General features: G+C 40.7%; 2 protein-coding genes across 6 annotated transcripts in view; both read left to right on the top strand.

Annotated features, from left to right (window-relative positions):
• The first annotated feature begins 27,182 nt into the window (after positions 1–27,182).
• On the top strand, positions 27,183–60,501 carry oclnb (occludin b). Of its 3 annotated transcripts, none has more exons than XM_043707943.1 (9): positions 27,183–27,281; positions 27,937–28,062; positions 30,483–31,170; positions 32,573–32,734; positions 53,689–53,825; positions 54,436–54,645; positions 54,743–54,911; positions 57,362–57,403; positions 59,578–60,501. In XM_043707943.1, exons 2-9 carry the CDS (start codon positions 28,007–28,009, stop codon positions 59,677–59,679), a joined length of 1,566 nt encoding a protein of 521 aa, XP_043563878.1. In that variant the 5' UTR covers positions 27,183–27,281; positions 27,937–28,006; the 3' UTR covers positions 59,680–60,501. The 3 variants fall into 3 exon arrangements, with proteins under 3 accessions (XP_043563878.1, XP_043563871.1, XP_043563888.1); XM_043707936.1 differs by lacking the exon at positions 27,183–27,281 and adding an exon at positions 27,444–27,676; XM_043707953.1 differs by lacking the exon at positions 27,183–27,281 and adding an exon at positions 27,776–27,848.
• Positions 60,502–68,090: 7,589 nt separating this feature from the next.
• Positions 68,091–72,089, top strand: part of gtf2h2 (general transcription factor IIH, polypeptide 2) — a 41,904-nt gene continuing 37,905 nt past the window's right edge. For 2 of the 3 annotated variants that reach the window (XM_043707915.1, XM_043707894.1), the window contains exon 1: positions 68,091–68,194. The gene's annotated coding sequence lies outside the window, so the exon portion shown is untranslated. The remainder of the gene's footprint in view (positions 68,195–72,089) is intronic. The other variant, XM_043707904.1, reaches the window with a different exon arrangement.

Raw genomic sequence — 72,089 nt, 5'->3', positions numbered from 1 at the left:
GTGAGTGGCTTGATCTGTTGCAAAAATCTTCACAACCCAGCTAAATGCACTCTAGACAACCTTAGCAGCAGTACCTGCATCAATAGCGTTCAATAGCATTATAACTATCTTCAGGTTCATTTGGAAGTCAGTTTTAAGGTCAGCAGTGAGTGCTAGTACATAATCAAATGCTGGCATGGATTGAGGATTGGCTGTCTGACAGAAGGCAGAGAGTTGGGATAAAAGGTTCTTTTTCAGAATGGCAGCCAGTGACAAGTGATGTCCCGCAGGGTTCAGTGTTGGGGCTGTAGCTGTTCACTTTATATATTAATGATCTGAATGAAGGGATTGGGGCATTCTAGCGAAGTTTGCCGACGATATGAAGTCAGGTAGACAGGCAGGTAGTACTGAGGAGGTGGGGAGGCTGCAGAAAGATTTAGACAGTTTCGGAGAGTGGTCCAGGAAATGGCTGATGAAATTCAACATGAGCAAATGCGAGGTCTTACACTTTGGAAAAAAGAATACAGGCATGGACTATTTTCTAAATGGTGAGAAAATTCATTAAACCGAAGTACAAAGGAATCTGGGAGTGCTAGTGCAGGATTCTCTAAAGGTTAACTTGCAGGTTGAGTCTGTGATTAAGAAAGCGAATGCAATGTTGTAATTTATCTCAAGAGGGTTGGAATATAAAAGCATCGATGTGCTTCTGAGACTTTATAAAGCTCTAGTTAGGCCCCATTTAGAATACTGTATCCAGTTTTGGGCTCCACACCTCAGGAAGGACATACTGGCACTGGAGCATGTCCAGCGAAGATTCACACGGATGATCCCTGGAATGGTAGGCCTAACATACGATGAATGGCTGAGGATCCTGGGATTGTATTCATTAGAGTTTAGAAGGTTGAGGGGAGATCTAATAGAAACTTACAAGATAATGCATGGCTTAGAAAGGGTGGACGCTGGGAAGTTGTTTCCGTTAGGTGGGGAGTCTAGGACTTGTGGGCACAGCCTTAGAATTAGAGGGGGTCAAATTCGAATGGAAATGAGGAGACATTTCTTCAGCCAGAGAGTGGTGGGCCTGTGGAATTCATTGCTACAGAGCGCAGTGGAGGTTGGGACATTAAATATCTTCATGGCAGAGATTGACAAATTCTTGATCTTGCAAGGAATTAAGGGCTACGGGGAAAGTGTGGGTAAGTGCAGTTGAAATGTCAATCAGCCATAATTAAATGGTGGAGTGGAATTGATGGGCCGAATGGACTTACTTCTACTATTATGTCTTCTGATCTTATGGTTTAAACTGGCTAAAATATAGCAAGACCTTAAAGCACATAATTGTAACTATGTCTATTTATAATATATGTGTGAAACACATGTACAGATTTTGAGGACTATAAAGCTTTTTGTACAAACATCCCTTAAGGCTACTGACACATCTATATCACATGCCTTGGTGCAGCAATCTACAGTTATATGTGACTATGACATAGCAGACTACCTTATCAAACCAGCAACACTGCACCAAATGGGAGGAAAAGATAGCAGGTCTAATTTCACTCATTCCAGTCAGAATTACTGGTGCCTGTTTCGCTATCTTGAGGTAGCTTAAAAATCATCAATAATAAGACCAAGTTGACAGTCAATTGTTGCAAACTGCAAAGGCTCCACTGGAAAAGAAAATAAACTCATCACTTACAACATAAAAGAGGAGTATCTTGCTTTGGGAAATAACTATAGCATTTGGATAAACGTTGAATCCATGATGAGTACCATAATGGCCAAAATTATTTAGGTTTTGATAAGTTGGTTTGCAACTTATGAGTTGCCAGAGATGTTGGTGTCAGATAATGATCCATAGCTATGTGAGGAGAGGTTGAAATATTTGGGTCAGAATGGAATGAAACACACCAATATGACCATACCATTCAGCACTGAAAGATGTTGCAGAAAGAAGTTCTTGTGGATAAATCACCATAAGATACCTTTAATTTGGCTACTTTAGAAGGAATCTCACAGACAATCAAGTACCAAAACAATTAGTTAAACTTTGTTGCTTGTAGCAACCAAAATAAAACGCCTCAAGTAAGCAAGTCAATCCTCACAACTCAACTTGGCTATTACCCAAAGAAAATAAAATCCAAAAGAACTGTGGATGCTGTGAATCAGAAACAAAAAACCAGAAGTTGCTGGAAAAGCTCAGCAGGTCTGGCAGCATCTCTGAAGAGAAATCAGAGTTATTGTTTGGGTCCAGTAACCCTTCCTCAGAACTGCTGAGCTTTTCCAGTAACTTCTGTTTTTGTTATTGTTGGCGGCTATTAACCAATTAATACATTTAGCTACAATTCCAACAAACAGTCTCTGTATCTGATGTCCAGGGTTTGATCCTGTACAGTGTTGTTCTTCAAATTTCTCCTGATGAAGAGCTCTGATCTTGAATTCTTTTAAAGTTTCTCGTCCTTCGGGTCTATGGTGTAACATTATTAATAATTCTTTAGATTCTTTCATCCAAAATATTGATTTTGGAGTCCTTGAATCTGTAGCTTCTTTCCTTATCAGGCCTAATTCCCTGTTCTATGTTACATTTGGCCTTAACCATCTGTTTGAAGACCCAGTCTGGCTTGCAGTTAACTCCTTAAATTCTTTAGCAGGCAATCAGAGACTACCTACAGTGTGGAAACACACCATTTGGCCCAATGAGTCCACACTGATCCTATGAAGAATATCACACCCAGACCCATGCCCCTATCCTATCACCCTGTATTTCCCAAGGATAATGCACTCAGTCTACACATCCCTGCACACTATGGGCAATTTAGCACAGCCAATTTACCTAATCTGCACATCTTTGGACTGTGGGAGGAAACCAGAGCACCAGGAGGACACCTGCACAGATGCAAGGAGAACGTGCAAACTCCGCACAGTTGCCCAAGGCTGGAATTGAACCTGAGTCTCTAGCACTGCAAGCAGGGCTAACCACTGAGCCACCTGGCCATCCTTTGTCACCTTTGTAAAGCAGCCAGTCATCTAGCAGCTGTCAAAACCGTTTAGTTCATGTTGCCCTATCTCTTTCTTTTCCCAGGTATGGCTAATTGCTTTCAATTTCTTATGTAACAGCTTATCTTTGTCCCTTAACAGCTTATTCCTGACTGAGTTATTGCTGATCCATTTGAGTGTAACAGTTTATCTTTGTTGGTTCATCCAATCCACAAAGAGTTATTGAAGTCCTGAAGTTTATAATATCACAAAGCATACAGATTGTGAAAAGACTTTGCAGAAGTATTTGTGAGGTTTAAATTACATAGTCATTTCCAGGTCTCTGAATAACCCCACAATCTGAAACTGTTTGCTCAATTTATGAGTTATTATTTAAACATACTCTTTAGACACACACTTTAAACAAACTGTGATTGGAGTTGATTTAAAGAGTTCAGATACTTTCATATATCCAGTGAAAACTGGAAAGTCTCAGTGTCTTGCAGATCATTTGTTTGAAAGAGGAAATCTGACAAAAGAGAAGAACAGAAGAAACCTCCTACAATCCACATTCCTTCTGCAAGTGGAAGTCAGCAAATAAATAAAAGTGAAATAGAAACTGAAATTTTGCCAGTAACCCAGAATCCCAGCAAAAGAGCAAAGTAAATCAGGACCTTTGATTACAACAAATCAGTCGATATCACAGTCCTAACCATTAGTTGGAGTTGATAGTCAAATGTTCAGATTCCACAGTCTGAGGATTGAGACACATTATCAAGCTAATGGAAAAGGAACAAGACAACAAAGTGAAAGAAACCAAATAGGTTAGTTGAAAGTATTGTTATGAAGATGTGGGTGTACTGTACCTTTAAGGGAGTTAAAACCAACAGAACTACCTGACAGCACCAAGTGTTCTGAAAAAAAGATTACAATATAACCTTTTGGTCCAGCAGTTAGGGTAGCTGGTTGCCTGGAGACAAAAACAGGTTCGAATTAGGCCAATCAGTTTAAATTGTACCCAAAAAAAATTCCAATCAAGTTTGAATTGAGTATATTGACAATCTTAAAAGCCAATGACACAATCTGATGCTTTGGGGGTATAAGACCAAAGAAAATTAAACAGTTGAGAGGAGAACTGCCAAACCAACATGTAGAAACTGCTTGAAAAATAGCTCTCTTAATGGTACCTTTATTGATCAGTAAGATGTAAAGCAGAATCTCCAAGAAGAAGAAAAGAAGGGAGAAATACAGAGAAGAACCGAAAGATGCTTGGTTTTGAGATAAGAAGTTTTGTTTTGTAAGTCTTAATCGGGGTTTTATCGGACTGGTATTGTAAAAGGGGTAGGTAAAAGATAGGTTAGAGGAAGGTGTTGTAAATAGCTATTAGTTAATTATTCTCTGTTATACTTTAAGAAATAAAGTTGTTAATTTTTACTTTAATTAGTTCTTGGCTTCTCGAATTTTCACTGATTGCTGCATGGGATAAATCTTTTCTGTGTTATTGGTTTAAATTAAGCAGGAGGGTTTACCCCATGTTGTAACAGTATGCAGGAGAGAAGAGAAAGAGTCATTTTTTCTCATTACTTTGCAAATTGCAGAACATGGTTGCGGGCTGATTGTCACATCCTTGCTTTTATATATGTGTGTATGTGTGCGTATAAAGTATGAATGTATATATTATGCTACTTTTTTTTGGAACATGCAACTTATTCTGGTAAATCTTGTCAAGTGTTTTGGTTCCGATTATGTTAAAAAAAATGTAAACCAATCTGCTAGATTTCCAGTATTGTTGATGGTCATTTATCATATTTCATTCTGGGAATCCAAGTGTATTAATTGTAACAGAAAAGAAGTGCAAGTACTAAGTGAGACAGTAATGTCATACATGGCAAGATCTGATCCATATTGCCCTCCTGCTTGACCTCTTCAGGGTGGAGGGCATTAGAAACATCCCAAAGATAACAGAAAATCAAGGCGTTAATGGGAGGAAAGATTTTGTAACAGTCTCTATCACAGGGGACAAAGTATTTGACAAACTAATGGGACCAAAAGGAGACAAAACTCCATGACCTGATGGCCTGCATCCAAGGATTTAGATTAGATTAGATTACATTAGATTAGATTACATTACAGTGTGGAAACAGGCCCTTCGGCCCAACAAGTCCACACCGCCCCGCCGAAGCGCAACCCACCCATACCCCTACATTTACCCCTTACCTAACACTACGGGCAATTTAGCATGGCCAATTCACCTGACCTGCACATCTTTGGACTGTGGGAGGAAACCGGGGCACCCGGAGGAAACCCACGCAGACACGGGGAGAACGTGCAAACTCCACACAGTCAGTCGCCTGAGGCGGGTATTGAACCCGGGTCTCTGGCGCTGTGAGGCAGCAGTGCTAACCACTGTGCCACCGTGCCGCCATTTAAAGTAAGTGGTTGCAGAGAAGATGAAGCCATTAGTCAAAATATTCTAGAACTCACTGGATTGCGGAAAGGTTCCAAGGTTCCAGATTGGAAAACTATTAAAGTGACACCCCTGTTCAAGAAAGGAAGAAGATAGAATGCAGGAACTGTCGGCCAGTATCCTAATATTGGGACAATGCTAGAGTCCATTATTAAGGAAGAAACAGAGTTGGAAAAGGTAAAGCAAGCAAACAGAGTGAACATGGGCATTTGAACATGAAATCATGTTTAACAAGTTTTGGTAGAGTTCTTTGATTATATAACAAATAGAGTTGATAAAAGAGAATTGATAAAGGTAGTTTATTTGGATTTCCAAAGGCATTAGATAAGGTGCCACATAAAAGGTTAGTGTATAAGATCAGAGCTCATGGTATTGGGATAATGCATTAGTATGGATTGAGGATTTTTTAATACTTGGATGACAGAGAGTCATGATGAATGGCTATTTTTCAGGTTGGGAAGATGTAATTGTGGAATGCCATAGGATGAATCCATAGCCCTCAATTATTTAGGGAGAGGGCAAAATGTAACAAATCCAAATTTCCAGATAATACAAAAATAGGTGGGAGGGCATGCTGTGTTGAGAACATAAGGAATCTATAAGGGGATATTGATTGATTGATTGAACAAGCAATAACTTCAGAGATGGAATTTAAAATAGGAAAGAATGAAGTCATACATTTTGGTAGCTTGGATCAAAAGACAGACTACTGTTTAAATGGAGAGAGACTCCAAGATTCTGCAACACAGAGAGATCTGGTTGTTATATTTCATGTAATACAAAAAGTGAACACAAAAGGTACAGCAAGTAATTAAGAAGGCAAGTTAACTTTGGGCTTTGTTGCTAGGGTTGGAGGCTAAAAATTGGGAAGTCTTGTTACAACTGCACCGTGATCCAGGTTTAGAAACCAGGAGGAGGGTTCAATCAACACTATTTCTAAATAGTGCGAATTAAGAGTAATTAGACTTCAGGCATTCAATAAAGAAAACATGAAAGAAAAACATGCTGGTGAGCCAGAACTTGTCAAGACAATCACATACTGCTGAGGACATAGAAACACTCAACAGCCAACTTCAAAGAATAAACAAAATGCGCTTTAGATAATGACAGAAGACACACAGGAACAGATGAATCTGCAACACCATAAAAGAGGGACAGGCTGCATCATGACACAGTAGGAATGTCCCCGTAGGAATGATCCAACCTTCCAGTTACTGGCTGTTTCAATAATCCACCTTGCTGCCCTTCTCGCATGTCTGTCATTGGCCTGCAACCAAGTTCCAACAAAGCTCAACTCAAGCTGGAGGAACAACACTTCATCTTCTGCCTACAGCCTCTAGGACCCAATTTTGAGTTCCACAAATTCAGTGTATGATCTCCAAGCTCCATTTTCTTAGAACCCCACCCTTCCCCAGGATGGGGAAGTTTGTGTCTAGTTTGTGTCTTATTGGCATTGCTTTCAGCAGGGCAGACCCATTTTCTCCTTTTCAAGGCAACCTTTTACATCTGTTTTACATCTCTATCACTCATTTTTCACTTTATCTTTTGCTCTAGGCACACTTACCATCTGTTCCACTTACTCCTTCCACCCCTCTGTCATGAGCATATTGAGACTTTTCCAGCTCCTCTCAATTCCAAAGAGTCATATTGGACACAAAATGCTAACTGTGTTTCTGTCTCCACCAGAACTGCCAGAACTGCAGAGTTTCTCCAGCACTTTCTGTTTTTATTTCAGATTTCCGGTAAGTGCTGTATTTTCCCTCTACCATGAGGCAGTGGCCTTTCAACTGGTCCTGAGTCTGAATTGAGTCGGTGAGCCAGCCAAACATTGAGGATTATGTGAGTTAAAGCTAAATGTCCCTCAGACAGTTGGAAAAGTCCTGAATGAAACAGAATTTAGGCTTAAAGGACAATACTTTTGTTTTAATTGCAGCTTCAATCAGGTGTTATTGCCACAGCACAAGGATATCACAAAGCAAGGCTGGGAAAAGAGAACTGTGGGGGCCATAAGAGAAACCCCGTATATTCCAGGACATGACGGCTGAGGAAATCACAAAAGAAATTAATTATAGCAGTTAAGATTTGATCAATTTAGAGAAGTACGTTATTCTGGTCTAACATAGAAATGTTCTCGCCAGAGGAAGAGATCACAGCAGGAGTCTTAGCAAGGCTCCAAAGCATGGAAAAGCCTTCATTATAGCAGCAAAGTACTACAGCAGCCATTACTGCAGAATAAAGATCTTTAACGAAAGTAAAATACAGGTAGTTCTGGGATAACACACATTTTGGCAGCCCTATTTGGCTAAAACGTCACTGAAGAATTAGGGAACAGTATTTTCAAGACCGCTTAGCTCTGTTGGCAATAGTGTGATTCCAGCGGGGATCAGTTTGCATGTTCTGTTCTGTGCATGTGCTGATGTGAACACAGAAATCTCTGCCTTTCTGTGTATGCATCAGTGTCTGCGCCGTTCCACACATACGTGATGTCCGTACTAGTCTTCGTGCCGTTCTGTGCATGCACCGATGTCAGCTGCTGACAGAGCAGCTTTCTGTGAGAGGTACTGTACAGAGAGCAGCTTTCTTACATTTTTTAAATGTACTCTGTTAAATTTACTTTTGTTTCAATAATATGATTTCAACCTTCATTGCATTAGGCGTTTAGGTGATTTTTGAGCAATCGTGAGTGATTTTTTTGCTGATCTGCCCCAACCTCACTTTTCCCAGAGGCTCCATTATTTCTTTTAAGCAATTTTCTACTAAGCGCGGTTTCGCTAGAATACAACTACTGTGTTATAAGAGAACTACCTCTACATAATCACATTAGGATGCAAAGACATCAGAAATAGTGAGCTCGGACGGTTTAATTTCTGAAATGAGCCAAGTTGAATACAAAGTCAGACACTGTAGAGAAAACAATTCTTGAGGTATGGAATAGCTTCTGAACTGGATAGTAAGACAGAAGCTAAATAAAGAAATCTGCTTCCATGCACAATTGGAAGTAAAGCAGATGATGTTACAATAAGTCAAAAGAGATAAGTCAAACATCAGACAAATCAGAAAAAGATTTGAAATACTTTGATAGTTATTGCAACCTCAGAACTAATAAAGTTAGAATATTGGGAATATAGTTTAGGGAAGTTGAATGCTCCGCCTGCAGAATGTGGGAGGTAAGGGTCACCACTAGTGTCCCTGCTGACTACATCTGTGGGAAGTGCACCCAACACCAGCTCCTCGAGAACCACGTTAGGGAACTGGAGCTAGAGTTGGATGAACTTCGGATCATTCGGGAGGCAGAGGGGGTTATTGACAGGACTTTCAGCGAGGTAGACACTCCCCAGATAAAAGAAAAAGTCAGATGGGTGACAGTTCGGGGACAGAAAGGGAACCAGCAGGCAGTGCAAGGATCCCCTGTGGCCATTCCCCTCAACAATAAGTATACCTTTTTGGATACTGTTGGGGGGGATGACTTACCAGGGGAAAGCAGTGGGGCACCTGCTGCTCAGAAGGGAAGGGGGAAGAGGAGCAAAGCAGTAGTCATTGGGGACTCGATAGTTAGGGGGACAGATAGGAGGTTCTGTGGGGACAAGAGAGACTCACGGTTGGTGTGTTGCCTCCCGGGTGCCAGGGTTTGTGATGTCTCTGATCGTGTTTTTGGGATCCTTAAGGGGGAGGGGGAGCAGCCCCAAGTTGTGGTCCACATACGCACCAACAACATAGGTAGGAAGAGAGATGGGGATTTAAGGCAGAAATTCAGGGAGCTTGGATGGAAGCTTAGAGCTAGGACAGAGTTGTTGTCTCTGGTTTGCTGCCCGTGCCACGTGCTAGTGAGACAAGGAATAGGGAGAGAAAGGAGTTGAACACGTGGCTACAGGGATGGTGCAGGAGGGAGGGTTTCAAGTTTTTGGATAATTGGAGCTCTTTCTGGGGTAGGTAGGACCTCTACAAGCAGGATTGTCTTCATCTAGACCAGAGGGGGACCAATATCCTGGGTGGGAAATTCCCTAAAACTATTAAGGTGGATTTAAACTAATATAGCAGGGGGATGGGAACCAAAATTGTAGGACAGGTACAGAAGAGGATGAGAGTAGGGAGTTCCAAAATCAAGTATCTGACACTGGCAAGTGAGAACCTGGATTGACGTGTGTGTACTTCAACGCGAGGAGCATCCGAAATAAAGTAGGTGAACTGGCAGCGTGGGTTGGTACCTGGGACTTCGATGTTGTGGCCATTACGGAGACATGGATAGAGCAGGGACAGGAATGGCTGTTGCAGCTTTCGGGATTCAGATATTTCAGTAAGAACAGAGAAGATGGTAAAAGAGGGGGAGGTGTGGCATTGTTGATCAGGGACAATATTACAGTTGTAGAAAGGATGTTTGGGAACCATTAACTGAGGTAGTATGGGCTGAAGTTAGAAACAGGAAAGGAGAAGTCACCATGCTGGGAGTTTTCTATGGCCTCCGAATAGTTCCAGAGATGTAGAGGAAAGGATAGCAAAGATGATTCTCGATAGGAGTGAGAGAGGCAGGGTAGTTGTCATGGGGGACTTCAACTATCCAAATATTGACTGGGATCACTACAGTACGAGTACTATAGATGGGTCAGTTTTTGTCTAGTGTGTGCAGGAGGGCTTCCTGACACAGTATGTAGACAGGCTAACAAGGGACAAAGCCACTTTAGATTTAGTACTGGGTAATGAGCCTGGCCAGGTGTTAGATTTGGAAGTAGGTGAGCACTTTGGAGACAGTGATCACAATTCTGCCAGGTTTACTTTAGTGATGGAAAGGGATAGGTGTACTCCACTGAGCAAGAGTTACAGCTGGGGGAAGGGAAATTATGATGCAATTAGGAAAGATTTAGGAAGCGTAGAATGGGGAAGGAAACTCCAGGGAATGAACACATTAAAAATGTGGAGCTTATTCAAGGAAAAACTCCTGTGTGTCGTAGATAAGTATGTACCTGTCAGGCAGGGAGGAAGATATAGACCGCGTGAGCCGTGGTTTACTAAGGAAGTGGAATCTCTGGTCAAGAAGAAGAAGGCTTATGTTAGGACAAAATGTGAAAACTCAGGGCACTTGAGGCTTACAAGGAAGTCAGGAAAGACCTAAAAAGAGAGCTCAGAAGAGCCAGGAGGAGGCATAAGAAGTTGTCGGCGGATAGGATCAGGGTTAACCCTAAGGCTTTCCATAGGTATGCCAGGAATAAAAGAATGATGAGAGTTAAATTAGGGCCAATCAAGGATAATAATGGAAGTTGTGTGTGGAGTCAGAGGAGATAGGGGAAGCACTAAATAAATATTTTTCGACAGTGTTCACTATAGAAAATGAAAATGTTGGCAAGGAGGATACAGAGATACTTGCATCTAGACTAGAAGAGATTGAGATTCACAAGGAAGAGGTATTAGAAATACTGCAGAGTGTGAAAATAGACAAGTCCCCTGGGCCGGATGGGATCTATCCTAGGATCCTCTGGGAAGCAAGGGAAGAGATTGCCGAGCCTTTGACATTGATCTTCAAATCATCATTGTCTACAGGAATAGTGCCTGAGGACTGGAGGATAGCAAATGTGGTTTCCTTGTTCAAAAAGGGTAGTAGAGGCAACCCTGGTAATTACAGACCAGTGGGTCTCACTTCAGTTGTTGGTAAAGTTTTGGAAAAGGTAATAAGAGATATGATTTATAACCATCTAGAAAAGAATAATCTGATCAGGGACAGTCAGCACGGTTTTATGAAGTGGAGGTTGTGCCTAACGAATCTTATTGAGCTTTTTGACAAAGTGACCAAACAGGTACATGAGAGTAAACCAGTTGATGTGGTGATACACTTTGGATGGAGTAATCGGAATGCAATGTACTGGGCTAATGGTAAGATTCTTGGGAGTGCAGATGAGCAGAGAGATCTCGGTGTCCATGTACACAGATCCCTGAAAGTTGCCACCCAGATTGACAGGGTTGTTAAGAAGGCATACAGTGTTTTGGCCTTTATTAATAGAGGGATTGAGTTCCAGAACCAGGAGGTTATGCTGCAACTGTACAAAGCTCTGGTACAGCCACACTTGGAGTATTGTGTACAGTTCTTGTCACCACATTATAAGAAGGATTTGGAAGCTTTGGAAAAGGTGCAGAGGAGATTTACTAGGATGTTGCCTGGTATGGAAGGAATGTCTTACGAGGAAAGGCTGAGGGCCTTGAGGCTGTTCTCGTTAGATAGAAGAAGGTTGAGAGGTGACTTAATAGAGACATACAAGATAATCAGAGGGTTAGATAGGGTGGACAGGGAGAGCCTTTTTCCAAGTATGGGAATGGCAAACACGAGGGGACACAACTTTAAAGTGAGGGGAGATAGGTATAAGACAGATGTCAGAGGTAGTTTCTTTATTCAGAGAGTAGTAAGGGTATGGAATGCCTTGCCTGCAACGGTAGTAGATTTGCCAAGTTTAAGTGCATTTAAGTTGTCATTGGACAGGCAAATGGACGTACATGGAATCGTGTAGATGGGATGGGCTTCAGATTAGTAATGACAGGGCGGCGCAACATCGAGGGCCGAAGGGCCTGTACTGTGCTGTAATGTTCTATGTTCAATGTTCTATGTTAATAAAGTTCTCGAAAGGGCAAGATTCAATTAAAGATTGCAACATCCAGGTGAATTCATTGATGTTTTCATTAATGATCCTGACAGGCTGCGGAGAAATGTAACTATGGTGACTTTAATTCAGAATTCATAATAGACCAATTGTCGATGGCATTACTGATGAATCTCTGTTGGATTGAAAACTGAGACCTCTACCATTTAGAAGGTACCACCTGAAAGTTCCCCTACAAATCGTTTTCTTATTCACTCATAGAATGTGGGTGTCATTGGCTGGGTCAGCATTTATTGTCTGCCTCTAGTTGCCCTTGAGAAGGTGGTGGTGAAGTAGTGAACTTTTCTTGAACCGTTGTAGTTCATGAGCTGTAAGTTGACCCATAATGCCATTAGGAAGGAAATGCTAGGAGTTTGACCCAGTGACCCTGAAGGAACGGTGATACATTTCTAAGTTAGGCTGGTGAGTGACTTGGAGGGGAACTTGCAGGTGGTGTTATTCCCTTATAACTGAGTAATAGAGATTTTATGGCATGGAAAGAAGTCCTTTGACCCATCATTTCCATATTGGTCATCAATCATCCAACTATTCTAATTCCATTTTCCAGTACTTGATCATAGCCTTGTATGCCCTGGTGTTTTAAGTGCTCTTTTAAATAGTTCTTAAATGTCTTGAGGGTTCTCTCCTCCACCACCTCTTTTGGCAGTGAGTTCCAGATACCCACAACCTTCTGGGCTTCCTCAAATCCCTGCTAAACCTCCTGCTCCTTACCTTAAAACTATGTCCCCTGGTTATTGACCCTGCAAAGAGGAAAGGTTTCTCTCCAAGTACACTGTCTATGTTCCTCTGAACTTTGTACATCTCAATCAGATACCTCTCAACCTCTCTGCTCTAAAGAAAACCACTCCAGCCTATCTAGTCTCACTTCAGAGCTGAATTACTTCACCGCAGGCAGCATCCTGGTGAATTTCTTCTGCACTGTTTCTGTGCAAGCATATCCTCTTACAGTAAGACAACCAGAACTGCACACAGTACTCCAGCTGTAGCCTAACTAATGTTATATAAAGTTCTATCATAACCTTGTTGTTCTTTAATTCAATGCCTTAACTAATAAAGGCAAGAACTCCATATGCCTCTTAACCACCTTATCTTACTATCCTGCTGCCTTCAAGGATCTGTGGATATGCACACAATGGTCCTGTGATCCTGTGTACTTCTTAGGATCCTACCATTCAATAATTACTCCATTAATTTTTTAATCAACCCAAAATGCATCATCTCACACTTCTCAGGATTAAATTCCATTTGCTACTGTTCAGCTCATCTGACCAGTCCCTCTATATCATCCTGTAGTCTAAGGCTTTCCTCCTTATTAATTACCCCATGATCAATTTTCATGTCTATTGTAAACTTACTGATCACACCTACTGCATATCTAGGTAATTAATGTACACTACAAATAACAAGAGAGTTGGCACCGAACCCTGTGTGACACCACTAGTCACCAGAGCCTTCCAGTCACAAAAATACCCTTTGATCATCACCCTCTACTTCATGCCACAAAGCCAATTTTGGACCCAGTTTACCAAATTGCCCGGAATCCCATGGGCTCTTAACTTCTTAACCAATCTGCCATGCAAGACCTTGTCAAAAGCCTTACAGACATCCATGTCGACTACATCAAATGCACTACCCTCTTCTACACACCCAGTCATCCCCTTGAAAAATTAATCAATGTTTGATCTCCACCTTCCATAACTAACTACCTTAAATTAATCCTCTCGAAGTGGAGATTAATTCTGTCCCTTAGAAATATTTCAATTAGTTTCGATGATAATTTACTTACTACAGATTTTAGACTCATTTGCCCGCATTTTTGTGGCTTATCCCTACCACCTTTCTTGAATTATAGGACCACGTCAGCTGTGTAGAGTCCTCTGGGACCTGTGGCCAGAGACAATTTGAAAATTAATGTCAGCGCCCCTGAAATGTCCTCCCTTGGATCCCTCAGCAGCCTGGGATAAATCCCACCTGAGCCTTGGAATTTATTCAATTTCAAGCTTGCTAAAACCACAATAAATGTTCTCTCTCTCTCTCTCTCAAGCATATTACAGTACCACCCTCGTAATGGTAGGCTTAAAAATGATATCTACAAACCAGACCATTAAGGGTTAATCATTAAGGGTTAATTGGATATGACATTGAGCAATTGAAATAAAGTGGAAAAGTACATGGAAAATAGGCTTAAAGCAAAAGCAATCTGTTTTGACTGAAAGGTAACCATGTGACACTAAATTGTCTGTAAGAACTATCATGATGGGCCATTACACGGAGCCACCTGGAAATGTTTTTCTGGAATTATACTAATATCAGGGACTTTGCTCATACATTGGACTTCATCTTGGGCTAAGATTTGCAACTGTGAGAAGGCAGTGAAACTTGTTGTAAACTTATGCTTGTTATTTGCTTCTGGACCTCACCTTGGACCAGAATTCCCAAACGATGTCAGGGACCCTGAGTTCTCCAGATAGGCTTTTGTAAAGTGGTGTCTCCACCATGCAGAAGTATGTGAAATTCTTCACCAATATATATTTACTGCTTTATATTTATATTTACTTCTTCATTTGTATAATTTGGGAAGAGATCACGTTGTTAAGATGGCCGCAGAGTAAGGCTCTTGAGCAGTGAGTTCTCTGCTCTGATCACTTTTTTCTATTCCTCTCTTTTATTATTTTACTTACCTCTTGTCCTGAGCTCAGATGACAGTGGTGATTTCTAAACCAAAACCACCCTTCTCTACAGTGAACACAGATGCAAAACACTCCGATAAAATCTGTCTTCTGGCTCCACACACACTGATTGCAACTTTAGACTTTAATGGGACCTATTCTCGCCCTGATTATTCTCTTGCTCAAATACACTTAGAAAACGCCTTTGGATTTTCTTTAATGTTAACTCCAGTGTTTGTTTTTCATATCTTCTCAACACTCTTCTAATTTCTTTTGAAGAAACTCCCTGCATTTTCTCTAGGGCACCTGTTGTTTTGAGCATTCAGTGTCTACCATATTTTTTTTTTCTTTATCTAGTTAAGTACATCACTTGACATTCAGGGTTCTCTGCACTTTTGGTCCCACCCTTCACCTTTATGGGAACATGTTTGCCCTGCACACTCACTATTACTCTTTTGAATGTCTCCCACTACTCTGATGTGGATTTTCTTGCAAGTAACTGCTCCCAGTCCATTCCTAATGAAGAGCTTATGTCTGAAATGCCGATTCTCCTCCTCAGATGCTGCCTGACCTGGTGAGCTTTTCCAACAACACACTCTCAACTCTGATCTCCAGCATCTGCAGTCCTCACTTTACCCAGTCCATTTTTGCCAGATCTTGTCTTATCTTATTAAAATTGGCCTGCCTCTAGTTCAGAACCTTTACTCCCTCTCCATTGCAGTTCCTATCCATAAATATCTTAAATCTAAATGAATTATGGTAACGATAATCAAAATTCTCTCCCACTGCTACATCTACCACTCACCCTGGCTTCATTCCCTAAAATTAGGTCCAGTACCACTTCCTCTATTGTAGGACCTTTGCACGCTGGCTTAAACTGTACTGGACACATTTTAAGAATTCTGCCTCCTCTCAGCCTTTCACACTTTGCCTATCCCAGTTAATATTGGAGAGATTGAAACCCCCTGTTATTATTACTTTATTTTGTTTACACTTCTCCGATATTTGCCTGGCTTGCTGTGTTCTTCCACCCTCCTGCTTATCCACTTTGAATACCAGCATCTACAGTTCTGTGTCTCCCTGACTATTTGGGGAGTTATAGTGCAACCCGAGCAAAATCATTGCCTCTTTTCTTGTTTTTATGTTCTTACACACGTGGCCATATTGAAAGATACCAATTGAGGGACCCTCTTCCCAGACTGCCTCACTACACCAATTTGAATGAATTCTTCCCAGACCGCCTCACTATGATACTGACTGAGGGAGGCAAGGCAATCTAGTGGTATTATTGGTGGACTGTTAATCCAGAGACCCAGGTAATGTTCTGGAGACCTGGGTTCAAATCCCATCAGGTGACCATGACTCCATTGTTGATTGTTGGAAAAATCCATCTTGTTCATGAATGCCCTTTAGGGAAAGAAACTGTGATCCTTACCTAGTCTAAAGTAGACAAGCAGGAGGCTGGAAGAACACAGCAAGCCAGGCAGCATCAGGAGGTGGAGAAGTGGTCATTTCAGAAATAACCCTTCTTCAGGAATGAGACAACAAACTGCAGATGCTGGAATCCAAATTAGACAAGCAGGAGGCTGGAAGAACACACCAATGGATTCATGGTCACCATTAGATTCTTAATACCAGATTTTTAAAATTGAATTCAAATTCCTGAAGAAGAATTATATCCAAAACATTGACTTCTGCACCTTCTGATACTGCCTGGTTTGCTGTGTTCTTCCAGCCTCCTGCTTATCCACTTTGGATACCAGCATCTACAGTTCTTTTGTCTCTATCCGTACCTGGTCTAGCCTACATGTGAATCATCAGACCCACAGCAATGTGGTTGATCCTCAACTGCCCTCTGAGCATTTAGGGTTGGGCAATAAATGCTGGCCTAGCCAGTAACCGCTCCCATCCTGTGAATGAATTTTTTAAAAGTGGGAAATTCACGGTGGCTCAGTGGTTAGCACTGCTGCCTCACAGCACCAGTGTCCCAGGTTTGATTCCAGCCTTGGGCGACTGTCTGCGTGGAGTTTGTACATTCTCACCGTGTCTGCGTGGGTTTCCTCCAGGTGCTCTGGTTTCCTCCCACAGTCTAAATAATGTGCAGATTGGGTGAATTGGCCATGCCCGTAGTGTTAGGTGCATTAGTCAGAGGGAAATGGGTCTGGGTGGATTACTCTTCGGAGGATTGGTGTGGACTGGTTGGGCCGAAGGGCCTGTTTCCACACTGTAGGGAATCTAATCTACTTCACTGTGGTGCTGACTGCAGGGCTCAGTTCACAGGCCCTTCTAGGTCACATGTCACCCTGACTTGGAATTGTATTGCTGTTTTATCACTGTTGCTGATTCAAAACTCCTGGAACTCTTCCTCACAGCACTGTGGGTGTCTCTATACCCCAAGGACTGCAGCAGTTCAAGAAGGCAGATGACTAGTTTCAATGGAATTAAGAATAGGCAATAAATGCTGGCCTAGCCAGCTGCCTTCTGCTCAGCGTGACTAATCTTATTTCATCTGGTGAACTCCCCCTCCCCACCCTGCACATCCAACAACATCCAAGCTCCTGGTTCCCCAACCCCACATAGCTCACTTTTACCTCCTCTCCATATTCCCCAAATTCCACAAACAGGACTGCCAAGCCAAACCCATTGTTTCTGCCTGTACCTTCCCCACAGAACTCATCTTTTCTGACTACGACTTGACTTTTTCATCCCCTTGCACTGTCCCTTTTCCACTTACATCTGCGACTCTTCAGACACTTTGCGTCAGTTTCATAACTTCCAGTTTCCAGGTTCCAGCTGCCTTCTCTTTACCATGGACTTACAATCCCTTTACACGTCCATCCCCCACCAGGGTGGACTCAGGGCTCTCCACCTGTCCTCATCCATCATCACATTCCTCCGATTAGCTGAGCTCGTTCTCGCTATGGACACTCTTCTCCTTTAACTCTGCCCACGTTCTTCAGGTCATGGGAGTGGCCATGGGTACCCGCCTGGGCCCCAGTTATGTCTGTCTCTTTGTGGGGTAAGTGGAACACAACTCTTTCTCCAGTTCATTGCTGACATCATCAGGGCTGCTTCTCTCTCTTGTTCAGAATTAGAAAAGTTTATCTATTTTGCTTCCAATTTCCATTCTACTCTCACCTTCACCTGGTCTATTTCTGACTCCTCCCTTCCCTTCCTCGACATCTCTGTTTCCATTTCTGGGGATAGGCTAGCCAGCAATATCCACAAAAACTGATCAGCTGCCACAGAACTATACATCCTCACACCCTGCTTCCTGTAAAGACTCCTTCTATTCTAACAGTTACTCCATCTATTTTGCATCTGTTCTCAGCTTCCACAGGGGGATCTCAGAAATGTCCACCTTTTCCTCACCTGTGGATTACTACTACTGTGATGGACAGGACCCTCAGTTGGGTCCAACCTATTACTGCACTATGGCTGTCACCTCTTCTCTTCTCTCTCACAGCAGTAAGGTACCCCTTATCCTCACCTACCATCCCACCAGCATCCACATCCAAAGGATCATTATCTGTCATTTCTGCCACCTCCATCAGGATGCCACCACCAGACACACATTTCACCTTGGTCCCTTTGACACAGGGTAAACCCTCCAGCTTAATTTAAACCAGCAACACAGAAAAGATTTTTCCCGTGCAGTAATCGAGAACTAAAGTAAAAGTAACAACTTTATTTATAAAGTATAACAGAGAATAATTAACAACTATTTACAACTCCTTCATCTAAACTATCTTTTACCTTCCCCTTCTACAATATTAGTCAGATAAAACCGCCCCGATTAAGATTTACCAAAATTCAACTTTTCAAAAACCAGCCAGACATTGAGTCTTCTTTTCCTTTTCTTAGGGATTTCTGCTTCATAGGTTACTGATCAGTAAAGGTACAGTTAAGAGAGCTATTCTCCAGGCAGTCTGCAGATGTTGTTGGCTTGTCAGTTCTCCTTCCAACTGTTCAATTTTCCCCAGTCTTATATCCCCAGAGCATTGGCTTTTGTCATTGGCTTTTAACATTGTCAATATACTAAATTCAAACTTGATTGGAATTTGGTATTTTTCGGGGTATCAACTGCTCGGCTTAATTTGAATTTATTTTGTCATTTCCAGACAACCAGCTAATCTAGCTTTCAACCAAGTGCTACATTGTTACCTTATTCAGAACCCTTGGAGCTGTGTCAGGTAGTTCTGCTAACTTTTAATTCTCTTAAAGGTACAGTACACCCATATCTTCATAACACCTGCAGGACACCTTGATCCACTTCTCCTCCCCTCCCAATATCTGCTCATACTCCCATGGCACTTTCCCTTGCAATTGCAAAAGGTGTAACACCTGACCATTTACTTCCTTCTCACTATTCCAATATCCCAGTCACACCTTCCAGGTGAAGCAGTGATTTACCTGCAGTTCACTCAATCTAATCTATTGTATTTGCTGCTCACAATATAGTCTCCTCTACATTATGGAGACAAAACAGAGATGGGGGCGGGGTACAGCTGCGTGACGGGACCCCTCTTTCTGTTAACAGAAATGACTCCCAGCTTCGGTTTCCTGCCACTTCAACACACCACTGTGTTCCCCAGTTAACATCTTTCTCTTGGGCTTGCTGCAGTGCTCCAGCAAAGCTCAGTGCGAGCTGGAAAAGCAGTATCTCATTTTACACTTGGGGACCCTGCAGCCTTCTGGGGATTTTCACGTTTGGTAACTTTAGAGCCTGACCACCTTCTTCCATGTCCTTCTTCCACCCCCACACACCAAGCCATGTCATCACATGGGCCGCTTTCAGCACAATCAAACCATTTTTACCAACTAATGGTCTCTATTAGCAGCTTTTCTTTCTCCTAGGCTAACCGTTCTCATTCCCTGTGTGTGCCCAGTTTTCTCTCTGGGTTTATTTCATTGTTTACTCCTTCCCTCCTTCTCCTCACCCTGTCTTCACCATACATATCAACCTAGCTCCAACCCGTTCTGAAGAAGGGACACTGGATCTGAAACCTTGACTCTGCTTTCTCTCCACAGATGCTGCCAGACTTGCTGAGCTTCTCCAGCTATTTCTGTTTTTGTTTCAGATTTCCAGGATCCATAGTTCTTTTATTTTTGCTTTAAACAAACACCGTTGCTCTGATCAGGGAACACAAAGGTTATTTATAGATGGATGCATTGGCATGATTGAATTATTAAATTAATATTTTGCATATTTCACCAAGGAAGCAGCTGTTCTGAGCAGCTGAGCTTTCTCCATGATGGCACAGGAGAAAGTTCAGTCAGAAGAGGGCTTCAAATTGAAAAAGAAAAGATCTCAGACAAGTTGTTGATGCAAGAAGCAGTTGAAATGCATCCAAGGACATTGAAGGAGATGAGAGTGGAAATTGGACAGGCACTGGCCACAATCTTCCATTTTTCCATGGACTTGTTGTGAGTTGGAAGGGGTGGGCATGGTATTATCAGTGGGCTGGAGGATTGTAAACATTTTTCAGAAAAGATTTGTAAGGAAAGCCCCAGGAATTATAGACCAGTCACTTTACCTTTGGTAGTCAGTAAACTTCTAAAAACAATAATTCAGATAGAATTAATCATCACATAAGAAATAGAAACAGAAGTAGGCCATTCTGCACATTGAATCTGGTATACCATTCAATGAGACCATGGCTGATTTGACAATCGTCAAGTCCACTTTCCTGCCATTTCCCCATAATCCTCTGTTACCTAACTGATTAAAAATCTGTCAACTTCATTCTTAAAAACCCTTAAAATCCTTAAAAATTCTTGACAACCCTCTGTGGTAAATAATTCTACAGATTCACTAAACCCTGAAAGAAGACATACCTTCTCATTTGTGTCTTAAATGAGAGAGCCTCATTGAGGCATTATGCCATCTGGTGTTAGACTGTCTCCCTTGGGGACAAAGCCTTTCCATATCTAGCCTGTCAAGTCCTTTAAGAATTTTGTATGTTTCAATATGGTCATTTTTCATTCTTCTATACTCCAACGTTCATTAGAGAGGCTTGACTTGTTTTTCTGAAGGAGTGACATGTTTAAATAACTTGCTGGTTTTTTAGAAGATGTATCTGAGAGAGTTGATGCACGTTCAGTCTCAGTCCACCACCTTACATTGCTCCGGAAGCAGCTGCACTGGTGAGAAAACTGTCACACATCTCCTTCTGGAATATCCCTTTGCAAAGTAGGTCTGGGAGATGATGCTCCGTGGACTGATCCTCGGGACACATGCTGAGACAAACATTGACTGCACCTGGAAGACCATCAACTCAGTGAAAGATGCTTCTTGGTCTGCCTGAACGTTGTTTGTCTTCTCGTGTAAAGAGTTGATCTTGACCCAGTGTTGCAGACTGGCACATTCTAAGGTCCAGGACTATGTGCTGAGGGACACACTAAGGCTTCGGGCAGCTGTCGACAAGGCGCAAGGGGAGAAAAAACCCACCATTTAAGGTCTTTTTGCCAAAGTATAACGAGAGTCTGTGTAGTTGTTAGACTGAGTATAAATAGATTCCTGCATAATTAGAAAATGTCCTTGCTTTTGCAACTGCAGAGAAGTTCTGAGAAAAGTCAAAATTTCAATATTTTGTTTGTGTTTCTTTCTTTACACTGTACAGAACTGATTTAGAATATTTCTCGTACTTATCGATGATTATTATGAATAAAGTATATTTTTAAATTTTAAAAAGTGTTGATGAGGGTAATGCTATTGATGTAGTATACATGGACTTCTGAAAGGTGTTTGATGATACAGTGGCACACAACAGACTTGTGAGAAAAGTTAGACCTTATGGAACAAAAGGGACAGTAGTAACATTGCTACAAATTTTCTGATTGTTGGAAATAGACAGCAATGAATAATGAATATTTTTCAAGCTGGAGAAAGGTTTGTAATGGAGTTAGCCAGCAGTCAATATTGGGACTTTTGCTTTCCTTAATTTAAATGAATGATTTTGAACATATATTGCAGTGATCGATGTTAAATGTTGTGAAATTGAACAAATTACAACTGTAATTTGGAGATTGAGAGGAGGACAGTGTAGAACTTCAAAAAGACATTGACCAGTTGGTGGAGTGGGTGGATAGGTGGCTGTGTTCAAAATGGAGAAGTGTAAATTATATATTATGGTGGAAAGAACAGAAATAAATGGCATTGAACAAAGGGAACTACTCCAAAGGGTGTTCAGGTGCAGAGAAACCCGAATTTATCTTTCCATAAACTATTAAAGGTGGCAGTATAGGTGCCCAGAGCTTTTCATAAAATGTACAGTATCCTGTGCCTTGTTAATAGGGGCATAGAATGAAAAAGCAGTGAGTTTATGTTGAATTTATATAAGGCACCTCTAGTTAGACCTCTGCTGGAGTGCTGTGTACAGGTGTGTGTGCCAGACTATAGCAAGGACATGGAGTCCTGTCATACATTGGAGATCATGCAGAAGAAATTTAAAAGATTCCAGGGATGAGAAACTTCAGCTATGAAGATAGATTGGAGAAGCTGAAACTGTTTTGCTTGGACAGAGCTAAGAAAAACTTTATTGAAGTTTTCAAAATCATGAGTGGTTCTGGATTAGGTTGACAAGGGTAAACTGTTCCCACTTGTAAAATGATCAATAATGAAATTTACATATGATTTGCAAACTAAATAAATGCACCATGAGAAAACACTTATAATGTGAGGGATACAGTGGAATACATTGGAAGTATGGTGGTGGATGCAGGTTTAATCAGATATTCAAGAGTGCATGAGATGATTATTTAAATTGAAATAATGTGCAGGGGAAATGGTAGAACAATGACATTCCATCATGATGCTCATTTGGAAAGCTGTGCAAACACAAACAGCTAAATGGCCTCTTTCTGCACCATTGCAATTTTGTGATTCTACAAAGTCAAAAATCACACGACACTTGTTATAATCCAACAGGTTTATTTGAAACCACAAGCTTTTAGAGCCACACTCATTCTTCAGGTTAGCTGGTGAGAGAGAACACCTTGGACACAGGATTTATAAGTAAACAATCAAAGGGTCATATAATTGATACAAATATATTGAACAAATCTAAATGGCTGTTAAGGCTTTAATCAGTTAGAATGGAATTACAGGTTTCAATTGATTAATACATAAACCCCAGAATTTCTTTCAAGTCACTGCCCTGAGATAACTTAAGGTTTTATTACTATAAAAGAGGTGACATCTCAGGACAGACAATACGTTTTAGGATTGAGGCCTTGTTTCACGTTTGTCTGTGTCTTAACATGGAGTCAAACTGGCTTTATTTTCAAACTATGAATTTATAAAATGTCACATTGACTGACTGCCTACAGATTGTGTGTTTTTTGAACAAAATAGAATGTATCTGCAAATGCAAATTTGCAAATGCAAATTCACCCCATCGACTTATGTGTGTGAGTGTGTGTGTGAGAGAGAGAGAGAGAGAACTGCACGTGCATGTGAGAGAGAGGGAGAGAAAGATAGTGTGTCTTGTGTGGGTGCGTGTATGTGAGAGAGATTGTGTGTGCTTGAGAAAGAGTGCATATGGGTGTGAGGGAGCATATGTATGTGAGAGAGTGAATGTATGTGCTCACTTGTGCATGCTTGCCTGAGGGTGTGTATGTCTGTGAGAGAGTGTGCTTGTGATTGTGCGTATGTGTGAGTGTATGTGAATGTGTATAGTGTGGTGGGGTCGCATGTGTGACATGAACCCAAGATCCCAGTTGAGGCTGTCCTCATGGATATGGAACTTGGCTAACAACCTCTGCTTGGGGACTCTGCATTGTTGCATATCCTAAAGTCCGCCTTGGAGGACGTTCATCCAAAGATCTGAGGCCGAATGTCCCTGACTGCTGAAGTGTTCCCTGACGGGGAGGGAACATTCTGGATGACGATTGTTGCGCAGTGTCCATTCATCTGTTGTTGTAGCACTTGTATGGTTTCGTCACAATACCATGACTCGGGGCATCCTTGCCTGCAGCGTATGAGATAGACAACATTGGCTGTTGTTGTCCTGACCTCATACTGTCATCCAGTACTTCCCGGGAGTAGAGAAGCTATGCCATGTTCTTTGCAGCCTGCAACACATTATCAATGACAATGAGCATCTCGTCAAGATCTTCCCAAACCTTCACTTCTCGACTTCAAATAGCCACCAAACTTTAAACAGACCATTGTTTGCAACAAACTACCCTGCCTTCAGGACAACTTCGATCTCTGTTTCCATGCTGTACAGCTCTATGACTATGACTCTATCACACAACTCTATCATGGCAACCACTGCAAGACATGTTAGAGGATCAACATGGATACTTCCATTACACATAGAGACACCACCCACCATGTACAAAGCAGGTACTCATGTGGCTCGGCCAACGTTGTCTATCTCTTACGCTGTATTCCCTCCTTTCTCTTCTTGTTTTGCACAGCCTATACAGTTAGATGCACAGGCCTCTTAAATGCCTTTTGCGTAGCTACAAAATCACAAACAGTTTAACCGACACTCATCCTGTGCAGGAACTTCCAGGATGCCTTGTGCCACTTTGACCACCGATTAAAGGAACTGAGCAACCTATTTTATTTGGAGGAAGTGAATAAAGTTAAAGGAGAAGCTTATAAATTCACTTGGGGGTAAAGGAGGGAAGTGGTGCATGAAAACTAACTGAATTGCCCACAGGTCAAGGAAGGTGTCGAGGGACTGCATATCCATTGTGAAATGACAACGGTCGACTTCAGGGAACCAGAAATCTTTAAAATATTTTTCTTTACAGATGCTGCCAAATCTGCTGTGTTTCTCCAGCGTACTGTTGTTGTTTCACATTTCCAGCATCCACGGTTCTTTCTGTTTATTCTGATAATCTTCAATTTCAATTTCCCACCTTTTCCATATAATCCTTGATTCTCTTACCAATTAAAAATCTGTCTGTCTCAGCTTTCAGTATATTTAACAACCCACTCTTGACATCCCTGTGGTAAACAATTCTACAGATTCAATATCCTCTGGGGAAAATCCTCTTCAACCCTGTTTTGAATATATTACCTCTTACTCTGAGATTATGACCACCGTTCCTAGGCTCTCCTCTGAGCGGAAACAACTTTTCCACATATGCCCTGTCAAGTCCTTTAAGATTCTTTTATATTTCAATAAGGTTGCCTCTCATTCTTCTCAACGCCAATGAGTACAGGCCCAGTCTACTCAGCCTGTCCTCATAGGACAGTCCTTCATCCCTGGTATCAGCCCAGTGCTGGGCTGCCTCTAATGTCATTACAACTTTCTTTACAGTATTCCCACGTGATGTTTAACTAGTGCTTTGTACAGTTTTAGCAAAATCTCTCACTTTTATAAACTACACCCTGGCAAATAAAATTCCTGATGATGGGCTTATGCCCGAAATGTCAATTCTCCTGCTCCTTGGATGCTGCCTGACCTGCTGTGCTTTTCCAGCACCACACTCTTGACCCCTTTCAAATAAAAGCCAACAATGCATTTGCCTTCCCTATTACCCACTGAATCTGGATTGAACCTTTTTGTGATTCATGGATTCACTCATGGTCCTGCAGTGCTGGGACCTTCTTGCATTCTTTCTCCATTTAAATAATATTCAGCTCCTCTCTTCCTCCTGCCAGAATGTATAATCTCACATATCCCTCACCGTATTTACAGTCATGATGTGAAGATGCTGGAGTTGGACTGGGGTGGACACAGTCAAATATCAAAAAACACCAGGTTATAGTCCATTAGGGTTATTTGAAATTGCAAGCTTTTGGAGTGTGGCTCCTACATGCCTGAAGAAGGAGTGGAGCTCCAAAAGCTTGCAACTTCAAGTAACCCTAATGGACTATAACCTGCTGTCTTTTGATTTTTGATGTTTACAGTCATAGAGCCATAGAGTTGTACAGAACAGTCCAACTCATCCATGCTGACTGGATATCCTAAATTAATCTAGTCCCATTTGCCCACACTTGGCCCATATGCCTTTAAACCCTTCTTATTCAGATATCCATTCAGATGCCTTTTAAATGTTGTAATTGTACCAGCCTCCACCACTTCCTCTGGCAGCTCATTCCAAACATGTATCACCCTCTGTTTGGAAAAAACACCCCTTAGAACCCTCTTAAGTCTTTCCCCTCTCACCTTAAACCTAGGCCCTCTAGTTTTGGACTTACACACCTTGGGGAAAAAGTGCCTATACACACTATCCATGCCCCTCATGATTTAACAAGCCTCTATCAGGTTCAGCCTCGACACTCCAGGGAAAATAGCCCTGACCTATTCAGCCTCTCCCTATAGCTCAAACCCGCCAGCCCTGGCAACATCGTGTATAAATCTTTGCTGAACCCTTTCAAGTTTAACAACATCCTTCCAGTCATATGAATATGTGTCTTCTGACCAGGACCATCCCAATTAATATCCTTGTTGACAGAACGATCGATTTTCATCTTGTACAGGTGGATGTATTGGTTTAACCTTCGCAAGATGGAGATCAATTCGCCCAGCAACAACTTTCCTTTATTTTTTTTTTATCCCCAGCACCCATGGTGTGTGTGCAGGTGTGAGACACAGTGGAAGACACAAAGTGCACGAATCTTTATTCAATTTCCACCACCAGGAAGATAGGAAAACACCCGGGTGGCCAGTGACAAACACTGCCCTTCACATCAAGGGACAGTGCTGTGTGATCAAAACAGTGAAGGGGAGGGTAGGGACTAAATCAAAATAGAATTGGAGGGAGAAATGATGCACTCCACTCCCTGCGGCGCCCACCTCTCCCTGAACAACTCCAGGGTGTTGGTCGACGCCGCGTGCTCCTTCTCCAAGGACACCCGGGCTCTAACGTAACCGCGGAAGAGGGGCAGGCAGTCGGCCCTAACGACCCCCTCCACGGCCCGCTGCCTGGACCTGTTGATGGCCAGTTTGGCCAGGCCCAGGAGCAGGCCCACGAGGAGGTCTTCAGACCTGCCCTCCTTCCTCCGTACCGGGTGCCCAAAGATCAGGAGCGTGGGACTGAAGTGCAGCCAAAAACAGAGGAGAAGGTTTTTAAGGAAATCAAAAAGGGAGTGCAAACGCCCACACCCAATATATACGTGGTCCACGGACTCCACAGCGCCACAGAACAAGCAGTTGGGCTGGGAGTCCGTGAACCACCGCAATCTGCGGTTGCAGGGGACTGCTGCGTGCAGCACCCTCCACAACTTTCCTTTATAATGGGGTCTATGATTTAGACAAAAGATATTTTTCTCGAGAGTAGGGCATGCGCTAATCACGTGGATTTCCGAGCTTCCTTGTTTCTATTTATAAATAACTCTCCAAAGCATTGAGTCATTGGCATTACACATAGTCTCTGTCTCTTGTGGGGGAAGTACCTATTAATTGCTATACTTGTACTGCAGCCACTTAAAACTTGCGAAATAAATGCTACTTAAAGAGAAATAACAAAATAAGACGAAGGAAACATCAGTTTAAATAACAAGACTGGATGTTTTCTACCCATTTTCCGCCTATCGGAATGACCAATAATGCATCAAACCGATAAAGATATGATTACGGCTGTTAGGTGATTTATAAAGGAAATGCAACAACTTAATTATTTTTGATATCTGATCAGATATCAAATCAACAAAGCCTCCCTACATAGAGACGAATGCCTAACCTCAATCTCCAAGTCGACAATTAGTGATAGCTGATTTTTTTTACATAAAGGTGGAATTACAAAGTTGCAAGTTTCGAATCAGATAAGGCTCTCAACCAGAATTGTAATATTGTTTGTGTTTGTGTTGGTGTGTAGTGAGGTGAAGGAGGGTGGGGTCTGCCTATGACTGACTTCACCCCCCGGGAGGTGCCGGCGGCTGTGCAGCCTATAGTCAGCAGGAGGTGGACGGGTTGCTTGCTCTCGCTGTGTAGACAGGTCAGGTTTCACACTGAGCAGGTTTCCCGGGCTGAGCAAAAACGGTAAGTCACCAGACGACCCAACTTTTCTACAAACACAGACATTGAGAAGAAGATTTGGTTAATGTTTCAATGTTCTTCAGCCTATCACAGTGTTTGATCGTCGTGGTTTTATAGTCCACTCTTTTCTAAAAAAAATAGACTTGTTATTACTAATTGTTGACTTGGATTTAAAGTTAGGTATTCTTTTGTGTCTCTATGTCTGTAAATTAGAGGGGGTTCGATCATTTGATTCTGATGCTGTATGTCTGGTGTTTGTTAAGGTTTGAGTGGAATTGGAGTTCGGAGAGATAAGAGTCCGATTACAGAGGATTTAAACCCAACAGCGTCAAAATGTCGGGACGAATGTACGACAGCCCACCTCCTTACCACTCCGGCAGTGAATACAAGTGAGTATCTCCAGTCACAACTCGGCTTTTCTTTGTGAGAATTTCTTTCTGTTCCGTGTAAATTGTAATTCTTAAAATCATCGTCGATTCTACTTTTAAAGGTAGTATAATTCAGACTTTTGAATACAATATTTCAAATGGTTTTCCTTTCCTCATATCCTGAGGGTGTTGGGGTAAGGTACGCTAGATCCTACCGATCTCAACTTTTAGTTTCCACTTGGCTCAACTTTGTGTGAAGAGGTGTAGACAGTGACCACCATTACCTCTGTTTTTGTCTGTTGTATGTGTACGGACAGGTTTCTAGAATGAATTAATGGAAACTTTGGGTGACTGTGTTCCCAGACCTCTCCTTCTCAGGCCACAAAGGCTTTAATGTGTTTGAATTAGGTGTGAATTCAATCTGGAATTTTCCTGGTATGTGTTGCTGAGTTACTCACTACCTCAGGGTTTGTAGTAACATCAATCGAGTAAACCATTGGGAAAGGATAAAGTGAAAAGCAAGGTGGGATGAACTTTAATTCCACCAGCAATTATTAGCAACTCACTAAAACGAATTGCCATAGAAATTTAACTGATAGAGGTATTTAATTATTCTCATTATTAGTAATGAACAATAGTAATAAAATAATTTGACAATATTCTATGTAGTACCTATAGTGCACAGATAATGTACCTGTAACTAATAATAATCCTATTGACTTGATAAAAGTACATAGAACTGAGAGATATGGATAGGGTCTAATGTTGGAGTCTTTTTTTTCCCTGGATTGGGGATATTGTTTTTGAGGTGACAGTTTAAAGGAGATGTGTGAGACCAGACTTTTTAATACAAATGTGTGGAACATGCTGCCATGGAGCGGTGGGGTGGTAGAAGCAGAGACTATAGCAATACTTATGAGGCATTTAGGTGATGCATGATCAGGAAGGGAATAAAGGGATATGGACCATGTGCAAGCAGATGTGATTAGTTTCGAATGGCATCATAGTGCGCTGAAGGGTTTGTTCCTGTACTGTGCTGATCCTCTTATAAGAGTTCAGGAGTTCCTGAAGAAGGGCTTATGCCCAAAACATAGATTCTCCTGTTCTTTGATGCTGCCTGACCTGCTGCGCTTTTCCAGCATCACATTTTTAAGCTCTGTGAAGGTCCCTCCTCAACCTTGTCCCTCACCTGAGGCTTGGTGACGTTCAGGTTAAACCATCACCAGTGATCTTCTCTCTTCCCACAGTAGGCCTATGGACTGCTTAGGCTATGGCAATTTTCTTTTTCTTTTTCTAGTTTATTTTCTACCCAGACGTGTTATCACATGCAACTGTACAACCTTCCCACAAACAAAATCACCGTAACTCTTAAGTAGTTAAAAACAAAACAAAACCGTGGTGGCCAAAGACTCAGTAGTTAACAGCACCAGGGACCCAGGTCCATTTCCAGCCTTGGGCAATTGTTTGTGTGGAGTTTGTATGTTTTCTCCATATCTGTGTGGGTTTCCTCCAAATACTCTGGTTTTGTCCTGTAGTCCAAAGATGTGCAGATTAGGTGGATTGATTGATTGATTGATTATGTTAAATTTCCCAGTGGTGCGAAAACTAGGTTGGTTAACAGTGGTAAATGTGGAGATCGAGTGGGATGCTCAGTTGGCCTCTTTCTGTAGTGGAGGAACACTGGGTGCTCCGTTTGCGAGGATGTTGTGAAACTTGAAAGGGTTCAGAAGAGATTTACAAGGATGTTGCCAGGGTTGGAGGATTTGAGCTAGAGGGAGAGGTTGAATAGGCTGGTGCTGTTTTCCCTGGAGCATTGGAGGCTGTGGGGTGACCTTATAGAGGTTTATAAAATCATGAGGGGCATTGATAGGGAAAATTAGACAAGGTCTTTCCTTGGGGTGGGGATGTCCAGAACTAGAGGGTTTAGTATGAAGGGTGGAAATGTTTAAAAGGGACCTAATGGGCTACTTTTTCACGGTACGTGTATGGAATGAGCTGCCAGAGGAAGTGATGGAGGCTGGTACAGTTGCAAAACTTTAAAAAGCATCTGGATGGGTATGTGAATAGGAAGGGTTTGGAGGGATATGGGCCAGTTGCTGGCAGGTGGGACTAGATTGGCATGGACAGGTTGGACTAAAGGGTCTGTTTCTGTGCTGTACATCTTATGACTTAAGGATACTCCAGCACAAACATAACTGTGGAAGAGGAGGAGATGCACGATGGCGATTTTACCTTTACCACATGATGAACAGCAGCTGTGCAGACTTGAACGTTCCATTTTAAATAATGCACCTCCTGATTCACTAATCCATTGTTAGTTTTTAGAATACTTACAAATGTTGTACTGTGCTGAAATAAACATTTTATAGAAACGCAGTCATTTTGTTGTGAGTATGTACAGATTGCATTGTATTAATTCTTTCTTCCTATTACAATTACAGCCATGGTTCAGTCTACGCACCCAGCAAGGATCTATATGATGGCGAGATACGATCCCAGCCTGCTGGCTCTTATTATCCAGATGAAACACAGTACTTCTACAAATGGACTTCCCCTCCAGGAATTATCAAAATTTTAGCAATTATTATCATTGTGATGAGCGTCGGAATCTTTGCATGTGTGGCATCGACCTTACCCTGGGACATGGACTATTATGGAGGAGGGATGGGGGTAGGAAACGGAATGGGATATGGAGGCTATGGAGGATATGGGGGTGTTGGTACAGGCTATGGATCTGGTACAGGCTATGGGTATGGAGGTGGAGTTGGAGCATATGGATATGGAGGTGGCTACACTGATCCGCGTGCTGCCAAAGGCTTCATGATTGCACTAGCTGCTGTCAGTTTTATAGCACTCTTGGTTGTCTTTATTATACTCGTTTCTAGGGCCAGCTTTTCAAAAACAAGGAAGTTCTATTTAATTCTGATGATTTTGTGTGCAGTCGTTGGCTTTATAATGTTCGTGGCTACGATAGTTTACATCATGGGAGTAAATCCAACCGCACAGGCTGCTGGATCAGTGTTCTACAATCAGTTACTGACTCTCTGCAACCAGTTCTACATCCCATCCACCACTGGTGTCTTCACAAATCAATATCTCTATCACTACTGCGTAGTAGAACCACAAGAGGCAAGTATTTTACGTGTCCCTCATATGTGATTAGTAAATTTGTTTTCTATATTTAAGCTGCAGTTCACACTAGACATTGGGTGTGCATTGAAATATTTTGGAGGCTAAATATATTAAATTATTCTTTGTACTTAGTGAAGTAATCTAGGAAGTTGGGATAGGACCCTTCATTAAGAGCACATAGGATAAATAGTTCTTGTACTGAGGCTGTTAGGAACAAAATCAATTTGTGACCTATAGTTCCCTAAATAGGTAAACAAATTGCTGCTGCAGTGTGTGGAGTTTAGTCAGTTGTGATCCGACAGTGTATCTATTGACTTCAAAATAATATTGGCATTAAATTTTGTTAGCTCTACAAAAATACAAGTCTCAGCATGGTTAATTAGTGAAATAATATAAACTCTGATCTATACTATAAATAATACAAAGCTGACAGAATATGAAAATCGTGTGCATCATTTCCTTTTGAACATTCTGGATTAGAAAGGATACTATTCAATGTATAGAAAATGAAGGTCTTTGAAAACAATTCGTTTTTGGTGGTTTGGACTGTCACGAACACCTTCTCATGTTAGATATTAAGCTGAGCAATGAGAAAAATATTAGCAATGCATACTATGTAAAATTTTGATTTAAAGGTAAATTCACAGCCAGAAAATTCTATATAAAATAGACAACCATTTATAATTGAACTCTGGCCAATGAATCTGAAAGCTGTTCACTATATTTTAAATCATGCAAATGTTTACCCTATGTGTGCTTAGCAATATTTGGCAGTTCTGATCAGAATTCTCTTCAAAATGATTTAGTAATTTCTCAAACAATATTTACATGCAAAATTATGCAGAATATTTTATACTGGTAGTCAAACCACATTTCTGTTGCAACTAATTAAAATTTTTTTTTCCAAAAAAGTGAACTGCATTTCTATAACATTAACCTTCGTAAAATACTGAAGTTGTTAGTACATAGACTTATTTTTCCATTCTCTTTAATAACATTACAGCAGTGCTAGTTCATAGGGGAGATGATGGCCTAGTGGTATTATTGCTAGACTACTAATCCACAGACCCTGGGTACTTGGCTTAAAATCCTGCCCTTGCAGATGATGGAATTGAATTCATTAAGTACCTGGAATTCAGAAATAACGATTACAAAGCAGCTTTTTTTTTGGGTCAGAAAACCCATCTCGTTCTTTAGTGTTCTTTTGGGAAGAAATCTGCTCACCAACATGTGACCCCAGATCTAATGTGACACTTGACTGCCTTCTGGGCAATTAGGGATGGGTAATAAATGCTGACCTGGCCAGTGACACCCAAATCCTGTGAATGAATTAAAAGAAAAAATGATTTTACTGATGCAGGCTTGTTCATTCTTTAACTTCTTTCTGATTTCTTGCCAGGCCCTTGCAATTGTGATGGGATTCCTGATTATAATAGCTTTAGGATTGATCATCTTCTTTGCCTATAAAACACGAAGCAAGATCACGAGATATGGTAAAGGGAACATTCTGTGGGAGAAGGATCGTATGAATTATGAGTCACCACCTAATGTTGAAGAATGGGTAAGTCCCTCTGCATTTGGTCAAATATTGTACATGTAAAATGTTGGAAATATTCAGTAGATCTGGCAGCATCTCTGGGAAGAAAGAGTTTTGAGTCCAATTACTCTTCTTTTGGGTTCTCTCTAGAGATGCTGCCAGACCTATTGAGGTTTTCCAGTACTTTCTATTTTGTAATTGGGGGAGTGATTGTGTTACAACACACAGATGGGGAGGAGCTGACTGACGTGGCGTATGCCAAGCCCAGCAATTTATTTTTAAGACGGGAGCAAGAAGCCTGAAATCAGTTTTTTGAGTGGATGATCATGCTGGACATGAATGGAGGTGATATTGGTGCTTTGTGTAGCTTTCTGTGGATTCATTTGTAGCACTAATTTGAAAGTGAATTTGCCAAGAAATGTTGACTTCTATAAAGTCATCATCATGACTCTGACACCCTAGGACCTTCCTATTGTTCGACAGGAATGAAAAATGAAGGAGAGAAAAAAGTCTTCTCTAGGCCATAGCTCATAGCATTGTTGGTCAGATAGGAGCAGGCTGAGAAATGAGCCTGGTAGCAATCAGAGCAAAATTGAATTTCAAATCCATGTTTTAACAGCTGTTGGTATTTATCTTGATAATTCTCCCAATGGGAGAGTTTTGGTGCCTCTGGTGACATTGACATGGAGTTGTCAAATTCCATGTTTTTTAAACCAACATCACGGTGAAATTCCGTAACAATCAAAACCCCTGTGTCAATATTATTGTGAGCATTATAAAAATGTGACACACACCTGCAATATTTTAATATTCAGCAGAAATGTTATTGTGTTTTTTTTTTGTAGAGTTACTTAATGTTCAGTGATGTTGTATGGTCTAGCAATAATGTCACTAGACGAGTATTCCAAAGGCCTCGGTAATGCTCTGGGGATCTGAGTTTGAATCCCACTTTAGCAGATGGTAGAATGTGTATTCATTAAAAATCTGGAGTTAAGAGTTGAACTGCCATCCTTACCAGGCCTGGCCGACACATTACTCTAAATGCGCAGCCAGGTGGTTTACTTGTAACAGTTGGGGCTATCAATCATGGTGCACTATTACTAGTTAATTTCAAAGGCTTATCTCCAAGATCTTTAAGACTTTCTGTGGTTGCATTGAATGTTTCTATGGTTACTGTGTTGGTTCATTACCATGCACCAACTTAAAGTGAAATTTGTACCGTATATATAAATACCATGCCATACTAATCATCTAAAATGAACCATGACTTCGAGTCTGTGTGATAGCTTGACCTTGTTTTCACTATTGAGGTGAGCAGCAAGAGTTTGGAAAATTGCCCAATCACTAAGCCACCTTGGTAAAAGTATCTGGAATGCATAATGTTTTATTCAGCGATGCAATTGAAAATGTTTCCAGTATTACCCACCATTGAAGAGCATTTGAAATAAACACAGAAAATGTTGGGGAAACTCAGCATATCTGACAGCACCTGTGGAGAGACAAAGAGCTAATGTTTAAAGTCTGCCATGACCACTTCAGACTGAGAGGAAGACCTTCAAGAGCATCTGTCAATTTGTGACTCCCATATTTAGCATCCATTGGGTTTGTTAAACTAAGTTCAAAGTTGAAATAGCCTGCTGTTTGGATTTGCTGCCTGTATGAATCATCTCAATTTTTAACCCAATGTGTTGCAAACTGGCAGGGTGGGGGGCAGTGGTTGTGACTTCTGTATTCATAGCTCCAAAATTCTTAAAGGTCCTGATTCACTAGAAATCCTGCTGTTGTTCTCACTGGAGAAATTACAGGAATGGCACAGCTGAACTCTGGAGTTCGTTAGGGAGAAGAAAATGGAACTGACATTTTAGATTTCTTATCATGTTTGATAAATGCCTGCCAGAATTGTTTGGATGTGAATAACACGCAAGGAGAGAGATAAACTACAAAATATGTTAGCCACAATATATGAAATGTTTCCCTTTTATCCATATGTGGGTGTAGCTGATCAGTTTAGTATTGCCTAACCTATAGTTGCCCTGGAAAGGTTGATGGTGATCCACCTTCTTGAATCACTGCGGTTCATATGGTCTCGGTACATCCACAATACTGTTCGGTAGGGAGTTGCACAATTTTGATCCAGTGGTAATGAAGAAACAGTGAAACTGATCCAGTAAGAGTAGTGTGTGTCGGGGGGGAACTTCCAAGTGCTGGTGGTCCCATAGGCCTGAGAAATAGGAAATGCTTAATGTGTTGGTATATCCACAGGGACTTCCAGGATTTTGACTTAGCAACTTGAGGGATGCTGAACCCCTTCATTGTCTCCACACTTGATCTTAATTTTTATAAAATGAAGGACTTCAGTGCAAAACACTCTGGAAAGCTCAGAGGGTCAAATCCATTGGTTTTTGTTTTGCTAAAACAGTAGAATGTGCGTTGGAGGAAATCTCTCTGAAGTTATAATTGGGTCTGATCGGACTACACAAAATGGAAGAAATACAGATAAAAGTCATTTACACATCGGAGAACTGAATTGAGTGCAGACTGAAACAAAAGCTGACTTTCTCCAGTAATTTCTGCAGGTATGCCAGTGGAGTAGGAAACCGTTAATGTTTCGGTTCTAGTGACCCTTCTTCAGAACTTCTCCTCAGATGTTGTCAGACGTGCTGAGTTTCTCCAGCAACTTCTGCTTAAGATTTGAAACAAAAACATTCAGTGCTTTTATCTGAGGCAAGATTGAAACAGATTGGCTTTTTTGGCCCTGGAAAATTGTTAAGAAATGACCTTTTTAAAGAATATATTATACAAAGAATACATTATTGCATGTCGAAACATGACCAGTTGGGCAAAGGGAATGCAGAATGAATCTATCTAAAAGATAGCAGAATGTCTGCAAGTTCTTTATGCTGCTATTCTGTTCCTCGGATGGTGTCTGACCTGCTGCGCTCTTTGAGCGGCACACTTTTCGACTCTGAGCTCCAGCATCTGCAGTCCTCACTTTCCCCTAAAGTAGTGGGGACAAAATCATGGGATATAGAATGGTAATTGGACAGAAAAGATTTATAATGAGGTCCTTCTGAATATTTGTGCCAGCAGACAGCAGACTTCATGGCATAAGTAGAAAACTAATGAAGATAAAGGCCCAGAATCTCTGGTTTCTGTTGGAGAGAGAGTGTCCATGCAAAGAGGAACTAAATTTTCATTTGTCATTTTATGCTGCAGCCTCAAATGTCATACAGCACTTTCCTGCTCTCTTTCCCCCCCCCCCCCCCCCCCCCCCCAACCCTCTTCCACCACCCTCTTCCACCACAAAGGAGGACATAACTGTCAGAGTGAGGGAGGGAGCAAGTCCCTATTGGACAGAAGTCCACTGTCATGGTTTCTGTCCGGAATAGGTCAGGCTTGGCCCACCATCTGTTTATAAGGGAGGAGCAAAGAAACAGGATATTGTTTGATTAAATGAATTTACTTTTTTTCAAACAAGTAAATTTTACAGAGTCCTAGAGATGTATAGCATGGAAACAGACCCTTCGGTCCAACCCGTTCACGCCGACCAGATATCCCAACCCAATCTAGTCCCATTTGCCAGCACCCGGCCCATGTCCCGCCAAATCCTTCCTATTCATATACCCATCCAAATGCCTCTTAAATGTTGCAATTGTACCAGCCTCCACCACTTCCTCTGGCAGCTCATTCCATACACATACCACCCTCTCTGTGAAAAAGTTGCCCTGTAGGTCTCTTTGCCCCTTCATCCTAACCTGTGCCCTCTAGTTCTGGACTCTCCAACCCCAGGGCAAAGACTTTGTCTATTTATTCCATCCATGTCCCTCATAATTTTATAAATCTCTATAAGTTCACCCTTCAGCCTCTGATGCTCCAGAAGGTAAGAAAAAGCTTACTTTTTTGGTTTGGAATGGAGGGCTGTTAACTCTTGCTTAAGGGTTACATTCCTTGACCAAAATTGCACAAAATGTTTTGATTCTGGAATTATTGCATGGGAGTACTTGGCACATGTAGTTGTGGGTGCTATTTTCATATATTTAACTAATGTGACAATGTTGAAATACAGACACTTGTTTCTGGATGAAATGAATTTTGTGCAATACTGTCTGAACTGGTTTCAGGGAGCCAGTTTCTGGGTGTGGAAGTTTCGGAAGGTGAATCTGTAACCTGACACCAGTGTTTATTTGTGTGATCATTCCTTTATGCCCAAAAGGAATGTGTCCATGCTATCCATAGGAAACTAAAGTCCTTGTATAACTTCCCAATATAAAATTTAATTTACCAGGCTTTTTCTTAATATTTGTTTTGGATGTCTTTTGAAGTCTTTGATAACCACATTACGTTTGGAACAGGATGAAATGAACTATAACTTCTCAGTTAACACCTGCCTCTACCTGACTGTGTTCACATGCTAAGTGGTACTAAATTACATAAGCAGAACAGGTTCTTCTGACTGTTTTACAGTCCAGAAAACAGTAGTTGTTGACATAGAATTAATGAGATAGTTTATTTCAACATGAATTCAACTTTTGGTAAATGATGTCATACAATTGAATTACATTTTTCAGACCTTATTAAAAAAAATCTATGGCATTGCCAATACTGAATTGAATCTCTGATCTCCATACCCTGTTCATTACAAAATGAACCCTTCCTCAAACATTGTTATTTCTGCTTCAGTTTCAGCTCATTTGCTGCTACAACCCCAAACCGTACTTTTGTTAACTGCAATCTCAACTGCTTCAATCCTCTTAAGGCCAGCATCCCCTGCCGCACCTTCCATAAACTTGAGCTCATCCAAAATTCTGGTTTCCTCCTCCTGATACCAAATCCCTCTTACCCATCACTCTAGTGCTTGTTTGCTCACATTCCATTACCTCCAGTTTAAAATTCTCACTCTGTTACGCAATTCTTCCATAGAAACAACCACCAACTTCAAGCAATGTAGCATCTGAGTCACCAGTTCTGGGGAAATAGGCTTCTCCCATTTCATTGCCCCATTCTTGGCTGTTAAGGCCTCAATTGCTGAAGGCATAACCCCTGAGTATCCTTCCTAAATCTTTTTGTGACTTGGCACCTGTAACATTCTCCTTGAAATTGATTTATTTGACCCAGCTTTTGTTGCAGTTCCTAATATTTCTTCCTTTAGTTTAGATTTTTTTTGTATCTGTGCATGCTTCAGGGCTTTTTAACTATAGTATAGGTGGTTGAAAGAGTTATTGATAAATTAGTTACTTGCGAAATATCAGATTTTTTTATTATTATCGTTTTCCTACACTGATCTCAATTTCTACATCTTTCAAAAGCTGACTAGGTACAGATGTTTGCAAGTAAAGCGACGACTGGAAAATGCAAAGCCTTCAGAAATGAGATAATGAGAGTCCAGAGACAGTATATTCCTGTTAAGGTGAAAGGCAAGGCTGGTAGGTGTAGGGAATGCTGGATGACTAAAGAAACTGAGGTTTGGGTTAAGAAAAAGAAGAAAGCATATGACATGTATCTGCAGGAGAGATTGGGTGACTCCTTCGAGTATAAAGGCAGTAGGACTATACTTGAGAGAAATCAGGAGGGCAAAGAAGGGACATGAGATAGCTTTGGCAAAGAGGGTTAAGGAGAGTCCAAAGGGTTTTTACAAATACATTAAGGACAAAAGGGTAACTAGGGAGAGAATAGGGCCCCTCAAAGATCAGCAAGGCAGCCTGTGTGTTGAGCCGCAGGTGATGGGGGAGATACTAAACGAGTATTTTGCATCAGTGTTTACTGTGGAGAAGGACATGGGAGGTACAGAATGTGGGGAAATGAATGGTGACCTCTTGAAAAATGTCCATATTACAGAGGAGGAGATGCTGGATGTCTTGAAACACAAAAGTGGATAAATCCTCAGCATGTGATCAGGTGTACCCTAGAACTCTGTGGGAAGCTAGAAGTGATTGCTGCGCCTCTTACTGAAATATTTGTATCATTGATCGTCACAGGTGAGGTGCCGGAAGACTGGAGGTTGGCTAATATGGTGCCACTACTGTATTTAAGAAAGGTGGTAAGGATCTATATGGACTTCAGTAAGGCGTACGACAGTGTTCCCCATGGGAGACTGATTAGCAAGGTTAGATCTCACGGAATACAGGGAGAACTAGCCATTTGGATACAGAACTGGCTCAAAGGTAGAAGGCAGAGGGTGGTGGTGAAGGGTTGTTTTTCAGACTGGAGGCCTGAGGCCAGTGGAGTGCCACAAGGATCGGTGCTGGGTCCTCTACTTTTTTGTCGTTTATATAAGTGATTTGGATGCGAGCATAAGAGGTACAGTTAGTAAGTTTGCAGATGACACCAAAATCGGAGGTGTAGTGGACAGCAAAGAGGGTTACCTCCGATTACAACAGGATCTTGACCAGATGGGCCAATGGGCTGAGAAGTGGCAGATGGAGTTTAATCCAGATAAATGTGAGGTGCTGCATTTTTGGGAAAGTAAATCTTAGCAGTTCTTATACACTTAATGGTAAGATCCCAGGGAGTGTTGCTGAACAAAGAGACCTTGGAGTGTAGGGTCGTAGCTCCTTGAAAGTGGAGTCGCAGGTAGATAGGATAGTGAAGGAGGCATTTGGTATGTTTTCCTTTATTGGTCAGAGTATTGAGTACAGGATTTGGGAGATCGCGTTGTGGTTGTACAGGGCATTGGTTAGGCCACTGTTGGAATATTGCGTGCAGTTCTGGTCTCCTTCCTATCGGAAAGATGTTGTGAAACTTGAAAGGATTCAGAAAAGATTTACAAGGATTGGAGGATTTGAGCTATAGGGAGAGGCTGAACAGGCTGGGGCTGTTTTCCCTGGAGCATCGGAGGCTGAGGGGTGACCTTATAGAGGTTTACAAAATTGTGGGGCATGGATAGGGTAAATAGACAAAGTCTTTTCCCTGGGGCAGGGGAGTCCAGAAGTAGAGGGCATAGGTTTAGGGTGAGAGGGGAAAGATATAAAAGAGACCAATGGGGCAACTTTTTCACACGGGGTGGTACGTGTATGGAATGAGCTGTCAGAGGATGTGGTGGAGGCTGGTACAATTGTAACATTTAAGAGGCATTTGGATGGGTATATGAATAGGAAGGGTTTAGAGGGATATGGGCCGGGTGCTGGCAGGTGGGACTAGATTGAGTTGGGATATCAGGTTGGCATGGAAGAGTTGGACCGAAGGGTCTGTTTCCATGCTGTACATCTCCCTGACAAGCCAGCGAGCTATAGACCAGTGAGCCTGACAATGGTGCTGGGCAAGTTGTTGGAGGGAATCCTGAGGGACAGGATCTACATGTATTTGGAAAGGCAAGGACTGATCAGGGATACTAAGCATGGCTTTGTGCATGGGAGGTCATGTTTCACGAACTTGATTGAGTTTTTTGAAGAAGTAACAACGAAGATTGATGAGGGCAGAACGGTGGTTTTGATCTATATGGACTTCTCCCTATGGGAGCCTTGTTAGCAAGGTTAGATCTCATGGAGTACAAGGAGAACTATCCCTTTGGATACAGAACTGGCTCAAAGGTAGAAGACAGAAGGTGGTGGTGGAGGATTGCTTTTCAGACTGAAGGCCAGTGACCAGTGGAGTACTACAAAGATCGGTGCTGGGTCCACTATTTTCATCATTTACATAAATGATTTGGATGTGAGCATAAGAGGTATAGTTAATAAGCTTGCCGGTGACACCAAAATTAGAAGTGTACTGGACAGTGAAGAGGGTTACCTCCAATTACAACAGGATCTTGATCAGATGGGCCAATGGGCTGAATAGTGGCAGATGGAGTTTAATTTAGACAAATGCGAGGTGCTGCATTTTGGAAAAGCAAATCTTCTCAGCTGTTATACACTTAATGGTAAGGTCCTAGGGAGTGTTGCTGAACAAAGAGACCTTGGAGTACAGGTTCATAGTTCCTTGAAAGTAGATAGGATCGTGAAGAAGTGTTTTTGTATATTTTCCTTTATTAGTCAGCGCATTGAGTATAGGAGTCGAGTGTGGTGCTGGAAAAGTACAGCAGGTCGGGGAGCAGGAGAATCGACATTTCGGGCAAAAGCCCTTCATCAGGAATCTGCCTTTGTTAGCCATTCCTGATGAAGGGCTTTTGCCCGAAATGTCGATTCTCCTGCTCCCCGGATGCTGCCTGACCTGCTGTGCTTTTCCAGCACCACCTCTCGATTCTAATCTCCAGCATCTGCAGTCCTCACTTTTGACTCATTTGGTACAGGAGTTGGGAGGTCATGCTGTGGCTGCTTTTGGAATATTGTGTGCTATTTTAATCTCTTTCCTATCGGAAGAATGTTGTAAATCTTTTCTGAACCCTTTCAAGTTTCACAAGAATGTTGCCAGAGTTGGAGAATTTTGAGCTGTAGGGAGAGGCTGAATAGGCTGGGGCTGTTTTCCCCAGAGTGTCAGAGGCTGAGGGGTGATCTTGTAGAGGTTTATAAAATCATGAGGTGCATGGATAGGGTCGATAGACAGGGTCTTTTCCCTGGGGTGGGGGAGTCCAGAAATAGAGGCCATAGATTCATGGTAAGGGGGAAAAGATCTAAAAGGGACCTAAAGGGGCAACTTTTCATGTAGAGGGTGGTGTGTGTCTGGAATGAGCTGCCAGAGGAAGTGGGTGGAGGCTGGTACAATTGCAGCATTTAAAAGGCATCTGGAAGGGTTCAGAGCTATATGAGCCAAGTGTTGGCAAATGGGACTAGATTAGGTTAGGATATCTGGGCAGCATGGACGAGTTGGACCGAGGGGGCTGTTTCTGCGTTGTACATCTCTTTGACTATATACTTCAGATTTAAAGACGTATTGACAAAAAGGTCTGTGGAATGTCTCAATAAGGAATTTTTCTGTTGCATTCCCATGCTTGTGGAAATCCTGGGTCATCTATTTTACACATTAAATGCAATGTTTTAAAGGACCTGCATTAACTCAACTCATTGAAACATCTGTTCACATTTCTTGCACTTCCCACTTTCAATTTTATTTTCGTTCTCAACAAGACTTGTGAATATAGTTGAAATGAAGTTGTAAAAGTATAACAAAATACGTCAGCTCATGCAGGCCATGTTTCAGCATAAAACTCATTTTGGTATTTTTGCATCAAACGGTCATATATGTTGAATTGATAATTCAGACAACTTTTTTTTTTCCTTGATGGCGTAATCCTAACTCCATCATTATTGCTGAAAATGTGTTGCTGGAAAAGTGCAGCAGGTCAGGCAGCATCCAAGGAGCAGGAGAATCGACGTTTCGGGCACGAGCCCTTCAGGAATGAGGAAAGTGTGTCCAGCAGGCTAAGATAAAAGGTAGGGAGGAGGGACTTGGGGGAGGGGTGTTGGAAATGCAATAGGTGGAAGGTGGTCAAGGTCCATCTATCGCATTTCCAACGCCCCTCCCCCAATTCCCTCCTCCCTACCTTTTATCTTAGCCTGCTGGACACACTTTCCTCATTCCTGAAGAAGAGCTCATGCCCGAAATGTCGATTCTCCTGCTCCTTGGATGCTGCCTGACCTGCTGCGCTTTTCCAGCAACACATTTTCAGCTGATCTCCAGCATCTGCAGTCCTCACTTTCCCCTCCATCATTATTCCTCCCAGTCTACTCCATTTGAATCTTGTTACAGTATTCTGGTTTCTGCAGACTTCCCTCTCTGTCTGTCTGTTATAAATACCGCAATACTATCTTCTGTGAGTGCAATGTAATATTTTGTAATATTCTTTCTTATTTCACTATGGTATTTAATGTAGTCAGTCATGTTATTGTGTTGCCTATTGCTCCTCTGGCTTATGTTGATAGGACTGTCCTTGCATGTGTCCTACAATCTGTGCTTTTCTAGTACATGTGACACACTTTGTAGCCAAAGTTTCACCTTCTCTTCATTTACTGATTTGCATATTGCCCTTGAGCAGCTTTATCTGAACGTATGGAGTAAGTTGATTATCTGTCTGAAGATGATGCACCAGATGAATCACCTCCCTGCAGGGCACACTTACCTCTGTTATCAAACTTTTCTGTCCAGTTGAAGGTGAGGCAGAATGTATTCTGATCAAACACTGAGCAGAATAAAACTTTCTGTTAAATTTTTGTCAAGAATCCCCATTTACCATGTCACTAATTCTAACTTGCTCCTTCAGATAGCAAATGGTCCTGTTTAAAATAAATCCGTCTTGAGATAATGATATCATTGGCAAGATCAGCATTTATTACCCATCTCTGATTGCCCTTGAGAAGGTGGTGATGAGCTGCTACCTTGAACCGCTACAGTTCTTGTGCTATCGGTAGACCCGCAATGCTGATAGAGGGAGATGCAGGATTTTGCGCCAGTGACCGTGAGGAACAGTGATATGTTTTCAAGTCAGGGTGGGGAATGGCTTGGAGGGGAACTTGCAGATAGTGGTGTTCCCATGTATCTGCTTCCCTTGTCCTTCTAAATAGAAGTGGTCATTCATTTGGCAAGGTACTGTCTAAGGATCTTTGAATTTCTGCAGATGAAATTGTAGATGACAGTCTTGTAGATGACAGTCACTACTGTACATTGGTGATGGAGGGAGTGAATGTTTGTGGATGCGGTACCGATCAAGTGGGTTGCTTTGTCTTGAATCATGTCAAGTGTTTTGAGCATTGTTGGAGCTGCACTCATCTGGGCAAGTGGTGAGTTTCCATCACACTCCTGACTTCAGCCTTGTAGATGGAGGATCGGGTTTGGGGAGTGAGGAGATACTAGCTGCAGGACTCCTTGTCTCTGATCTGCTCTTCTAGACACAGTATTTCTGTGGCCGGTCCATTGCAGTTTTTGGTTGATGGTAACTCCCAGAATGTTGATTTGGGGATTCTGTGATGTAATGCCATTGAATGTCAAGGATTTGCGTTGGTCCGAAGGGTCTGTTTCGATGCTGTACATCTCTGACTCTCTCTGATTGAAGCTCAGATTGTCTCATGCTAGAGATGGATATTGGTCACCCTTGCTAAGACAGAAATCTGTAGTTTGTATTTAGCTCAAAATCTTTGCCCCTTCTATTCATTCCTGTAATTCTTCCCTTCTGTGTATGACCTCGCCCTCATTTTTCACTTCATTTTATTCATTTATCAATGATGGTATTTTGGTCAAAGACAAAATACCATTTCCAATTAACTTGTTATTTTGAAATCATAAATACTTTAAAACAGTAATTATTACGAACCTGATTGAGAAATTTGCAGAACTTGTTAACTAATTCAGACACCAGGTATTAGTCTGAGATGTGGCGCTCGGAAAGCACAGTAGGTCAGACAGTGTCGGAGGAGCAGGAAAGTCAATGATTCAGTTTGAAACTCTTTGTCAAGACCTTGACTTTCCTGCTTTTTGGATATTTTCTGACCTGCTTTGCTTTCCCAGTTGAAACTTTATTGCTGGAACAGCACAGCAGGTCAGGCAGCATCCAGGGAACAGGAGATTCGACGTTTCGGGCACAGGCCCTTCTTCAGGAGCTTTCCCAGCTCCACATCTATTGACTCTGACTTCCAGTATCTGCAGTCCTCACTGTCTCTGTCATTAGTGCGTGAGTTGGAAATGAACCTCTTTTGCTGATTTTTAAGCAAATTAAAAGGCAGAATTAACTTGCCAGCTTTTCCTGTTCCACGTTCTGGTGTGAGAGAGAAGTACTTGGGAGGAAAAGAAATATAATTATCAATCGATGTAAAGTTTTATTTTAATATCCAGTTTCCAGTGTGTCTCCAGCATGTGACAGTGCACACTTCAAGTATTTGTTTGAGTAGACCATTTTAAATTGCTATTTGTTCATGGCAATTTGATGATTGTTTCTTCCCAACAAAGAAGGGCAGGAATTTCCTGCTGATTGAAGCCATTTTAAATTCCCAGCCAACTGCAGATTTAAAACAGATCTGAAATGGCTGCTGATGGCATTTCAAACACTTGGAAGGAAAACTAGAGGAACTGGTTTTGTAGGCTATAGCTGGACACAGTACTAAGGTTTGAAACCAGCTTGTTGAAAGGAAATTTGTAATTGCTAGTGACCCCCATCTGTGCCTGTTTAAGAAATTGCTCTGTACTACTTATTTCTACTCAATTGTATTTGCAAGGAGCTGTAATGTTGCTAAATATGAATTTTATTACATATTTTGCTTAAATACAATCAGAAAATGCATGGTATGCAGCAGTTCAGGAAGTATCTGTGAACACAGGGAGGTAGAGTTAATGTTTCAGGTTTCAAAAGCAACATCCAGATCATTGGAGGCTGGACATGAACCCACGAAGTCCTGACTCCCTGGCTACAAGGTAATTGCCTTGGAAATTGATACTTCTGATGAGCAATTACCCCTCTGTAACTTGTTTCCATCTCCTGGCTTTGAATAAGAGACTTCAAAGGGTTCTGACTGACTTACCTTAGGTAGCTAAGAAAAGATAGAGGGATAAAAAGTTCCTCTTAATCCTGACAAAGTTTAAAGTGCTCCCTCACCCCCCACCCAATCACTCATACTGACCCTCTGATCACTCGCACTGATCCCACACTTGACTTTGATTACACCTGACCCTGCCCACCCATGCACCTGACATTCAACCCCCCCCACCCATCCATTAGCCACTTAGCCAGTCTCCATAATGATAGAGACATACAGGACATCCCACTTAGAAGTTTCACCATAAAGATCACTGGCAGGAAAAGTATGTGATGGGATTGCCATGGGTGGATTTGTCCTGATTGAAAAATAATATTTCATATTTTGATTACAGTCTGTGGAGTGGTTTATGCCATTTTAAATGTTTTTTTATAGCTTTCCAAACAATTGATAGCCTTGCTGAATCAATTACATCTTAGAGCCATTGGAAATCCCCTTATGAGGGGAATGTAAAACTGCATTTGCAATGGCTAATGTAACATCTGTTTACAAGGGGAGGGAGGCTGAAACAGGAAATTGCTGGCCATTAAGCCTGACCTTGGTCATTGGTAAGATTTTAGATTTCATTCTTAAGGATTAGATTGCGGAGCAGTTGGAAATGCATGGTTAAATAGGGCTGAGTCAGCATGGCTTCATAAAGGGGAGGTCATGCCTGACAAATCTGTTAGAATTCTTCAAGGTGTTAATGAGCAAGTTAGACATCTCTAGGAAAAATAGGGTTGTTATGGTAGGGGATTTTAACTTTCCAAACATAGACTGCGACTGCCATAGTGTTAAGGGTTTAGATGGAGAGGCATTTGTTAAGTGTGTACAAGAAAAGTTTCTGATTCAGTTTGTGGATGAATCAGAGAAGGGGCAAAACTTGACCTACTCTTGGGAAATTAAAACCGGGCAGGTGACTGAGGTGTCAGTGGGGGAGCACTTTGGGGCCAGTGACCACAATTCTATTAGATTTAAAACAGTGATGTAAAAGGATAAACCAGATCTAACAATTGAAGTTCTAAATTGGAGGAAGGTTAATTTTGACAGTATTGGGCTAGAACGTTCAAAAACCGATTGAGGGCAAATGTTCGCAGGTAAAGGGATGGCTGGAAAATGGGAAGCCTTCAGAAATGAGATAATGAGAGTCCAGAGACCGCATACTCCTGTTAGGGTGAAAAGGAAGGCTGGTAGGTATAGGGAATGCTGGATGACTAAAGAAATTGAGGGTTTGGTTAAGAAAAAGAAGGAAGCATTTGTCAGGTATAGACAGGATAGATCGGGTGAATCCTTAGAGTATAAAGAAAGTAGGAGTATGCTTAAGAGGGAAATCAGGAATGGGGCACATAGGGTTAAAGAAATCCAAATACATTAAGGACAAAAGGGTAACTAGGGAGAGAACAGGGCCCATCAAAGATCAGCAGGTCAGGCAGCATCCAGGGAACAGGAGAATCAACGTTTCGGGCATAAGCCCTTCTTCAGGAAGGGCTGAAGAAGGGCTTATGCCCGAAACGTCGATTCTCCTGTTCCCTGGATGCTGCCTGACCTGCTGCGCTTCTCCAGCAACACATTTTTAGCTCTGATCTCCAGCATCTGCAGACCTCACTTTTTCCCATCAAAGATCAGCAAGGTGGTCTTTGTGTGGAGCGGCAGGAGATGGGGAGATATTAAATGAGTATTTTGCATCAGTGTTTATTGTGGAGAAGGACATGGAAGATATAGACTGTCGGGAAATAGATATGGACATTTTTCAAGGTGTCACTATTATAGAGGAGGAAGTGCTGGATGCCTTGAAACACAAAAGTGGATATATCCTCAGGACGTGATCAGGTGTACTTAGCTGAGGGGTATGAAAGCATAATACCCCTCACGATAGATGAGTGAATGTGTTGTGAAGAAGACTAGGGATTTGTAGATGAATATAGATTGAGTAACTGGACAAGAGTTTGGCAGATGGAGCATAATGTAGTAAAATTAAAGTTGTTCAACTTGGCAGAAAGAATGAAAATGTAGAACATTACTTAAATGGATAACAACTGCAGAACTGCAAGATAGAGGAAATAAGCAGTTCTGATGCATGAGTCACAGAACATTAGTTTTTGGATACAGTCATAATTGAGCACATATATGTCAGTAATATTCTTTATAATGGAAGGGCTTGAATACAAAAATAAGGAGGTTATGCTTCAGTTATATGGGGCATTGTGAGACCACATCTTGAAATACTGTGTCTGTTTCGTCTCCTTATTTAAGCAAGGATGTAAACGCTTCGGTAGTGTTTCAGTGGAGGCTTACCAAATTGACATCTGGAACAACTGGGTTGTTTTATATGGATAGGTTGGACAGGCTAGGCTTGTTTCCACTGGTGTTTAGAAGAGCAAAGGGAAACTCCAAGTGCATAAATGAAATTCTGCATGACCTTGCCAAGTTGAATACGTGAAAGAGTATTTCTTCTAGTGGATCTGTCCAGTGCTCTGGAGCAGTATTTAACATCAGGGCAGAGATGAGAATTTTGTATTCTAATGATTGGTTAACTTTGAAGCTCTCTGGCTTAGAAAACAATGGAAGCAGGATCACTAAATATTTTAAAACATTTTTGTTCAGCAAGGGTGGCAAAGACTATTGCGTGTAGATGGGAATATGGAATTCGAAATAGATGAGCTGTGATTTTGTTAAATGGTTTAGCAGGCTTGAACAGCAAAATGGCTTAACCTTTGCCCCTATTTGATGTGTTTGTATTTTTGGCTGTATTATTCTGTCACCAGTCTAAAATGAATTTATTGCTGGTGTCCTTTCTAATATTTATCTCACAATCTTCTCTTGGAATGTAGATGGAATGTTCATTATTGGCATTTTGGGGCACTTGCAGTGTGTGAATTGGCTGCAGTGTTTCCAGTATTACAATAGTAACTACACTTAAGATGCTTTCTTGGCTGTAAAGTATTTAATGTATGTAATGTCCTCGAGTAAAAGATCTTTTGTCCTCACCTAGTCTGCTTTAAATGTGAGTCCAACCCTGTTCAATGTCTTAACTGCCTTCTGAAATGGCCTATCAAATCAAAGGGTAATTAGGAATGGTCAATAGCTGTTGGCTTTGGCAGTGATGCCCACCAATACTCCTGTCAAGTTTTATTTCTTGGCCACTGACCTCCAGGACAATGCACGTGAAACTAGAAGTCACCATCTTGGCACACCAATCACACTGGTGTGTGTAGAACCTCAGAGCAACTATGCTGTTTGAGGATACACTGATGCTCATATCCCATGAAAGAATGAAAACAAATAACTTCTCATTTTCATAAACTTAAGAGAATGAAAACCCAGTCTATCTAATATAGAAAGAATCCTTCCATCCCAGAAATTAGTTTGGTAGACATTTGTTGCATTTCCTCTATGGCCATTGTACCTTTTTGTTGTTAAGTACACCAAGCTTACCAGTCCTGAAAGAGAAGAGGCCTGTAATTTATAAAATGTAAGTGCTCGAGATTACAAACGCACATGGGTATAATGTATGAGTTTCTTATTATGCTTGTACACTGTTGAAACATTAATCATGGATGAATCCTGAAAGAAAATGACTTAAAAATTAAGTCACAAAGCACCGTAAGCTTTTGGAAGGAAGAATTTAAAATGCAATTGACATTCCCTTTGCTACTTCTCTCCATTATGTCTGTGTATCCTGTCCCTTCCACCAACCAGAAAAGAATGGTTACGTTACATGGCATTACCCCAAGCAATTGTACTTGCAGTTCACGTTACTGAAATTCTAATCTCCTGACAGGATGGTATGGAAAAGAGCTTGGTGTCACCTAACCATGAGTTCTCAATTATTTCTCCACATTTTTTTCAACCCATATCTAAGGAAGGATGTGCTGATCTTGGATGGGGTCCAGGGGAGCTGGGGATGAAGAGCTTGTCATATGAGGAAGGGTTGAGAACTCTGGGTCTGTACACGATGGATGAGGGGGTAGTCTGACTGAAACTTACAGGATAGTGAACAACCTGGATTGAGTGAATGTGGAGAAGATGTTTCCACTAGTAGGAGAGATTAGGAGTTGGTGACCCAGCCTCAGAGTGAAGTCCGAACACTTCGGAACTGACATGAGGAATTTCTTCAGGCAGAGAGTGGTGATTCTCTGCAACTTGTTGCAGAAGGCTGTTGCGGCCAAGTCATTCAGTCTCTTTAAATAGGTTCTTGATTAATAAGGATATTAGGTGTTATGGGGAAGGGCAGAACAATGGAGTTGAGAAACATTTCAGCCATGATTGAATGTCAGAGCAGACTTGATAGACCAAATGACCTCATTCTGCACACACCTCTTCAAGTCTAACCTCTGGTATCCAGTACAATCAAGTTGGCCTTCCAATATGATAGAGTATTCTTGTGAAAGAGATGATTCCCAACTCTGGTTTGAAATCAGGATTGTAGAAAGTTCTGAAGCCCATTGATTGTTTCGGTTGTGTATACATATACACATTTGTGCATTGAAATTAAAAAAAATTATTGAAAACTTTTCTTTACAAAATATTAAAATTACAAAATATGAAAATATAACATTATAACAAAAACATAACTACATTAAACAATAAACCAACTACTATACTACTGTACAAAAGAACTCTCATCTACACTCATCACACATCAATAAATAAATAATGCTGCTCAGCATATAAGACCTCAACACTCAACCTTTGAGAGCATCAATTATTAAAGCCACGTTTGCTCAAAATTCTTCATCTCAGGACATTAAGCTTATTAAATCAAACCACCATGGCTGGACAAAAGCCCTAATTAAAATGGCAGACAGACCTGCTTCTAAATAAATCAAAAAGGGCTGCTATGTCTTAAAAGAAATTCTGTTTTCTGGTGCACCGTATTTGTAACAAAGTACAAAGGAGCGATTCTGTGGTGTTTCCTCTGTCAGGGTGGCAGAAGGTAAACACATTCCTTTGTACTTTTTAAAGTTTGTGAGAAGATTTGTAGCTCGTGTGCTCGTTGCTGTGGTTCTGTTCGCCGAGCTGGAAGTTTTTGTTGCAAACGTTTCGTCCCCTGTCTAGGTGACATCCTCAGTGGTTGGGAGCCTCCTGTGAAGTGCTTCTGTGGTGTTTCCTCCGGCATTTATAGTGGCCTGTCCCCGCTGCTTCCAGATATCCTCGCAATTTCATCATCAGATGCCTAAGGGAGAGACAACAGAACGAGGACATGCCGCAACCCAAAGGACTAGCCACACTACCATACATCAAGAACATCTCTGAAATGACAGCCAGACTACTGCGACCACTAGGACTTATAACAGCACACAAACCAACAGCCACNNNNATTTGGCTGGGACAACACTACCATTATAGGGCAAGCGAAACAAAGAACAGCCAGGGAATTCCTAGAAGCATGGCACTCATCCACAAACTCCATCAACAAACACATAGACCTGGACCCAATATACCGGCCACTACAGCGGACAGCTGAAACTGACAACCGGAAGCGGCAGGGACAGGCCACTATAAATGCTGGAGGAAACACCACAGAAGCGCTTCACAGGAGGCTCCCAACCACTGAGGATGTCACCTAGACAGGGGACGAAACGTTTGCAACAAAAACTTCCAGCTCGGCGAACAGAACCACAGCAACGAGCACACGAGCTACAAATCTTCTCACAAACTTTAAAAAGTACAAAGGAATGTGTTTACCTTCTGCCACCCTGACAGGGGTTTTTCTGACACCCAGCACATCAGAATGTTCTTCCTTGCACAAAAATTGAGGATGCTAAAAAGTTTTCTCCCACATACATTAAAGGAAGATAATTTTGGCAAACCCAGGAGAAGGGAAACCGGGTCGACCTTGACTTTGGTCCCCAAGACCCTCTCTCTTACTCCTGCCACAGCGCTGCAATATATACGGAGCCCGTGGCAGGGCCACATTCAGTGAATGAGGGTATCTATTTATTTTACATTTGGGGCACATTTAAGTTACACTCTGCTTAAATTTTGCAAGACAATCTGGGGCCAGATGAGCTCTATCAAGAATCTTTAACTGCATAGCATATTGAAATCTTCCTGACACTCTCTCAAATGTCCTCCCAAGTTTCCGGAGTGATCTCCATCCCTGACACACTCTCCCAGACCTCCTGTAATCACTCAATGTCACCCGAGGAACCTCCCCGCAACAAATGATAGAGAGTACTCACTGAAAGAGTGCTCTTCGCCTGAAGCTTAGTCTCTTTTTGGATAAAATCTCTGATTTGAAAAAAAATAGAAGAGGTCCCAGCTCGATAATCCATGCTTAAGTTTTTTGATCAAATGACATTAATGTTTCATCTTCAAACAGGTCACCCAAACGATAGACTCCCCTATCCGCCCAGGACTTAAACCTGGGATTCATTGTCCCTGGCCAGAAACCAGGCATACCGACTATGGCAGTATGGAAAGATATTTTAGACATATTACCCTCCATCTGTCTCATTGCCCTCCCACGCTTTTACAGTGTTAGTAACTATTAGTTGCAGAACATTGCTGCAATCCATCTTCATTTTGTCCAGAAACAACAGGTTAATAAGAGGGCAGTTTGTCTGGGAGACCTCAATGTCCAACCATATCGAAGCAGAGTCCTCACAGGCCCAATCACTCTCAAAAGGTAAAAGGGAGCTCAATTGATATCTTCTGACATCTGGGAGATCCACTCCTCCTAACCTCGGGACATTTGCAATTTTGTAAGCTTGATAAGAGGCTGCTTATGGCACCAAATAGAAGAACTAAACCAATCATTTAATTTCTGAAATGTTTGTCCAGGAAAAAGCAAGGGAAGCATCCGCAGAGGATATAATAAATGAGGAAGAATATTCATTTTAATAGAGCAACTCCGCTGAGCCATGATATTGGAAGGCACCCCCCGCGCCCCCCCCCATCTTTGAAGGTCTTGGTTAATCTTGTCAAACAAATGAACAAAATTAGGTTTGAATAACTTATCAAAAGTAGAGGTAGCAGAGAGGCCCAAATAAAGAAAGCCTCCCTGTGTCCACTTAAAGGGGAACCCACCTTCAACGTCCGGTATTCCCCTAAAACTCCTATAGGCATAGCCTCTGATTTTGAAAAATTGGATCTTGTAACCTGTGAAAAAGCCAAATGAATTAATACATTGTATCAACTGGGACACCGAAACGGCCGGGCTCAAAAGAAAAATGAGAACATCATCCGCATATAATGTGATCTTATGCATGTTTGACCCTACCTTTGGGACAGCTATATTAGGATTCCAATGAATAGCCTCTGCCAGTGGCTTAATCGCCAAATTGAAGAGCCAAGGTGAGAGGGGACAGCCTTGGCAAACTCCCCTACCAATGTTAAAATTATCAGACCTTAGACCATTAGTGAGAACTGCCGCCAGAGGATCAGTGTAAAGGACCCTTACCCATCTAGTAAACACTTCACCCAGGCCAAACCGCTCTAGGATATAAAAAAAGATACAGCCATAGTTCACTAAGCAGCAGTGATTCCCTCACTACTTCATGCTCTGATAATGGGCACCTCAAAGCAGTTCAATTGCAACAACCTCTCCCAAAACAATTTGCACAGCATGGCAATATTAATCATTCAAAACCAGCTCTGCTAGCCAAGACATGTAAATTGGATATCTGAAACTAGACTCCCAAAGCAACATTTTTGCTGTGAACGTGGTCATGGCACAGTTTCCTCGGAAGACAGCAAAATGCTTTCTGGTGTCCTCAAAGCATCTCTTCTAAAAAGCTAGAGCATACCCACTGAACCATGGGAGACTACCTTGTAACGAACCAAAATAGAAAAGGCTCATCCAGAAAGGTCTCAAATAGATGGAGAGACTTTGTTGGGAATGTGCAGGAGGGGGACACTTTGAGATCTTGGAAGGGGTACGTATACTTCTGAACAATCCATCTGCCAAAGCGGACATTATCAGATCACATCCTGTTTTCTCCATTGGGCTCATTGTTTGGCCCATTCAGTGAACCATCTTCTGGTGTAAGAAGATGATGTATGTGTGCACATTTGTACAGGGGGTACCCAATTTTTGAATCTTGTACTTACATACATGATCCCATTCAGAGGTATAATTTTAAAAATCCCAACATATGAATGTTTCCTGTACTATTTTATATTGTTCTGACTTGCATACAAAGCAACTTGTGAATGGTCTCAAGTATGAAACCCATTTGCAAATCGGAGACTGTCCCTACATAAAGATCTGTTAAATTATCCCAGTTCTTCATTTCAGTGGAGCACAATTTAGTAAAAGTAGAGAATAAAGATGATGAGCTGCATTCTAGGGGCAAACAAGATGTGTCTACTATTTTAAAAGAAAGCATATTTAATTTGTGGTCCACTGAATAATATTGTGGTTGGAGTATGGATAAAAATATTCTGCTTATTTCTCAAATCTGGGCGGTCAGTCATGGCAGGCTACTATAGGTGGTGGGAAGTAAGTGGTGATTATTTGTCCAGCGATGCAGTAGTGGTGCCAAGTGATCAAAAATAAGATGTGATCAAGGAAATACTAAATATAAAAGAACTTAAATGTTGTATAAATGTCAAAATGGTCACATTTTAATTTAACATTTACTTTCCTTTCCATTCAAGGTGAACAATGTGTCTGGGGTTCCTGAAGAATTAGTAGAAGAAGGATACCCTTATAAACCTAATGGTTCACTGAATGGTGCAAACTATGAGCCCAATGGAGATACAAGGGCCTGGTCTGATAATGTCCGACCAGCACAGTAAGTACAGAATGCTTCAGTTTCCTTGGTTAACATTACAATGCAGTGCCTGTAATTTTAGTCCATTCTTTTTACATTATATGTTTACTGGCTTGTTTGTAATTTAAGAGCTCAGAAGTATAAACAAGATGATCTCATCCACTTCTCTCTTGAGTCCTGGTATTGCAAAATTGTGTGTGTGTGTGTTTTAATAAACTGTTCCTTAAAATTGTCCAAAGACAATTTATTCTTTCTTCCACCATCTCCTGAGTACAATTAACATTGTAGTACAGTTTACTAGTAAGGTCTTGAAGCCTTGATATGGATATAGAATTATTACCCCTTTTGTGAGTCATTTGTTTTCCTGAAGGCAGTGTGCATACAAAATCAAAACAGAAGTGTTGGAAAACCTCAGCAGGTCTGGCAGCAGCTGTGAAGAAATAAACATCGTTCACATTTAGTGTTCGGTGAATCTAATCTGGAACAAATTTTACACTGAGATCATTTTGTCATCAATCTCCGTGGATCCCAAATACAATAGCGTGTTGAATGCTGCAAACCAATCTGCTCAAGGAGGAGAATGCTGGTTGGCGTAGATTTTGACTGGTCTGTCTTGCATCTTTTCCTGCAGTGTCCCTGAAGTTTCAGTTCCGCTCATGCATGAGCAGCCAGGTCAACATTCATCAAGCAGAGAGTCGGATGAAAGTAAACCATCACGAAGGAGGCCGCCTAGGAAGAGGAGGCCAGGAAGAGCAAAAAGACCAGAGAATGAGGACTGTGACACAGACTACACAACTGGAGCAGAATCCTGTGATGAACTGGATGAAGATGATTTGGAAAGGTTTTTAAAAAGTTTTTGATGCCATTTTGCCAATGAAAGAATTTATCTTCATTTCCGTGAAACAGTTGTATTAATTAATATTGAACTTCTTTTGCAGTCAATACCCACCTATCACTTCAGACCAACAGAGACAAGATTACAAGAGGGAGTTTGACAATGATCATCAGCAGTACAAACGCTTACAGGCTGAAATTGATGACGTTAACAAGCAGTTTTCCCAGTTGGACAAGGAGATTGATGAAACTGAGGATGATGAGCAGTACCAGGTATGTTTTGAATCTATGATGGGGCATTGAAAAAAATCCATAGGTACTTGAGATATTCTCTTTTTTTATAATAGTGTGGTACAGCTAAATGTAAAGGAAGTTAATGTGTCCATACCCTCAGAATACACTCCATTTCCTAACCGAGACTAGCATGTAACATGTTCAATACTAATGCACTTTTTGAGCTGTTGCTTAGATGATTTGTGCTTTGACCTTGTGCCTCGGTCTTTATACTCTCGAGTAAGTCTGCTGTTGTACTGTACAAGAAGAGAGTAGTAATTTTCTTGTCAATTCCTGTTGTTCTTGAGAACAAGCTTTTGCTTTGTACCATGATCAGCAAATACTATGAGATAACTTTTAAGTGGAGTCTTCAGAAAGGCTCGTTGGGCTCAATTTATCGAAGCATCAAATTAAGGCACACCTCACAACATACACAAAACTTTTTAATAAAAAAAAAGTCCAAGTGCTGTTTGTGTGGTTTGTCTTGAGTTTTCCAAACTTGGCACTAAGTTTAGGGTGGCACGATGTCTCCGTGGTTAGCACTGCTGCCTCACAGCGCCAGGGATCCGGGTTCAATTCTTGCCTCGAGCAACTGTTGTGTGGAGTTTGCACATTCTCCCTTTTTCTGCGTGGGTTTCCTCCAGGTACTCCGGTTTCCTCCCACAGTCCAAAGATGTGCAGGTCAGGTGAATTGGTCATGCTAAATTGCCCGTAGTGTTAGTCGGGGCAAATATAGGGTAGGGGAATAGGTTTGGGTGGGTTACTCTTTGGAGGGTTGGTGTGAACTTTTGGGTCAAATGGCCTGTTTCCATACTATGGGAAATCTAATTTAAATGTTGGTGGTATTTTAACTAAATATTTAATTATTTAGGTCCTTGTAAGAGGGAAACTTAGTGGTATATACATAATGTGAACAAAAACTGACAGAAATAGTTAATTCCAGAGAGAGGCAGAGATCTATCTATTTACTACATCTGTGTTTCATCACAAAATATTGACAGAAGGGCTTGTATGTAAATGGAAGCTGTCTAAAGATGCAAATTTATTGGGATACGTGAACATTGAATGCTCAAGTAGCCATTCTTCTTCCATGCTGTTCAGTGATGGACATGGGAGAGAGGGGCATTATTAACCAAATTCAATCATATCCATCCCTGATTTCTTTCAGGAAATGGAGTGTATTCTGAGAGTATGGACACATTAATTTCCTTTAACTTGTTATAGTACTGTTTTTGCTACATAAACCATTGGGGGATCCAGAGAATTCTTATAAATGTTCAATTTTGTGAAACATGAACTTGAGCAGGAGTTTCACGTGGAAATCATGAGTGGAAGCTCACATTTTACACTCCATGGCATAGCACAATAACGTAAGTGTCCCCCTCCTGTCCACCATCTATAAGGCATAAGTCAGGAGTGTGATGGAATACTCCCCACTTGCCTGGATGAGTGCAGCTTCAACAACATTGAAGAAATTTGACACCATCAAGAACAGAACAGCCCACTGATTGGCACCACATCCGTTCCCTCCACCATTGAAGCTTAGTATCAGTAGTTTGTGCCAAGTACAAGATACACTGCAGGAATTCACCTAGGCTCCTTCTATACCTTCCAAACCTATGACCATTTAGAAGAACAAGGAAATAGAAATGGGCAATAAATGCTGGCCTTGTCACGGACACTCGTAAAAGAAAACTTAAGAGCCAATGCCAAAGAGAAATATGAGGAAGAATAAACAGATCATGATAGAAGTGAGCAGATGTACTCATCTAAGAATCAATAAACAGATAAATTAGAATTTAAAAGAGTGAAAGGATAGAACTAAAGGGAATATGTTTGATTGCATGTCACATTCAAAACAAAACTGTGACTGAAAGCATGAATGGAACTGAACATAGTATAATCATTCCAGAGTCATGGCTGCAGGATGACACTGAGTGGGATCTGACTCTTGATGGGTATAGGACATTTAGGAATCACATCCACCCTGATTCCGGTGCATGTTTTCCAGAAGGTTTTGGGAAAATAACAATCAAAACTAGAAAATGATGGAACATTACTTGTTAGTTTATAATAGTATTAGCATAATAGAGAGATGACCTAAGTGGAGGGAATCCAAGATATGGAAACAATTTAGGGAGAAATAAGAAATTATAAATGCACGGGGCCATTCTGGATGTGGTGGCTGGAACCACAAATATAATCACACTGCATACAGTGGAGTATAATGTTAAGAATTATTATTGCTACACCATTTTGAAAAGCTCTAATCACATTGGACAAAGGTGGCTTCTGAGGAATTCATCACATATTTTCAGGATAGTTTCTTAGAACAGCACCTTCTGAAGCTGACCAGAGAGCAGTCTTTACTAAATCTGAAATTGTGCAATGAGATAGGGTGAGTTAATTATTACTGTTTGCTAATGTTGCTTTTCCACCTCTATTTTCAGATCGTTGCTGCTGAATATAATAGACTGAAAGAAGTGAAGAATGTGAGTAGTCTAAAATTTAAATACATTATTACTTTAAATAATTCTATTACGTTGAATTTACTCTTACTCTGTACATAGAATATTCACTCTTGTGGTATTTTACTAGAACAGTATTTTAAGTATTCAGTTAATTTTCCTTGGTAAGCCTCTCCAACAAATGATTAATACATAGAGGAAACTTTGTGAGCTGGTGCTGGGTCCACTACTTTTTGTTATTTAATATAAATGATTAGTATGTGAATATGAAATATGGTCAGTACGTTTACAGATGACACCAAAGTTGATGGTGTAGTGGACAATGAAAAGGTTATCTCACAGTACAACAGGACTTTGATCAGATGGGCAAATGGGCTGAGGAGAGGCAGATGGAGTTTAATTTAGATAAACATGAAGTACTGCATTTTGGTAAGACAAATCAGGACAGGACTTATACACTTAATGGTAAGTCCTAGAGGTGTTGCTGAACAAAGAGACCTTGAAGTGCAGGTTGATAGTTGTTGACAGAGGAGTTGCAGGTAAAAAGATAGAAGAAGGTGTTTAGTATGCTTGCCTTTATTGGTCAATGCATTAAGTATAGAAGTTGGGAGGTCATGTTGCAACTGTACTGGACATTGCTTAGGCCACTTGTAATACTGCATTCAATTTTGATCTTCCTGCTATAGGAAGGACGTTGCCAGAATTAGAGGGTTTGAGCTGTAGGGAGAGGCTGAATAGGTTGGGGCTATTTTCTGGGGACTGTTGGAGGCTGAGGGATGACATTGTAGAGGTTTATAAAATCATGATGGACAAGAATAGGGTGAATAACAAAAGTCTTTTCCCCAAGGTAGGAGAGTCCTGAACTAGAGGGTCTAGGTTTAAGGTGAGAGGGGAAAAATTTAAAAGGGACCTAAGGGGCAAATCTTTCTTGGAGAGGGTGATGCATGTCTGGAATGAACTCCCAGAGGATGTGGTGAAGCCTGCTACAATTACAACATGTAAAAAGCATCTAGATGAGTACATGAATAGTAAGGCTTCAGGAGAATATGGGCCAAATACTGGCAAATTACATTAGATTAATTTAGGTAATTTGGTCGACATGGACAAGTTAGACTAAAGTGTTGTTTCCTTGCTGTACATCTTTATGATTTGAGACCTTATTACCACATTCAGTCCAACTTTGTACACTTTGTTTTGAAATCACCTGGGCAATGGAGAAATATTGGTGGCAAGGACGCTTCAAGTTGCTGCTCTGGAACTTTTGAGGCCTTTAACTACCTAATAATAATTATTCTGCCATTTCCTTTATATTACTAGTTGCCTGCTCTTACTAAGCTTGTTGTGTCAATGAAATTATTTCATAGTTAAAGATAGTGAAGATTACTATCTAATGTGAAAATGGCTAGTCATTGCAATCAGAGATGAGGGAGATGTTATTTGTCTGTGTGCCTCTCCTATTGATGCATGTTTTCTTCCAGCTAAATGTAGCAATTAAATTAGAGAGGGTTACGACTTTCTGCTGCTGTGCTTCCTTAGTTCAAAGCTTCCAAAAGCAGCATTCTTGCTACTTTTCTTTTTACACATTGGATTAGAAAAGTAAACAGATGACAAATATATTGGAGAAGTTTTTTAAAATAAAACCATTGTAGCTTTCCATTAGATCTATTATTGAGAATTATGGTAACACAATCTTCAGTAACATCATTCAGTCCAATTGATTTGATATTCAATGATGACCACTGAATATTCTTGCTGCTTAGGGTGAAGAATGTCAATGCTTTTAATAAATTTAACTTCTCTACTTTTTGTATGTCAACAAGAACTACCCAAAGCTTAGGTCAGACATTTTGTTGTCGTCTTCAACAAATTACCTTAACGAGAAATTCTCTAATTTTCCAAGTATGATTGTCAGTTTGGTAGTGGCATAGACTGTTTAGTATTGCATATTTGCATACAAACTGAGTTGACTGCAAGCAATGAAGAGATCCTATAAGAATGAGCTCAATCTGTGCTAGGCAATTTTCTAACTAACATTGAACTAGATTTTAAGCATTCAGTTCGCCAGTTTATTTGGTTATCTGACTATATATTCTAATCTTAGAATATTCTAAGATTTTTGGAAGATCATGATCATCCTCAGTTAATTTTATTCTAACATGTTTCAGATATTCAGATATTTATTTTTCATTTTTCTTCAGTCTGCTGATTTTAGGGCAAAGAAGAAGCAATGCAAGCAACTTAAGTTGAAGTTGTCTCACATCAAGCTAATGGTCAGCAACTATGATAACCAAAGATCCTGAATGTCAATTTCTGAAGCTACTGTCAATTACTTCATGCAAAATTAAAGCTGAACATTCATTTCCTGAAAGTGTAGCCATTTATTGTATCACATGAAATATAATGCCAATTTTATGGGCCAAAACTAAACCTAATGACATGGTTTCAAATATTTTCCTATGTTTCAAACACTTTTACTGAGGCACAATGAGAGTTTTTAAAGTTGGAACTTGATAAACCTGTGCCATAATTTTGTTTTGTTGTAAGAAATTTTAATGTGAGTTGTAAATAAGGATAAATGTTCTCCTTTTGTAAAAGCTTTTGAAATGATTCTTGATACTTAGTTTTACTAAAGCTTTGTATATTGGCTTAAATAGAACAAGTTATATTTGGATGTTCATTTGTTATATGCTGTGCAATGATTGATTATTTCTTTTTGAGGGATTTGTCTTAATAATTAGGACTTGCTCTCTAACCAGATATCTATTGCTATTTATACATCAAAATAGCATTAATATTGGAATTAAATATGCTGAATTTGGAAAAGTGACATTACCAGTAATGCATCAAACAAGCTGTTCATTTGGGTCATTGAAAGTTGAAGCACAGTTATGGTTTTACATGTATTTTTAAAATCCATGATAATGTTGATGGTCATATGTAAAAATGCTTTAATTTATATTTTAATACAGGATAATGATTCAGGGTCTTTTTTGCAATTATAAGTAGGAGACAGATACTGATGTCACAGCTCTAGTGTTTTTGTTTTGGAAAATAGCCTAATTACATTGTACCTTCTTCATGTTAAATAACTGCAAGCAAATAAAGCTGAAATATGAATGCAATTTTTTTATTGTTTGAGAGATACAATATTTTGTTTCTATAAAATTCACTTTTGTTTTTAATGTTTTCATTAAAACCTTTACTGTATTTAAGATAATTATGGTAAACTGCAAAATGTCTTAAATTAGACCTCCAAATATTAAAAATGCAAATACGCTATTTACATGTACCATTATAAATACTAAAATAAGATTTTTTTTATTGCTAAAATGTTGGTGGCAATGTGTGTTTTTAAAATTTGTATTCCTCTATGGCCATTAAATAAATACAAAAATGGTTTAATCATAACTTTAAATTTATAATTTTCAACATCAGTGCTCATGCAATTTCTAATGAAATGTCTTTATTAGTACACAATAGTTTGTATTGTACACAGAGTACCTTCAATTTTCCAAAATCTAAGCTATTTGACAGTAAGGAGCTAAATGCTAAGTAGTGGAAAGTTACAAGATAATTACAGAGCTTGATTAGAATGAATAGTTTTGTAAAGGCGGAGAAGGCAGCATAAAAGCTAAGGAGTTTTGGAGAGCGAATTGGAGTAAAGATGAGTTCAGTAAAAAGTCAAAGTGAAAGGAGTAGAGCATCTTCAACAAAAAAAAATTTTGCAAGTTGTAGGAATTTGCAAACATGGATGACAAGTGAGTTGCGTGGTATGTAGGGGTGATGATCAAAGTCAAACACATGTCAGGAAATCACCTGTAGTCTGCACTTTACAATAGATGTAAGATTGGACTTCGTGGAAGAGTTGAAGATTTGTAGAGGGCGGAACCTGGAAGCAAGTTGAAACCAGGCTGCAAATAATGACTGATTTCAGCTGTGGTAGGCACAATGAAACTTGTGAAGCATTTTCTAATTTTTCTGTGTCCCAATGCTCACGGTCACCAAACTCTTGGGATATATCATATTCTCACAGGTAATGTCATCTGGCAGCTGTTGGCAAAGCCTTGAATTTCCACATAAATTATGAACATGTTCAGAGAGAGGAAAGAAGCTGTGCACCACAGCTGTGAAAATTCCTTTCATATTTAAATCCAATTTTGATTTCATTGAAATGATTTGGACAGCAATGCAAGGTTTTCTCATCAACGCCTACATGGCTACTATTGCATCCTGAATAAATAGGATAATTTGTACATGATTGCTATCCAACCTCTGAAAGCATTTTCTTGTGAGGCCTGAACATTATGTTGCAACACAATAAAAATCTAGAATAAAATGTCTTTCATTCTGCTTTAGTTTTGCAATACCACACATAATGCTGTTAACTTTTTTCACTAATCACTGTTGCAGAAGCAGAAAGACACCCCTCAAATGTTTTGCCCTCCATCTCAACTTAAGAAATGAAGCTTGACATTTGACTTTTAAGAGTAATTCAGGTTCTTTTTATAGAGGGAATTTGGGGAATAGTCATTTGTCACACAAAAGTTCTATTGTTAATAAGTAATTGAGAGACCAATAAACTTTGATACAAATGTGGCCTGGGATATAGTTCTAATGATTGGTTAGGACATACCTAGTCTAGAAATCAAGATGTACTTGCTAATTTTTTTCGATGCAAAGATATATTAAGGTTTTTGATTTATAATTTGTGCATGTCCCTCAGGAGCTGCATGGTGCTGATATTCACCAATTAGTTTCATTGTAGCTCCGGTTTCCTCCCACAATCCAAAGATGTGCAGGTCAGGTGAAATGGCCATGCTAAATTGCCCGTAGTGTTAGGTAAGGGGTAAATGCAGGGGTATGGGTGGGTTGCGCTTCGGCGGGTCGGTGTGGACTTGTTGGGCCGAAGGGCCTGTTTCCACACTAAGTAATCTAATCTAAAAGGCTCCAGGTAGGAAAATTACAAAAGGTCTAAAAAAATGTAAATAGATTATGGTTGGTCAATTATTATGTGGGAAAATTTGCATTTTGGAGGAAGAGTAAAGAAACAGAATATTATATCAATGGACAAAGTCTGCAAAACTCTGATAAAGAGGGATCTGAGTGTACTGGCACATCAATCTCTCAAGATTTGTATTCAGGTACAACAAATGATCGTGAAGGAAGATGGAATGTATACATTTATTCTCCAAGGAATAAAAGTATGTACATGCTGCTGCAGATGCCTAGGACTTTGGTGAGACTCTGGAATACTGTAAAAGAGTCTCCTTATATTCTAATATTAATCCATTAGAATCAGTTCAGAGAAAACCCACTCAAATGATCCATGGAATGAAGGACTTCTCTTCCAAAGAAAGGTTGGACCTCAGCCATTGGGAGTTTTGAAGAGTGGTTTGTGTGGTTAGCATTTCTGAAAGATTTCTACTACTGAGATTAAACTGACGTGTCATTGTTGGGTTTAGTCCTCCACCGGTTTTTGAACACAAGTGAGATTCTTGCAATTCTCAAATCATCTGGCACCAACTCTGTACCTAGGAGTGGGAGGACGATTATAGCCACTACATTCATAATTTTCTCCCTTCACAGTATCCTTAGATGCATCCCTTCTAAAATAGCCTTGAAGCACAACCAACCTCTATAAACTTATACATTTTTAAGTTCTGAAGCCCATCTAGTATCTCAACCAGCTCTGTTCTTATCTGGTAGTATCATCTTCCTTTGTAATGAGATATGTGAACTACATATTTAAATACTTGAGCAATACTCTCTGCTCCAATGCAAATATACTTTTTTAGTCTCAATCTACCCAGTTTTCTTTACTACTCTTACTATATATGCTGATTAAGGAATTTGTGACTCCCTTTTATGTTTACTACCAGTCTCATTTTACATTGCCTCTTCTGTTTCTTAGAGTCATAGCTCCTTGAAAGTGGAGTCACAGGTAGATATAAACCTGCACCCCAAGGTCTCTGTTCAGCAACACTCTCTAGGACCTTACCATTAAGTGTATAAATCCTGCTAAGATTTCCTTTCCCAAAATGCAGCACCTCTCATTTATCTGGATTAAACTCCATCTGCCACTTCTCAGCCCATTGGCCCATCTGGTCCAGATCCTGTTGTAATCTGAGGTAACCCTCTTCACTGTCCACTACACCTCCAATTTTGGTGTCATCTGCAAACTTACTAACTGTACCTCTTATGCTCGCATCCAAATCATTTATATAAATGACAAAAAGTAGAGGACCCAGCACCGATCCTTGTGGCACTCCACTGGTCACAGGCCTCCAGTCTGAAAAACAACCCTCCACCACCACCACCCTCTCTCTTCTACCTTTGAGCCAGTTCTGTATCCAAATGGCTAGTTCACTTTCCCCTGAACGTTCTATGTCTCAAACCTTCCAGTCTCTGTAACATTCCAACCCTCTTCCTACAGCATGGTGACCAGAATTGCACGCAGTACTCCAAATATGGCCTTATACAGCTATAACCTGATGTCCCAACCCCTGTACTCAATGCTCTGACAGATTAAGGCAAGCATGTCAAACACCTTTTTTCACTACCCCGTCAACCTGTGATGCCACGTCCAAGGAACCATGTACCTGCATCCCCAGGTCTCTCTGTTTGACAAACTCCCACAGGCCCAACCATTAACTGGTTTGTCTTACCAAACTGCAGCACCTCGCATTTATCTAAATTAAACTCCATCTGCCATTCCTTGACCCACTGGTAGTTCAAAATGATATACAGATCTGTGCTGGTATACTAATGACAACTGGACAAACTGTTTCAACAACATAAACATTTTCAGAAGTCCATCCCAGTGCCATATTAACATTTGATATGGATAATGCCAATGCTTGGAACATTGAACCTGAAACAAGTATTTAGCTTACCATGTGTGGATTCCTGAGTATATTTCATGTAAGTTAGTTAATGGGATGTTACTTGTACATGTATCAGTGTTAGTTTAGCAGATAATTCATGTTGTTACTCCTCATTCTGAGAGTGTCCATATATTGTGCCAAATTGACCAAATGTACTCTTTGGGGCCTATAACTATTTGACAACCTCTTAGACTTCCTTGAAATGTTTACATGCCACAGATGGAACTTTAGAAAAGTTTTTTCACATGTTCCTTGGTTGACTCTTCCTCATATACTGCTGTGGAGCATGATGGGTTTCTCTGGGCGTTTGAACTTCTTGCATATTTTAGACCAATTTTCCAGTGTAGAACCTACTTTTGTATCTCATGAAATTACATTACTTACAGTGTGGAAACAGGCCCTTCAGCCCAACAAGTCCACACCGACCCGCTGAAGCACACCCAACCAGACCCATTCCCCTACATTTACCCCTGCACCTAGCACTACAGGCAATTTAGCATGGTCAATTCACCTAACCTGCACATTTTTGCACTGTGGGAGGAAACCCACGCAGACACGGGGAGAATGTGCAAACTCCACACAGTCAGTTGCCTGAGGTGGGAATTTAACCCAGGTCTCTATCGCTATGAGGCAGCAGTACTAACCACTGTGCCACAGTGCCACCCATTGGATATGAAATATTGTATACAAGCTTGGCATGTTAGACAAGTCACATTTAATACAAAATTTTAATGTTTTATTTACCTTTTTGATGGCTGCAATAGCTAAAATCCATAAAACCATAAGAAAAAGGACAGGAGTAGGCTGTTCAGAGCCTGCTCCGCCATTCAATAGGATCATGGCTGATCCCACATTTTTCATTTCTATTTTCCTGCATTTTCTTGTAACTCTTGATTTCCCTACTGATTAAGAACCTATCTATCTTGACTTTAAACATACACGAAACTCTGTCCCTAGCTCTCTGTGGCAAGAAATTCCATAGACTTTCAACTCAGAGAAGAAATTTTTCCTCATGTCAGTCTCAAATTGGCACCCTTTATTCTGAGACTATGCCCTCTGAACCTTGACTCTCCCAAGAGGGGAAACAAGCTCTCAGCATTTACCCTGTCAAGTCTCTGAATAATTTTATATGTTTCCATGAGATCACCTCCCATTCTTTTAAACTCCACTGAACAGAATCCCAACCTGGTTAGCCTTTGCTCATAAGACAATTATTTCATAGTAAGGATCATTCTTGTAAACCTTCTCTGACCTGCTTCCAATTAAAATGATATCCCTCATTAAAGAAGGGAAACAAAACTGCTCTCAGTATTCCAGATGTGGTATCACCAACACCTTATACAGTTGCAGTAAGACTTCCCAGCACTATACTCCAAACTCTATGAAATAAGGACCAACATTCCACTAGCTGTCCTGATTACCTGCTGCACCTGACCACTAACTTTCTGTATTTTGTACAGAAGTACCTCCAAGTCTCCAAGCTGTCAGTTTTTCTTCATTTAAATAATACTGTTCCTTTTTTCTCTCTTCCAAAATAAACAACTTCAAACAAACTTCATATTATACTCCATTTGCCAACTTTTTGCCCATTTATTTCACTTACCATTCCTCTATTTAAACTATATCCCTCCTGTAACTTACCTTTTCACCTATCTTTGTGTCATCTGCAAATTTGGCTACTGTACATTCACTTTCTTTCTCCAAATTATGAATGTATATCATCAACCATTGTGGTGCCAGCATTGATTGTTTGCCCTCATAATTTATTTTCTCTGGCTTTATTATCTCTTTAGTACTCCTTTGCTGAAATCTGCATTTATCCCAGTCTTTGCACGCATTATCTGCTTTTCTTTTTCAACTTAATACTTTCCTTAACTTTCTTAGTTGGCCATGGATAGTTTATTCCTCCTTTAGAATCTCTTCTTCTTACAGTGATGTATTTTGCTGAGAGTCATGAGTTACCTCCTTAAATGCTTGCCATTGCTGGAAAAGCTCCGTAGGTCGGATATCATCTGTGGAAAGTTAAACAGAGTTAATGTTTCGAGTCCAATGTGACTTCTTCAGAACTTACTGTTCTCCACCAATGCTTTCAGATCTGCTGAGTTTCTCCAGTGTTCTGTATATTTCAGATTTAAAGCATCTATATATTCTGTCTTTATTACAATAATTGTTTGTAATTCCTTTGTCTTGTGTTTGAGTTTATGGAAGTTGTGATGTGTCTAATCATTGAAATGTAGAACATAGAAAAGAGGAGCAGGTGTAGGCCATTTGCCTATTCTGCCAATCTATGTGATTATGGCTGATCATCCAACTCAGTATACTGTTTCCACTTTGTCTCCATACCGTTTGATTCCTTTAGAATTAAGAACTGTATCATTCTTAAAAACATTCCCTGTTTTGGCCTCAACTGCTTTCTGTGGTAGAAAATGCAACAGGCTCACCACACTCTGGGTGAGGAAATTTCTCTTCAGCTCAATTTAGTCACAACAGATATCAGGGAAAGTTTCCAGAATAGGAAAGGTGTGAATTATGCAGCTGGCTTTGACTTGCAGGAAGTTCTGGAGAGTACCAATAATTCATGTCATGTGATTATAGAAGTCATTTTAAGAATCTGGCAGTTTTCACAAAAAATTTAAAAAGGAAATCGTAATGAAAATATAATCTTACCAAATATTATGATTTGGAGATGCCGGTGTTGGACTGGGGTGTACAAAGTTAAAAATCACACAGCACCAGGTTATAGTTCAACAGGTTTAATTGGAAGCACTAGCTTTCAGAGCGCCGCTCCTTCATCAGGTGGAAGGAACGGTGCTCCGAAAGCTAGTGCTTCTAATTAAACCTGTTGGACTATAACCTGGTGCTGTGTGATTTTCTGGGGTGTACAAAGTTAAAAATCACACAGCACCAGGTTATAGTTCATCAGGTGGAAGGAACGGTGCTCCGAAAGCTAGTGCTTCTAATTAAACCTGTTGGACTATAACCTGGTGCTGTGTGATTTTCAAAAATTATGAGTTCTTTTCATTTCCTACTGGGCATTACATTAGTGTCAAACCAGTAAAGTTTTAACTGCATAATGCAAGGGTATGATATCTCTGCTCCAAGAGAATACCTTTCTGTGACACTTGAATGTGGATAAAAGTCAAGGGTTTAACATTGATTGAATAGATTGCAAAGATTGGCACTGTTCAACTGCTCGAGAATATTTAATAGAGGTTTTCAAAACCATGAGTAGTCTGGCTAAAGTAAATAGGGAGAAGCTATTCCCATTCTAAAAAAAGGAACAAGAGGGCGAAGATTGAAAGTGTTAGGCAAAATATGCAAGAGGAAAAACAAACTTTTCACAACGAATTGTTAGGGTATGGAATACACTGCCTGAAAATGTGCTGGAGTCAGGTTCAATTGGATAGGTGCAGACATGATGGGCTGAATAGTCTTCTGCAAATTAATATTTCTGCTATTAAGATGTTTATCTATTTGAATCGTTTGCAATAGTTTAAGTGAGAAATGGTCTGGTATTTTTAGAGTTTCCTCATGCATTTATACCTCCTGAGTATTGCTCGTGAAATATTGAGGTTACACACATCCTCCATTCAAAAACTTTCTACACCTTTTCCCTCGTATATTTGTCATTTGCTGAATAGAAGCATAAATTTTCAGAGAAATTTACGTCCTGTGTGTGATCTGCAAATTTTTTTTAAAATGTATCTGTTTGCATCCCCGTTGGGATTATTTCAGACCTGCAGCTGAGTCCATCTCTATCACTCCCTCTGGCGGTGATCTGCCCACATCCAGGCGGAACCTTCGGCTTGTTGCCGTAGGGCAGGGCGGGTATGATTGTGTGTTACGCAGAGAGCTTCTAGTTGGTGTCACCTTAAACTCGGTTCGGGCTGGGGGGTGAATGCTAAAATATAGTCCGTTGCGCGAAATCAAGGTGAGCAGATGAAAGGGATTTGGTCAGAGTTAGGGAACAAGACTGTGATTTCAGTCAGGGATAGAGGAGAATGGGGCGGGGGTAGGTAGGTGTGAGGCTGTGGGGATCTGTGATAGTTCTGGTGAGGCACGGGGTGGGTGGGGACAATGTGAGGCTGTGGGGATGGGACCATGGTGGTGGGAGGGGGAAAATAGTGAGAAAACCAACTGGGCTTTGAGGGTGTGGGGGATGATTTGGGTCAGAACCAACTGTGCTAAAAGTAACAAGTGAAGTAATTATGTTGTGATGACGACAGAGTGGATTGGGAAAGGATTGTAACAGAAAAGACTGTGTGCAAACATTTAAGAGAATAATTCATAACTTGCAGCAAATATGATGATGAAGTGATTCTAGGAAGGGGTTAAAACACCATGGTTAACCAAGCAAGTTAAAAATATTATTATATTGAAAGACAAAAACTCATGTTATGTGGCAATGATTAGTGGGAAACCATAGGATTCACAGAATCGTACAGCACAGAAGATGCCCTTTGTCTCATTGAGTGTGCACTGACAAAGCACCTACTCTGATCCCACTTTCCAGTGCTTGGCCCATAGCCTTGAATATTATGACACTTCAAGTACTCATCCAAGCACTTTTTAAAGGTTGTGGGCTCTTCCGTCTCCACTATCTTCCCAGGCAGTACGTTCCAGATTCCCATCACCTTCTGGGTGAAAATCGTTTTCTTTAAATCCTGTCTAAACATGATCCTGTTCACCTTAAAGTCATGTCCTTTTGTTATTGATCCTTCAACTAAGGGAACCAAGTTGGATTTCTATCTAACTTGCCTATGCCCCTCATAATCTTATACACCTCTCTGTCTTCTCTGCTCCAACAAATATAACCCAAGCTTATCCAGCCTCTCTTCATCGATAAATTGCTCCATCTCGGGATTGGAAAACTTTTAAATGCCAAAAGACAATGACCCAAAATATGAAGAGGGAGAAAATAAACTATGAGGGCAAACTAGCAAGTAATGCAAAAAATGCAAGTGCAAAAACAGACAGTAAAAGTTTCTTTATATTAAATGTAAGAGAAAAGCAAAGGTGAACATGGGCACCCTACAAAATGAGGCTGGCAAATTAATAATGGGGAATCAGAAAATGGAAATAAGTACTTGAGTCAGTGTTCATGGGCAGACACTGAAAGCGTTCTAAAATGCTAAATAATAAAAGAGCTAAAGAGGTGGAAGGAAATAAATGCATTAACTTCACCAGAGGAAAATGTGCGAGGGAAACTAATGGAGATCAAGGAGACTGCCAAAGAAAAAGTGCTAGTAGTCATTTTCCAAGTATCCTTAGATTCTGATAAAGTCCAGGAGGATTGAAGAACTGCCGATGTTACTCCCTTATTCAAAAAGGAGACAAAAACCAGTAACGATAGGCCAAGTCACTGAGAAATGTTAACAGTTTATTATAAAGGATGTAACAGCAGAGCATTAGGAAATACAGAAGATAATCAAACATCATCAACATGGCTTCATGAAAGGAAACTCATGCCAGAGTTATTAGTTATGTAAGGAGGTCAGGGTAAATAAAGGAGAAGTTGGGAATGTACTATGTTTGGCTTTTCAGAAGGCATGAGTTGGCTATGATAGATTGGGGGATGTTGCTTGAATGGATGACAATTAAAAGTCAATGGAAAACATTCAAAGAATGCAGGGGTGAACTGCAACAATCATTCTTTCATGTTTGGTGCAAAAGTAAAACTGGAAAGGTGACTAAACCATGGCTTGCAAGAGAAATTAGAGACATTATTAGATCCAAGGAAGAAGTGTACAAATTAGTCAAAAAAGCAACAGACCTGAGAAGTGAGATTGGCTTAGAATTCAGAGAAAGGGGGCAAAGGGATTGATTAAGAAAGGGAAAATAGAGTATGTTTGCAGGGGATGTAAAAATTGACTATAAATATTTCTTTAGGTGCATGAAGATAATAAGTTTGGTGAAGGCAAATGTTGATTCCTTATTGTTAGAAATGAGAATTTATAATGCAGAACAAAGAAATCACTGACTAACTCAACCTACTTGGGTTCTGTATTCACAAAGGATGAAACATGTGGTATGTGGGATTTAGTGAGAGAGAGGAATGAAAGAAAATCAGTGTTAGAAGGAAATGGTGTTGGGGAAATTGATGGGATTGAAGGCAGATAAATACCCAGGGCCAGTTAACCTACATCCCAGGGTATGCAAGGAAGTAGAAATAGTGAATGCATTGATGGTCGGCTTCCAAGATTTTTTAGATGCTTGAACAGTTTCTACAAATTGGGGATAATGTAACCCCTTTATTTACAAAGGGAAACAGAGAGAAAATTGAGAATTATAGACCAGTCATCTGCTGATAGTGGGGAAATTGCTAGAGCCCGTTACATAAGATTTAATAGCTGAATACCTGGAAAACAATACCTAATTGAAACATATAATGTTCTTGGGGAGGCTTGTCAGGTTAGATGGGGAGAGGTGTCCCTCTTGTTGGAAAGTCTAGGACTTGAGGGCCCCTCAGATTAAAGGGTCAGGAGGAACAACTTCTCAGAGACTAGTGAATCTGTGGAACTGTTTACTGCAGAGGGCTATTGAGGCAGGGTTGTTAAGTACATTCAAGGCTAAAATAGTAAGATCTTTAACCAGTAAGGGAATCAAAGGTTATGGGGTAAAGACAGGAGAATGAAGTTGAGGACTATCAGATCATCCATGATTTAATTGAACGACAGAAAAGACTCTGCGCTGAATGGTTTATTTCTATTGCTCTTGTGGGTGAGGGGTGGGGGTTATGAGAGATTTGGGATCATGTATGATGGTTTCAGGGAGCAGTATGGGCTACGGAGTAAACAGGTTGTGGATCTTGAGAGCTGTCTATGGAGTACGAGACAAATTCTGAGTCATTAAAGGCAGACACTACAACTCCTATATAAGCAGTGAAAGCCATATGATCAATTTGCTGTATAACCATATCTGCTTTCATTCTTCTTTGACAATCTCTGCCCTGATTTTGCCTCTTTGATTTCTGTATTGAAATCACCAACTCCTTGAGGGAATACACAAAACAAAGAAAATTACAGCACAAAAACAGGTACTTTGGTCCACCAAGATTGCACTGACACATCATGCCTTCCTAAACTAAAACCTTTTGCCTCTATGCGCTCCATATCCCTCTAATTCCTGCCTATTCATTTATCTGATAAGATGCCTCTTAAATGTTGCTATTGCATCTGCCTCCACTGCCACCACTGATGGCACATTCCAGACACTTTCTCAAAAAACTTGCAATTCACATTTCCTTTAAACTTACTCCCTTTTACCTTAAACCTATATCTCTAATAATTGACATTTCTACTCTGGGAGATAGACTCTGAATATCTATTCTATCCATGCCTCTATATAATTTTGTAAATTTCTATCAGGTCCCCCCTCATCCTTCGACGTTCAACTGAAAATAAACCAAGTTTATCAAGTCTCTCCTCATAGCTCATATCCTCCAAACCAGGCAATATCCTGGTAAGCTGTTTCTCTACCCTCTGTGAAGCCTCCACATCCTTTTAGTAATGTCACAACCAGAACTGTATTCACTATTCCAAATGTAGCATAATTAAAGTTGTATAGAGCTGCAACGTGGCTAGCCAATTTTTATACTCTGTGCCCCGACTAATAAAGGCAGGCATGTCATATATCTTCTTAACTACTGTATCCTGCAGTCCTTCCACATCCAGCAGACAATTTCCTGTAATCCTTCCACATCCGGCAGAGATTTTCCTGCACCTTCACACACGTTATTTACTGTGTCTGTTGCTCTGATGTAGTCCCCTCTACGTTGTGGAGATAAGACTCCAACTTGTAGAATGTTTCAGAGAACATCTCCGGGA

This window comes from Chiloscyllium plagiosum, chromosome 2, assembly GCF_004010195.1.
Source record: "Chiloscyllium plagiosum isolate BGI_BamShark_2017 chromosome 2, ASM401019v2, whole genome shotgun sequence".
In the NCBI taxonomy this organism is placed as follows: domain Eukaryota; kingdom Metazoa; phylum Chordata; class Chondrichthyes; order Orectolobiformes; family Hemiscylliidae; genus Chiloscyllium; species Chiloscyllium plagiosum.
Note: the sequence above shows the minus strand (reverse complement) of the source record. Positions and strands in the feature narration are given on the sequence as shown.

What these genes read in the sequence shown, in the direction of transcription:
- oclnb (XM_043707943.1), top strand. Translation starts at nt 28,007, where the DNA reads ATGTCGGGACGAATGTACGACAGCCCACCTCCTTACCACTCCGGCAGT. An exon ending in GATGAAGATGATTTGGAAAG is followed by an intron (nt 54,646 to 54,742) that starts GTTTTTAAAAAG and finishes CTTCTTTTGCAG; the next exon opens with TCAATACCCACCTATCACTT. An exon ending in GACTGAAAGAAGTGAAGAAT is followed by an intron (nt 57,404 to 59,577) that starts GTGAGTAGTCTA and finishes ATTTTTCTTCAG; the next exon opens with TCTGCTGATTTTAGGGCAAA.